General features: G+C 45.6%; 7 non-coding genes across 7 annotated transcripts; 4 read left to right on the top strand and 3 right to left on the bottom strand.

The window, feature by feature from the left end:
* Positions 1 to 46,939: 46,939 nt before the first annotated feature.
* On the bottom strand, positions 46,940 to 47,011 carry TRNAA-UGC (transfer RNA alanine (anticodon UGC)). Its single transcript has one exon. It is a non-coding gene; the product is annotated as a tRNA-Ala (tRNA).
* A 2,900-nt stretch (positions 47,012 to 49,911) lies between these two features.
* On the top strand, positions 49,912 to 49,983 carry TRNAA-CGC (transfer RNA alanine (anticodon CGC)). The gene has a single exon. It is a non-coding gene; the product is annotated as a tRNA-Ala (tRNA).
* A 450-nt stretch (positions 49,984 to 50,433) lies between these two features.
* On the bottom strand, positions 50,434 to 50,505 carry TRNAA-UGC (transfer RNA alanine (anticodon UGC)). Its single transcript has one exon. It is a non-coding gene; the product is annotated as a tRNA-Ala (tRNA).
* Positions 50,506 to 51,988: 1,483 nt separating this feature from the next.
* Positions 51,989 to 52,060, top strand: TRNAA-CGC (transfer RNA alanine (anticodon CGC)). The gene has a single exon. It is a non-coding gene; the product is annotated as a tRNA-Ala (tRNA).
* A 442-nt stretch (positions 52,061 to 52,502) lies between these two features.
* On the bottom strand, positions 52,503 to 52,574 carry TRNAA-UGC (transfer RNA alanine (anticodon UGC)). The gene has a single exon. It is a non-coding gene; the product is annotated as a tRNA-Ala (tRNA).
* A 337-nt stretch (positions 52,575 to 52,911) lies between these two features.
* On the top strand, positions 52,912 to 52,983 carry TRNAA-UGC (transfer RNA alanine (anticodon UGC)). Its single transcript has one exon. It is a non-coding gene; the product is annotated as a tRNA-Ala (tRNA).
* A 563-nt stretch (positions 52,984 to 53,546) lies between these two features.
* TRNAA-CGC (transfer RNA alanine (anticodon CGC)) lies at positions 53,547 to 53,618 on the top strand. The gene has a single exon. It is a non-coding gene; the product is annotated as a tRNA-Ala (tRNA).
* The last annotated feature ends 18,471 nt before the right edge of the window (positions 53,619 to 72,089 follow it).

The following is a 72,089-nucleotide window of genomic DNA, read 5'->3' as shown; positions in this document are numbered from 1 at the left end:
GCATGTTTAAGGGGGAGTTTCATCAAATTGGAAGATGGCAGATAAGCAAGTCCAAGAGCAGATTATTTGTCACTGCTAGAGATGAGCAAACAGTAAAATATTCCATGTTCGTTATTCGTTACGAATAGCAACTCAATATTTGACTATTCGAACGAATATCGAACCCCATTATAGTCTATGGGAGAAAATGCTTCGTTTCAGGGGATCCCACCATTCGATGCCAACACGTCTGCAATGCAACTGGGACAGCAGGGGAAGCATGTCTGGGGACATCTAACACATCAAAGTCCCTCTATTACCCCACTATCACAGCCTAACAACTACACACTTTGCACATTCAAAAAAACCTCTATCAAAGTGGGAAAATATCTGGAAACCTTCTTTACTCCCCAAATGGATGGACAAAAACCCAAATTTAAGCTAAATAAACATTAACAAGCACCCCTTTAAATCACGTTGCCCATGACAATCACAGATGGAATAGGCAATGGGAAATCCAACAGTACCCACCCTCAACTGTCATTGTGGATGTGTGTGTGTGTGTGTGTGTGTGTATGTGTGTGTGTGTGTGATGTGGTAAGACCTTTCAAAATTCACTTTTCTAGCCCTTAACATGAGCCCTTCCAAATTAGCTTACAGGTAGGGTTGAGCGATCGTGTTCGGAAAAGATCTGATTCCGATCGGCGATCGAGAAAATTTCATGATCGCCAACGGAATTCCGAACACGATCTATTTATGTGGGATCGAGATTGGTGATCTTTTCCCACAATGCTTTGCTTAGCCTTCACACTGAGTATATGCTGTATGCTCAGTGTGAAGGCTCCGCTGCAGTTCCATAGGAATAAATGGAAGCAGCCGGCACACAGCCTTAACCCCCTGCGCGCCGGCTGCCTCCATTCATTCGATTGGGAGGCTAAACTAAACATTTCTAGCAGCTACTTACCTCTAGAGATGGCTGCTCCGGTGCCCTCCTTCTTCTTGCCTCGCTGCTAGGTAGGCGGGGCTTGCGACTTAGGAGAGTGTGGGCGGGTACAGGGCCCCAGTACCTGCCCACACTCTCTTAACCCGCCCACACTCTCCTAACCTGGCAGGGAGGGGGCAGCGAAGGGAGAAGAGCAGTGTGGAGCGGCAGCGAGGCAAGGAACAAGGAAGGCACTGGACCAGCCATCTCTGGAGGTAAGTGGACACCAGGGGGGACTAAGTAGCCAGAGGATTAAAAAAAAATCCTCTGGCTACTTTAGTGATTCACTAAAAAGCACTACTAGCGGTAATGGTCCTCTAATATGGGACTCTACATTACCTCTACAGGGTACTGATCAGGTGTTAATAGTCCAAACAACATGCTCCAGTACTTTAGGTGTAGATCAGAAACCCCTTTCCTTTCCAACACCAGATTTAACAAAACTTCACCATCATCATCCTGCTGAGATGCAGCCACTAAACGAAGCCTTGACTTCAAAGGCATGTCCTGGAGCTGCGACTGAGCCAAATCTAAACACAGAGTCCTTTGGAACCGAACAAAATTCTAAGTGTCCAAAAACTTTAGAGACTGTTGAAAGTAATGGGATCCAGAATGAGGAGTTCATCACAAGGCTGACAGACCCAACTCCACATGCTGCAGCACAAGCAACCAGCAGTCAGACTAAGATGGTCTCTTCTTCGAGCAAAACACAAGATTCTTTGGCAGCCTGCTTTGTCTCTCCACCCAATATTCCTGGCAGGAGTGCTGAAACACCACTCTCCTCCTCCTCCGCCGTTGAATCGACCTCAGCTACTGGCATGGGGAGACGTCAGCAAGCCGCGCTGAAGCTCATCAGCTTGGGGAAGACTCCAGCAATGCCTCCATCTGCCAGAATAGAGTGTGTGAGCAGCAGAGACCTTTGATGGAGTACCATGTCCAAAACCCAAAGGTTCCTCAGAGTCAGCTCCCCCAGTTTCTGCACCATGAGTTTCCATGGGTGGCAGACTTATGTGAAATCCTTTCCCATCCTTTCCACTGGACACAAAACATTAGCATGCGCTCATCACAACTCCGGATATGGCAGCTGCGTTAAGCAGGGTGTAGGGTACAACGCAGACCAGGCTCGAGCTGTGGTTATGTGCGGTTTGCAGTAAGGGGACAGGGAGCAATTGGAAGAGGACTTGGTGGACAACGAGGCCACTGACCCGACATGGACAGGGGTGATGTCTAGCGGGTAAAGCAGTGTAGATGTCTAGGCAAGCTAATCAACAAAAAAGGTGGCTAGAAGCAGAGGCATAGACTGGGGTGATGTATGTCTAGGGGCGAAAGCAGTGTAGATGTGGAGGCAAGCTAATCAACAAAAAAGGTGGCTAGAAGCAGAGGCATAGACTGGGGTGATGTCTAGGGACGAAAGCAGTGTAGATGTGGAGGCAAGCTAAGCAGCAAAAATGGTGGCTAGAGGCAAAGGCATACAAAACTCTTCCCTGTTGCAAGACTTATTCCTAGGTCTGGGATGCGTTAATGGCCTCCCTGGCCAAATTACCGCCGCTGAGGGGCCTAGTGTCACCAGGAGGGACAAGTATAGGCACACGTTATGGGAATACCTGGCCGGCTCCAGCTCTTTTCTCTCCGATCCCTCTGTGCTCTACAGCCTACACTTACAGTCCTATGAAAACGCATGGCCTCTCCTATTAATCTTAATGATTTTTAGTTCTAAATATTTTGGTGTTTGCAGCAGCCATTTCAGTTTGATATATCTAATAACTGATGGACACAGTAATATTTCAGGATTGAAATGAGGTTTATTTTACTAACAGAAAATGTGCAATATGCATTAAACCAAAATTTGACCGCTGCAAAAGTATGGGCACCTCAACAGAAAAGTGACATTAATATTTAGTAGCTCCTCCTTTTGCCTCTAGTCGCTTCCTGCAGCTTTTAATCAGTTCCTGGATCCTGGATGAAGGGATTTTGGACCATTCCTCTCTACAAAACAATTCAAGTTCAGTTAAGTTTGATGGTCGCCGAGCATGGACAGCCCGCTTCAAATCATCCCACAGATGTTCAATGATATTCAGGTCTGGGGACTGGGATGGCCATTCCAGAATATTGTAATTGTTCCTCTGCATGAATGCCTGAGTTGATTTGGAGCGGTGTTTTGGATCATTGTCTTGCTGAAATATCCATCCCTGGCGTAACTTTAACTTCGTCACTGATTCTTGAACATTATTCTCAAGAATCTGCTGATACTGAGTGGAATCCATGCGACTCTCAACTTTAACAAGATTTCCGGTGCCGGCATTGGCCACACAGCCCCAAAGCATGATGGAACCTCCACCAAATTCTACAGTGGGTAGCAAGTGTTTTTCTTGAAATGCTGTTTTTTTTTTTTGGACGCCATGCATAACGCCTTTTTGTATGACCAAACAACTCAATCATTGTTTCATAAGTCCACAGGACCTTCTTCCAAAATGAAGCTGGCTTGTCCAAATGTGCTTTTGCATACCTCAGATGACTCTGTTTGTGGCGTGCTTGCAGAAACGGCTTCTCTCTCATCACTCTCCCATACAGCTTCTCCTTGTGCAAAGTGCGCTGTATTATTGACTGATGCACAGTGACACCATCTGCAGCAAGATGATGCTGCAGCTCTTTGGAGGTGGTCTGTGGATTGTCCTTGACTCTTCTCACCATTCTTCTTCTCTGCCTTTCTGATATTTTTCTTGGCCTGCCACTTCTGGGCTTAAGAACTGTCCCTGTGGTCTTCCATTTCCTTACTATGTTCATCATAGTGGAAGCTGACAGGTTAAATCTCTGAGACAACTTTTTGTATCCTTCCCCTGAACAACTATGTTGAACAATCTTTGTTTTCAGATCATTTGAGAGCGGGCTGTCCATGCTCGGCGACCATCAAACTTAACTGAACTTGAATTGTTTTGTAAAGAGGAATGGTCCAAAATCCCTTCATCCAGGATCCAGGAACTGATTAAAAGCTACAGGAAGCGACTAGAGACTGTTATCTTTGCAAAAGGAGGATCTACTAAATATTAATGGCACTTTTCTGTTGAGATGCCCATACTTTTGCACCAGTCAAATTTTGGTTTAATGCATATTGCACATTTTCTGTTAGTAAAATAAACCTCATTTCAATCCAGAAATATTAATGTGTCCATCAGTTATTATATATATCAAACTGAAATGGCTGTTGCAAACACTAAAATATTTAGAACTAAAAATGATTAAGATTAATAGAGGTGCCCAAACTTTTTCATAGGACTGTATTTTCTCATCTTTTTTTCTGTACTACACATCTCGTCAACTTCCTTTGGGATCTCAGAGGTGGTGGCCTCAGTGCCGAAAAAAACATCTGAGTCCCCTCTGCAATATGCATTAAGAGAACCGTGAAGCAACCAAGTGTAGTCAGCTAGCATAACATCGAGCATGGCTAAATGCAGAGAAAGACGTTGTACCACTTCCAGTGATGGTAACTTCAGTGCTGCAGTTGGCAATGGACGGTGTAACGTGATTAGCTGAGGGATCGCTGTCTTGACCACATTTTGGCACAAAATGAAAGTCCAATCAAGCCAAGTATGGTGCAAGGATATGATGCAAGGACACCTACACATCTGTCTCTGACACATTGGGGAGTTCACGCTGATCCGCCCTTTTGGCCTGCACCATCATGTGCTTCTTCCCAGCCACTCCCAATCTCCCAGGCGTTTCATTGCAGGCAGAAGTACAGTGCAAGCCACCCACATGCCCAAGCCTTTAATGGTCTCATCGAAAAACTGTTGGCCCTGGAGATGTTGACGTTTATGCTTCTAGATACCCAGGCCTTCCGTCACCAGATGGCAGCTAGAGCACCTCCCTATGCTGGGCCTAGCCGTTACTACTTCTCTTGGTTTGTTGTCCCTGCCTTGCACAAACTGCTGGCCCTGGAGATGTTGACGTTTATGCTTCTGGATACCCAGGCCTTCCGTCACCAGATGGCAGCTGGGGCACCTCCCTATGCTGGGCCTAGCCGTTACTACTTCTCTTGGTTTGCTGTCCCTGCCTTACACCTGCACGTGTCCCACAGCATCAGTCAGGCCCAGAGCTCCACGCTTTGCTGCAAGGTCCACTTGACCACTGACTCATGGACAAGCGCCTGTGGTCAGAGATGCTGCTTATCTTTAATGACAGGCAGGGTGAATGTAGGGGAGTCTGGGCCGGGTGTGCAAACTGGGGTGGCCTATTTCCTCTCCCAGCCCAAAATTCATGCCACGGGTTATCTGAAAGCGTACTGCGCTGCAACCTCCACCCTAGCTACAAGCTGGAAACGCTGTAACACTGGCGTGGGGAGATGTCAGCAGGACGTGCTGAAGCTCATCAGCTTGGGGGACAGACGGCACACTGCCTCCGAGGTCAGGGATGCCATCTTGGCTGAGATGGCAATGTGTTTTTCCCTGCTGCACCTGGGGCCAGGCATTTTTGCGTATGTGATAATGGCCGGAACCTTGTAGCAGATCTGGAGCTTTCCAGACTCAAACACGGTCAACACATGGCCCACGTTTTCAACTTGTTGGTGTAAAGGTTCTTTGAAACCTACACCATTGTGCCTGATATACTGGTCAAAGTGCGGCCATTTTCGTAAGTGAGAAGTAGCCTCTACTAGGCAGCAAACATTCATAGCGCACTCCTGTCATCTTCGCACCGTTGGCTGGTGGAGGAAGACGAGGGGCATGAAGTGGCATTTCATGTCACTGTCCCACATGAGGCTTGAGGGTGCACTTTAGTGCATCCCATTGCTTCAGCACGGATGGTGTGAAGGGGAGTGAAAAATGGAGGAAATGGAGAGTGACCCTTACAGTTGGGGGTAGCAAAGTCATGCCAAGTAACACACTGGCACACATGGCTGACTTCATGTTGGGTTGCTTTTCAAGAGACAAAGACATAGTTCACATCATGGAGAGCAAACAATACTGGATTGAGAAAAAAAACTGGATTGAGCTGATATAGCCTGACTGAATTGCTGTGTATCACACTTAGCTTTTGGGGGTAGACCCTTAAAAATTGGATTGAGCTGATATAGCGTGACTGAATTTCTGGGTCTCCCAACTAGGTTTTGGGGGTACACACCCTGAATATCTGGATTGAGCGTACATAGCCTGAACTAATTGCTCTGTATCCTTGTTTTGGGGGTTATACAGCCTGAAAAGCTGCTTAGCATGTATGTAGCCAGAAGTAACTGCTGTGGATTGCTGCTATGTTTCAGGCCCCCCAAAAAAATTCAAGGCTTTTTCCAGCTTTATGAACTTGTAATTGCTGTGGATTGCTGCTATGTTTCAGGCCACCCCCCAAAAAAAAAAAAAAAATGCAGGGCTTTTTTCATCTCTATATGAATTAGTCACTGCTATGGATTCCGGCTATTCTGTGTGCGGACAGCTAAAATTGAAAGCTGTTTCTCCGCTATATATGAAGTTGTATCTGTTGTGTATCCCTGTTTTCCACCATCCAGGGAAAGCTGGACTGATGTCCCTACAGTGTATAGCTCTGAGAAGAGCTGTTGGCTTTCTTCATTACTTCTTCCCTGCCTATCTGAAGCTAATTGCTATCTAGCCCTCATCAGATATGTTTCTCTCCATATGTCTGACGGCAAAAATGTCGAATAGGGCGGCGGCCGTTCTTATGAATGGAAGGGCACATGTTTTCGGCAGACAATGGGTGTTTTCTATTTTTTTCACTACCTCCATTGTCGTAGTTTCTGTCCCACCTCACCTGCACAGTTATTGGTGCAAAAAACACGCCAGGGAAAGTGGGAGGGGATACAAATTTTTACTGTGTATGCGGCCTGGTATTCGATTGTGAACGAATACATCGAACGCCATGATATTTGATCGAAGACTTATTCGATCGAACGGCATTTGCTCATCTTTAATCTTCAGGAAAAGTTTCGAAGCTTACCAACAGTGACTATTTGCATGAAAGAACTCATAACGTTCATAGATAACTGATTACAGCATAAACAGATTCAACAGTCGCTTAAAACATTTGAATAATCGATCCGCCATTGCAAACTCACCTTGATTCAGCATCGCAGGAAATTACAGAAGTTGGTGTACGGTTCTTTTGCAAAGTTCTAAAGAGTTTTCAAACGATGAAGCCAAATTTGCAAATTTTGTAGAATTCCGTAATCGAAACATGCAATGGCGATCACTCAAAAGCTTACGACAGTTCTGTTAACTTGTGTAACTGCAGTTTTCGGCTACAATATTGTGTTCCATGCAGACACATGCTTTTAATGAGAGAAACCGAATCAATCCCTTTGTATGATAGGAACTGCTTCCACAAAAAATACTGGGAAAATTTGCAAATTGAGCCTAGTTTTGAAGACACAGAATTTGATTTATATTGTACTGTGGAAGAACAAGAGACTATTGACGAACCTGGGTCAGATCGCGCTCGCAGCTCGGGCCATGATCGCTCGTCAGTGGAAGTCCGCTCTTTGTTTGACCTTAGCTGAACTATTTCACCATGTGAACTTGGCATGTACCTTGGAACGTTTGTTGTCTAACAAAAACCATACTTACGCCAAGTTTCGATCCCAGTGGTCTCTCTGGATTTCGTATGTGGAGTCTAATAAGGGTGTTCTTTCTCTTCGGCCTCAGGCCGCCCCCAGGGGGTCCCCTTGATTACTATTTACCTACTATGTTATTACTAGAGATGAGCGAACAGTGTTCTATCGAACTCATGTTCGATCGGATATTAGGCTGTTCGGCATGTTCGAATCGAATCGAACACCGCGTGGTAAAGTGCGCCATTACTCGATTCCCCTCCCACCTTCCCTGGCGCCTTTTTTGCTCCAATAACAGCGCAGGGTAGGTGGGACAGGAACTACGACACCGGTGACGTTGAAAAAAGTAGGCAAAACCCATTGGCTGCCGAAAACATGTGACCTCTAATTTAAAAGAACAGCGACGCCCAGCTTCGCGTCATTCTGAGCTTGCAATTCACCGAGGACGGAGGTTTCCGTCCAGCTAGCTAGGGCTTAGATTCTGGGTAGGCAGGGACAGGCTAGGATAGGAAGGAGAAGACAACCAACAGCTCTTATAAGAGCTAAATTCCAGGGAGAAGCTTGTCAGTGTAACGTGGCACTGACGGGCTCAATCGCCGCAACCCAGCTTTCCCAGGATCCTGAATGGAATACACTGTCAGTGTATTCCCGTATACCCGATATATACCCCCGATACCCGTTCCAACGGTGTGCCCCCCCACCTTCACCCCAGAAATACCCTGCAAGTCCCCTAGCAATAGAATTGGGGCTATATACACCCACTATTTTTGCTACTGCCATATAGTGCCATTGTCTCACTGGGAATTCAAAGAATATATTGGGCTTACATATAACTTCAATTCCAGGGAGAAGCTTGTCAGTGTAACGTGGCACTGACGGGCTCAATCGCCGCAACCCAGCTTTCCCAGGATCCTGAATGGAACACACTGACAGTGTATTCCCGTATACCCCATATATACACCCCAAATCCCCGTTCCAACGGTGTGCCCCCCCACCTTCACCTCAGAAATACCCTGCAAGTCCCCTAGCAATAGAATTGGGGCTATATACACCCACAATTTTTGCTACTGGTATACAGTGCCATTGTCTCACTGGGAATTCAAAGAATATATGGGGGTTATGTGCACCCACAATTTTTAATACTGGTATATAGTGCCATTGTCTGACTGGGAATTCAAAGAATATATGGGGGTTACGTGCACCCACAATTTTTAATACTGGTATACAGTGCCATTGTCTGACTGGGAATTCAAAGAATATATGGGGGTTATGTGCACCCACAATTTTTAATACTGGTATACAGTGCCATTGTCTGACTGGGAATTCAAAGAATATATGGGGGTTATGTGCACCCACAATTTTTAATACTGGTATACAGTGCCATTGTCTGACTGGGAATTCAAAGAATATATGGGGGTTATGTGCACCCACAATTTTTACTACTGGTATATAGTGCCATTGTCTGACTGGGAATTCAAAGAATATATTGGGGTGACGTGCACCCACAATTTTTGCTACTGCTATACAGTTCCATTGTCTCACTGGGAATTCAAAGAATATATGGGGGTTATGTGCACCCACAATTTTTAATACTGGTATACAGTGCCATTGTCTGACTGGGAATTCAAAGAATATATGGGGGTTATGTGCACCCACAATTTTTAATACTGGTATACAGTGCCATTGTCTGACTGGGAATTCAAAGAATATATGGGGGTTACGTGCACCCACAATTTTTAATACTGCTATACAGTGCCATTGTCTGACTGGGAATTCAAAGAATATATGGGGGTTACGTGCACCCACAATTTTTAATACTGGTATACAGTGCCATTGTCTGACTGGGAATTCAAAGAATATATTGGGGTGACGTGCACCCACAATTTTTAATACTGGTATACAGTGCCATTGTCTGACTGGGAATTCAAAGAATATATGGGGGTTATGTGCACCCACAATTTTTAATACTGGTATACAGTGCCATTGTCTGACTGGGAATTCAAAGAATATATGGGGGTTATGTGCACCCACAATTTTTAATACTGGTATACAGTGCCATTGTCTGACTGGGAATTCAAAGAATATATGGGGGTTACGTGCACCCACAATTTTTAATACTGCTATACAGTGCCATTGTCTGACTGGGAATTCAAAGAATATATGGGGGTTATGTGCACCCACAATTTTTAATACTGGTATACAGTGCCATTGTCTGACTGGGAATTCAAAGAATATATGGGGGTTACGTGCACCCACAATTTTTAATACTGCTATACAGTGCCATTGTCTGACTGGGAATTCAAAGAATATATGGGGGTTACGTGCACCCACAATTTTTAATACTGGTATACAGTGCCATTGTCTGACTGGGAATTCAAAGAATATATTGGGGTGACGTGCACCCACAATTTTTAATACTGGTATACAGTGCCATTGTCTGACTGGGAATTCAAAGAATATATGGGGGTTATGTGCACCCACAATTTTTAATACTGGTATACAGTGCCATTGTCTGACTGGGAATTCAAAGAATATATGGGGGTTATGTGCACCCACAATTTTTAATACTGGTATACAGTGCCATTGTCTGACTGGGAATTCAAAGAATATATGGGGGTTACGTGCACCCACAATTTTTAATACTGCTATACAGTGCCATTGTCTGACTGGGAATTCAAAGAATATATGGGGGTTACGTGCACCCACAATTTTTAATACTGGTATACAGTGCCATTGTCTGACTGGGAATTCAAAGAATATATGGGGGTTATGTGCACCCACAATTTTTAATACTGGTATACAGTGCCATTGTCTGACTGGGAATTCAAAGAATATATGGGGGTTACGTGCACCCACAATTTTTAATACTGGTATACAGTGCCATTGTCTGACTGGGAATTCAAAGAATATATGGGGGTTATGTGCACCCACAATTTTTACTACTGGTATACAGTGCCATTGTCTAACTGGGAATTCAAAGAATATATTGGGGTGACGTGCACCCACAATTTTTGCTACTGCTATACAGTTCCATTGTCTGACTGGGAATTCAAAGAATATATGGGGGTTATGTGCACCCACAATTTTTACTACTGGTATACAGTGCCATTGTCTGACTGGGAATTCAAAGAATATATGGGGGTTATGTGCACCCACAATTTTTAATACTGCTATACAGTGCCATTGTCTGACTGGGAATTCAAAGAATATATGGGGGTTACGTGCACCCACAATTTTTAATACTGCTATACAGTGCCATTGTCTGACTGGGAATTCAAAGAATATATGGGGGTTATGTGCACCCACAATTTTTACTACTGGTATACAGTGCCATTGTCTGACTGGGAATTCAAAGAATATATTGGGGTGACGTGCACCCACAATTTTTAATACTGGTATACAGTGCCATTGTCTGACTGGGAATTCAAAGAATATATGGGGGTTATGTGCACCCACAATTTTTGCTACTGCTATACAGTTCCATTGTCTGACTGGGAATTCAAAGAATATATGGGGGTTATGTGCACCCACAATTTTTAATACTGGTATACAGTGCCATTGTCTGACTGGGAATTCAAAGAATATATGGGGGTTATGTGCACCCACAATTTTTAATACTGGTATACAGTGCCATTGTCTGACTGGGAATTCAAAGAATATATGGGGGTTATGTGCACCCACAATTTTTAATACTGGTATACAGTGCCATTGTCTGACTGGGAATTCAAAGAATATATGGGGGTTATGTGCACCCACAATTTTTACTACTGGTATACAGTGCCATTGTCTAACTGGGAATTCAAAGAATATATTGGGGTGACGTGCACCCACAATTTTTGCTACTGCTATACAGTTCCATTGTCTGACTGGGAATTCAAAGAATATATGGGGGTTATGTGCACCCACAATTTTTAATACTGGTATACAGTGCCATTGTCTGACTGGGAATTCAAAGAATATATGGGGGTTATGTGCACCCACAATTTTTACTACTGGTATATAGTGCCATTGTCTGACTGGGAATTCAAAGAATATATTGGGGTGACGTGCACCCACAATTTTTGCTACTGCTATACAGTTCCATTGTCTCACTGGGAATTCAAAGAATATATGGGGGTTATGTGCACCCACAATTTTTAATACTGGTATACAGTGCCATTGTCTGACTGGGAATTCAAAGAATATATGGGGGTTATGTGCACCCACAATTTTTAATACTGGTATACAGTGCCATTGTCTGACTGGGAATTCAAAGAATATATGGGGGTTACGTGCACCCACAATTTTTAATACTGCTATACAGTGCCATTGTCTGACTGGGAATTCAAAGAATATATGGGGGTTACGTGCACCCACAATTTTTAATACTGGTATACAGTGCCATTGTCTGACTGGGAATTCAAAGAATATATTGGGGTGACGTGCACCCACAATTTTTAATACTGGTATACAGTGCCATTGTCTGACTGGGAATTCAAAGAATATATGGGGGTTATGTGCACCCACAATTTTTAATACTGGTATACAGTGCCATTGTCTGACTGGGAATTCAAAGAATATATGGGGGTTATGTGCACCCACAATTTTTACTACTGGTATACAGTGCCATTGTCTAACTGGGAATTCAAAGAATATATTGGGGTGACGTGCACCCACAATTTTTGCTACTGCTATACAGTTCCATTGTCTGACTGGGAATTCAAAGAATATATGGGGGTTATGTGCACCCACAATTTTTAATACTGGTATACAGTGCCATTGTCTGACTGGGAATTCAAAGAATATATGGGGGTTATGTGCACCCACAATTTTTACTACTGGTATATAGTGCCATTGTCTGACTGGGAATTCAAAGAATATATTGGGGTGACGTGCACCCACAATTTTTGCTACTGCTATACAGTTCCATTGTCTCACTGGGAATTCAAAGAATATATGGGGGTTATGTGCACCCACAATTTTTAATACTGGTATACAGTGCCATTGTCTGACTGGGAATTCAAAGAATATATGGGGGTTATGTGCACCCACAATTTTTAATACTGGTATACAGTGCCATTGTCTGACTGGGAATTCAAAGAATATATGGGGGTTACGTGCACCCACAATTTTTAATACTGCTATACAGTGCCATTGTCTGACTGGGAATTCAAAGAATATATGGGGGTTACGTGCACCCACAATTTTTAATACTGGTATACAGTGCCATTGTCTGACTGGGAATTCAAAGAATATATTGGGGTGACGTGCACCCACAATTTTTAATACTGGTATACAGTGCCATTGTCTAACTGGGAATTCAAAGAATATATTGGGGTGACGTGCACCCACAATTTTTGCTACTGCTATACAGTTCCATTGTCTGACTGGGAATTCAAAGAATATATGGGGGTTATGTGCACCCACAATTTTTACTACTGGTATACAGTGCCATTGTCTGACTGGGAATTCAAAGAATATATGGGGGTTATGTGCACCCACAATTTTTAATACTGCTATACAGTGCCATTGTCTGACTGGGAATTCAAAGAATATATGGGGGTTACGTGCACCCACAATTTTTAATACTGCTATACAGTGCCATTGTCTGACTGGGAATTCAAAGAATATATGGGGGTTATGTGCACCCACAATTTTTACTACTGGTATACAGTGCCATTGTCTGACTGGGAATTCAAAGAATATATTGGGGTGACGTGCACCCACAATTTTTGCTACTGCTATACAGTTCCATTGTCTGACTGGGAATTCAAAGAATATATGGGGGTTATGTGCACCCACAATTTTTAATACTGGTATACAGTGCCATTGTCTCACTGGGAATTCCACAAATAATTTGGGGATTCATTCACCCTACATCTCAGGCTCTTGCCATATTCACCCAGGTTGTCAGTGCTGCACCAGCTCGTTCCCAGACAGCTCGGCCCGAAAAACGCGTTACCTATATAGAGGATTTGGACAATGAAGACAACATGTTCTAAATCTAATGTCTGCACCTTCTCCAGAATTAAAATAAAGGCAGCGTTTAACTTTCAAATAGCACTGCACAAAGGAAGAGCTTATCAGCTTGTCTCATGACATGCTACTGAAAAGTTTCATTTGTGTATCTTAATGTAAATATAGTTGTATAAGCTTTTTGGGTTTTAGGCACTGCCAAGTTATTTATTACCACCCACTCCCTTATAATGATGATGACGCCAAAGTCACTGTGGGTGTTCAGAGCTCACAGCTTTGGGTGACATTTGTCTTGCTCTCTGTCGGTACCAGCTGTCTTTTTGGATACCGTAAAGTTATGTTGACTTTATTAACAGCTATAGAAGCTTTAGCCAGGTTGTGACGGTGTGTAACCCTAACAACACTAAGTGGGATACACATTAATAGTCAGTCTATGTACGCTAAACGTATCACTGAAGTAATTTTTTTTCCCTCTCCCCTAATATAAGAAAGGAACAGACATTAGACCTAGACCGGGGTTCGAGGCTTGAAAAAATCCAGTATTATTTGTTCTTCATGATGTGAAATATGTGTTGAAAAGCAACCCAAGATGAAGTCAGCCATGTGTGCCAGTGTGTTACTTGGCATGCCTTTGCTGGCCCCAACTGTAAGGGTCACTCTCCATTTCCTCCATTTTCCACTCCCCTTCACACCATTTGTGGTGAAGCAATGGGATGCACTGAAGTGCACCCTCTAGCCTCGTGTGGGATAGGGACATCAGATGCCACTCCAACCCCCTCGTCTTCCTCCGCCAGCCAACGGTGCGAAGATGAGAGGAGTGTGCTCTGAATGTTTTCTGCCTAGCAGAGGCTAGTTCTCACTTACGAAAATGGCCCCACTTTGACCTGTATATCAGGCACAATGGTGTAGGTTTCAAAGAAACATGGCACCAACAAGTTGGAAAACGTGGGCCATGCGTGGACCGTGTTTGAGTCTGGCAAGCTCCAGATCTGCTACCAGGTTCCAGCCATTATCACAGGCGCAAAAATGCCAGGCCCCAGGTGTAGCAGGGAAAAAAAAATGCCATCTCAGCCAGGATGGCATCCCTGACCTCGGAGGCACTGTGCTGTCTGTCCCCCAAGCTGATCAGTTTCAGCACGGCCTACTGACATCTCCCCATGCCAGTGTTACAGTGTTTTCCGCTAGTAGCTGGGGTGGAGGTTGCAGCTTCGTAGGGTTTCAGTCTACTCCTGCCATGAATTTTGGCCTGGGAGAGGAGATAGGCCACCCCAGTTTGCACCCGGGGAACAGACTCCACCACATTCACCCTGCCTGTCATTAAAGATAAGCACTGCAGCATCCCTGACCACAGGCGCTTGTCCATGTGTCGGTGGTCAAGTGGACCTTGCAGCAAAGCGCAGAGCTCTGGGCCCGACTGATGTTATGGGACACATGCAGGCGCAAGGCAGAGACAGCACACCAAGAGAAGTAGTAACGGCTAGGCCCAGCATAGGGAGGTGCCCCAGCTGCCATCTGCTGACGGAAGGCCTGGGTCTCCAGAAGCATAAACAAACACCAACATCTCCAGGGCCAGCAGTTTATCGATGAGGCTGTTACAGGCTTGGGCATGGGGGTGGGTTGTATTGTACTTCTGCCTGCAATGAAAAGCTTGGGAAATGTGGAGTGGCTGGGAAGAGGCGCATGATGGTGCAGGCCAAAAGGGCGCATGAGGGTGAACTCCCCAATGTGTCAGAGATAGGTGTGTAGGTGTCCTTGCATCATATACTTGCACCATATTTGGCTTTGGAAGTTAATTTTGTGCCAAAAAGTGGTTAAGACAGCGATCCCTCAGCTACTCCCGTTACACTGTCTATTGAAGTTACCATCTGTGGAAGTGGACCACCATTTCTAAGATCCCAAAGGAAGCAGGCAAGAGATGTGCAGTTCAGAAAAAAAGATGAGAAAATAAGTTTAGGCTGTAGAGCACAGAGGGATCGGAGAGGACAGAGCTGGTGTCGGCCAGGTATTCCCACAACATGCGCCTATACTTGTCCCTCCTGGTGACACTAGGCCCCTGAGTGGCAGTAATTTGTCCAGGGGGGCCATTAACGTGTTCCAGACCTAGGAATAAGTCTTCCAACAGGGTAGAGTTTTGCATGCCTTTGCTTCTACCCACTGTTTTTGCTGCTTAGCTTCCCTCCACATCTACTCTGCTTTCACCCCTAAACATCACCCCAGTTTATGCCTTTGCTTCTACCCAGGTTTTTTGTTGATTTAGCTTCCCTCTACATCTACACTGCTTTAGCCCCTAGACATCACCCCTGTCCATGTGGGGTCGGTGGCCTCGTCATCCACCAACTCCTCTTCCAATTGCGCACTGCCCCCTTACTGCAAACCACACATGACCACAGCTTGCCTTGATGGCAACTGTGTCTCATGATCCCCACTTAGGTCCAGACAAGTCGGTGGCGGGTCCAAAACCCCAAAATTGGAAGGAAATGGCAGATGCTGCAGTATTTCTAACACCTGTTCCTGGTGCTCGGGCCTGGTCTGTGTTGTACCCTGCACCCTGCTTAACGCATCTGCCATATCCGAAGTTGTGCTGAGCGCATGCTAATGTTTCGTGTCCAGTGCAATGGATGGGATGGGATTTCACATAAGTCTGCCACCCATGGCCACTCATGGTTGAGCAACTGAGGGAGTTGACTTTGACGAACCCGAGGGTTTTGGAGTTGGAACTACATCAAAGGTCTGTGCTGCTCACACACTCTGCTCAACACATGATATGTTTAGTGCCAGCAGTGTGGAGACGTCGCACAACAGCCGTTGTTCCAGCAGGTACAGGCGTTGTAGGAGTGCATAGAGGCTAGCAGCGGCAACTATACACTTTAAAAACTATCCGCACAAGCGCCACACTTTCACCAGTAGCTCAGGAACATTGGGGTACCTTTTTCAAAAGATTAGCAGCAATGAGTTAAAAACGTGGCCCAGGCATGGAATATGTTGCAGGCTGCCAAGCTACAGAGCCAATCCCAGGTTACGGCCATTATCACACATGACAACATGCCTGGGCCCAGGTGCAGTGGCAAAAACCACATTGCCGTCTCATCGAGGATGGCATGACTCACTTTGTAGGCAGTGTGCTGTCTGGCCCCCAAGCTGATGAGCTTCAGCACGGCCCGCTGACGTCTCCCCACACCAGTGTTGCAGCGTTTCCAGCTCGTAGCTGGGGTCAATTTAACAGCGGAGGAGGGTGGTGTTTCAGCCCTCCTCCCAGGAATGTTGTGTGGGGAGACAAGTCAGGCCACCACATTTTGCGACCCGGTCCACGCCTCAACTACATTCAACCACTGTGCCCAAATTGAAAGGTAGCGTCCCTGTCCGCATGCACTTGTCCATTCGTAACTGGTCACATGGAACTTTAGGGCTAAGCGCTGAATTTAGGGACCGCCTCATGTTTGGGGGAAAGTGCTGGTGTGGACGGCACAGTGCGGTGGCGCAGTAGACACTCTGCCCAAAAAGGGCAGAGTGTCCCCCAGCCGGGATTCCAACATCTCCTGGGCCAGATTTCTTGAGATGAGGCCGTTGAAGCCTTGGGCATGTGGGTGGGTTGCGCTGTACTTTAGCATGAAATGAAAGGCTTGGGAGATGGGGAGTTGCTGGGAAGAGGCGCATGATGGCGCGGGCAAAAGGAGAAATGGCAGGAAAAGGTGAGGATAAGGGTGAACTCCCCAAAGTGTCAGAGGCAGATGTGGAGGTGTCCTGGCTCCTGGTCTGGACTACAGCGCCAGCCCTGTCAACAGTGGAAGAGGCAGTGGCCGCCAGGCCAAACGACGATTATCCTGCGCTTGCTCTCACCCACTGAGCCCAGGGCTTGCCTTCCAAATGATGGCACCCGCAAGAGGTGGTGAGATTCCTCTCCGCAGATCTCCAAACCATCTTGGACTTGCAAATTGCACTAAATTTGTCATGTAACTGACATGTATATGATGAGTCTATCCATTGTCTGTTCATTTTGGTGAAAGTCAGCCTGTCAGCTGACAGACAGCTGTGCTTGTCAGTGATGATGTCACCGGCTGCTTGTACCCCCAGTTTTTGCTGCTTAGCTTGCCTCCACATCCACACTGCTTTTGCCCCTACACATCACCCCTATCCATGCCTGTGCCTCTAGCCATAAGTCTGCCACCCATGGAAACTCATGGTGCAGAAAGTGAGGGAGCTGACTCTGAGGAACCCTTGGGTTTTGTAGCTGGTACTCCATCAAAGGTCTCTGCTGCTCACACACCCTGCTGAACATACGGTATCTAGGGTTAGAGCGTGTGGTGACCTCGCACAACAGTAGGTGCTTCAGGCAGATGTAGGCCTTGCTGGAGTGTATTGCGGCTAGCTCCAGGTACTGTAGACTTGGGAAAGTGGGTGTCCAAGTGCCGCACTTTCACCCTTAGCTCAGCTAATTTGGGGTATGTTTTTAAAGATCATTGCACCACTACATTGAACATGTGGGCCAGGCATGGAACGTGTTGGAGGCTGGCAAGCTCCAGAGCCCTCCAACAAGCTAAAAAACCTGGCCCCAGGGGCAGCGGGGATAAACAAATTGCCATCTCATCCAGGATGGCATCCCTGACCTCAGAGGCAGTGTGCTGTCCGTCTCCCAAGCTGATGAGCTTCAGCCCAGCCTGCTGACGTCTCCCCACACCAGTGTTGCAGCGTTTTCAGCTCGTAGCTGGGGTAAATCTAACAGCGGAGGAGGAGGAGGGTGGTGTTTCAGCCCTCCTCCCAGGAATGTTTTGTGGGGAAACAAGTCAGGAAAATTCTTGAAACGGGAGAGTTTTGCATCTTTGCCCTTGCTGCCTATGGACATCCCTTTGCCTCTAGCCACCATTTTCCCTGCTTTGCTTGCCTCCAAATCCACACTGCTTTTGCCCCTAGACATCACCCCAGTCCATGCCTTAGCTTGTACCCCCAGTTTTTCCTGCTTAGCTTGCCTCCACATCCACACTGCTTTTGCCCCTAGACATCACCCCAGTCCATGCCTTAGCTTGTATCCCCAGTTTTTCCTGCTTAGCTTGCCTCCACATCCACACTGCTTTTGCCCCTAGACATCACCCCAGTCCATGCCTTAGCTTGTACCCCCAGTTTTTCCTGCTTAGCTTGCCTCCACATCCACACTGCTTTTGCCCCTAGACATCATCCCTATCCATGCCTCTTCCCCTAGCCATAACTCTGCCACCCCTGGAAACTCATGGTGCAGAAACTTTGGTTGCTGACTTTGAGGAACCCTTGGGTTTTGTAGATGGAACTCCATCAAAGGTCTGTGCAGCTCACACACCCTGCTCAAGATATGGTATTGTAGGGTTTCAGCGTGTGTGAATGACGGACAACAGCCTGTGTTTGGACAGATGTAGGCCTTGCTAGAGTGTTTTTAGGCTAGCAGCGACTCCTGTGCACTTGCAAAAGTGGGCGCACAAGCGCCGCATTTTCAACAGTAGCTTCGGTACATTTGGGTATGTTTTTAAAAAACTTTGCACCACTAGGTTAGACGTGGGCCAAACATGGAACGTGTTGGAGGCTGGCAAGCTCCAGAGCCGCTACCAGGTTCCAGCCATTATCACAGGCGTAAAAATGCCAGGCCCCAGGTGTAGCAGGGAAAAAAAAATGCCATCTCAGCCAGGATGGCATCCCTGACCTCGGAGGCACTGTGCTGTCTGTCCCCCAAGCTGATGAGCTTCAGCACCGCCTGCTGACGTCTCCCCACACCAGTGTTTTAGCGTTTGCCGCTAGTAGCTGTGGTGGAGGTTGCAGCGTCGTAGGGTTTCAGTCTACTCCTGCCATGAATTTTGGCCTGGGAGAGGAGATAGGCCACCCCAGTTTGCACCCGGGGAACAGACTCCACCACATTCACCCTGCCTGTCATTAAAGATAAGCACTGCAGCATCCCTGACCACAGGCGCTTGTCCAAGTGTCGGTGGTCAAGTGGACCTTGCAGCAAAGCGCGGAACTAAGGGCCCACCTGATGTTGAGTGACACGTGCTGGTGCAAGGCGGGGACGCCACACCGGGAGAAGTTGAGACGGCTAGGGACGGCATAGTGAGGTGCCACAGTTGCCATCAGGTCCGGGAAGGCGGGAGTTTCAACAAGCCGGAACGCCAACCTCTCCTGGGCCAGCAGTTTAGCGATGTTGGCGTTCTAGGCTTGCGTGGGTGGGTGGTTAGCGGTGTATTTCTGCCGGCGCTCCAATGTATGAGAGATGGTGGGTTGTTGTAAAGAAGCGCCTGATGGTGCCTTTGATGGTGCAGGAGAAGGAGATAAGACAGAAACAGGGGAGGATGAGGGAGAAGTCAACAAAGTGGCGGAGGCAGATGAAGTGATGTCCTGGCTCGTCCTCTGGAGTGCATCGCCAGCACTGTGAGCAGAGGCAGTGGCATGAACGGCGGGCGACGTTTGTCCTGCCGTTGCTGCCTGCCACTGATTCCATTGCTTGGATTCCAAATGACGGTGCATTGAAGTGGTGGACAGGTTGCTCTTCTCAGGGCCCCTACTCGATTTCGAGAGGCAAATTGTGTAGACGACACTATATCTGTCCTCGGCGCATTCCTTGAAAAAACTCTACACCTTCAAGAAACGTGCCCTCGATGGGGGAGTTTTTCTGGGCTGGGTACAAAAGGGAACATCTTCGGACATTCCGGGTCTGGCCTGGCTTCGGCAAAGCAGCTGACCTCTGCCTCTGGACATGTCTCTGCCTCTAGCTACCCTTTTTGGTGCTGCACCTGCCTCAACATCCACACTACTTTCCCAGCTTGACATCTGCCTTGTCCAGGTGGGGTCGGTGTCCTCGTCGTCCACCACCTCCTCTTCCAACTCCTGTCTCGCCTCCTCCTCCTGCACAATGCGCATGTCAACTGGCTGCCCTGACAGCAACTGCGTCTCATCGTCGTCGATGAGGGTGGGTTGCTGGTCATCCGCCACCAAATCGACCGGAGATGGAATGGAGGAGACTCTAGTGTTTGAGCATCTGGACACAGATACTCGTCTGTTAGGTCCGTGGAATCGCGAAATGGAGGGGCAGGTTGCGGTACAGTCAAAGGAAGGGAGAACAGCTCTGGGGAGCAGGGACAGTTGGGGTTATTGTTCTGAGAAGATTGGGAATTTTGGGTGGAAGGAGGACAAGACTGTTGGGTAAGAGGAGGTAGAGGCTGACTGGCTGGTGGACAATGTGCTTTAAGCGTTATCCGACAGCCATTGCAAGACCTGTTCCTGGTTCTCGGGCCTACTAATCTTTGTACCATTCAGCCTAGTTAATGTGGAACTTTTGTGCAAAGCGCAGAACTTAGGGCCCGCCTGATGTTAAGGGACACACGCTGGTACAAGGCTCAACTCACCCTAAGTGCCAAAAACACTGCTGGTGCAAGGCTCTACTCATGCCAAGGGCCTCAATCTCTGCTGGTAGCTCAGCTTAAGGTCATGTAACTTTGTTTGGAAGGGCTCATGTTAAGGGCTAGAAAAGTGAATTTTGGAAGGTCTTACCACATCACACACACACACACACACACACACACACACACACACACACACACACTCAAAATGACAGTTAAGGGTGAGGGCTTTTGGAATTCCCATTGCCTATTCCATTTGTGGTTGTCATGGGGAACGTGATTTAAAGGGGTGGTTGTTACTGTTTGTTGAGCTTAAATTGGGGTTTGTGTCCATCCATTTGGGGAGTAAAGAAGGTTTCCAGGTATTTTCCCACTTTGATAGAGGTTTTTTTGAATGTGGAAAGTGTGTAGTTGTTAGGCAGTGATGTTGGGGTAATAGAGGGTCTTTGGTGTGTTAGATGCCCCCAGGCATGCTTCCCCTGCTGTCCCAGTGTCATTCCAGAGGTGTTGGCATCATTTCCTGGGGTGTCATAGTGGACTTGGTGACCCTCCAGACACGGATTTGGGTTTCCCCCTTAACGAGTATCTGTTCCCCATAGACTATAATGGGGTTCGAAACCCGTTCGAACACACGAACATTGAGCGGCTGTTCGAATCGAATTTCGAACCTCGAACATTTTAGTGTTCGCTCATCTCTAGTTATTACCCCAGGTGGCTTTATTTTATTTTATTTTATTCTATTTTTCGGATGTATTTTGTGTTTTTCTGGTATTGTATTCAGGTATGTGGTTATGTTGTTTATGTCATTGTTTGGTTTTCTTGTTCTTTTCTGTTCCTATTCCGTCTCCCCTATTTCTCTTTTTCTTGTTTCTTTCCTGTTCCCTTCTGGTTGTGCTCCCCTTTTCATTCCTTTCCTGTCTTCTTGTAGAATTGGTGTCTTTGTAGCGTTTGTATATCTGGTCCTTTGGTCTTTGTATGTTCGGTCATGTTTGTGTCATTCATGTATTTGGGCTACAGCCCGGAGTTCCAGCTTGCGATTCCTATTCTACTGCTTGGACTTATGCCGATTCTTCTTATGTTTGTAATTGCTTTTTTTTATTATATTGTAAAAGCTTTCTTCTTTTCAATAAAAATCATATTTAAAATAAAATAAAGAGACTATTGACGAAGAACCACTCAGTAGTACTGCTAAGTACAATCTGGCGTTCCAATCCCTAACTCAGTTGGCGGATATTTTATCTAATCACGGAACTTCAACCTTTCTAAACTACTTGGAAGAAATCAAGGTTATCCAAAACAATGCCAGATGAGGTTCTTCGTTATTACAACCCAGCTTGTCATATAACCAGTCTGTACATCAAGATGTTGCAGGTGCTGAGACTTCAAATGTTCCGGATATAGTTGATAGAAATACACCACCTTCTACAAGCTGCAAATCTTCATCTGCGCGTCCGCAGGTAGTTGTGCCTTTTCAGGCTATAGGCAAAGATATGCATTTCACATCTAAAATTAGAGTAAAAGGTCGTCCTAAGAAAAAGACCAAACAATTAACATTCAACAAGAAGGAAATTGACCATACACCTAAAAATTCTTCAAACAAACGCCCCTAGGAAGGTAACAAAGTGCAGAAGGTATCCACAAAGAGGAGAAAAAGGGAAACAACCAAAACACAAAAAAAATTGCAAGGAAATGGAGAAATGTCTGATTTGCCACTTTGATTTGGGGAAAAAGTCTAAAAAATTGACAACTTGTTTTTCTTGTTGTTCCACACTACATGAAGATTGTTATAGAGTGGATGGATGTCCGCAGTGCGAGGAAGATTAGCCATTGTAACATAAATGTCTTAATAAAGTGAAAATTTACTGGGATAAATATGATACATCTGCAGTTCATTTAAGTTTATAGGCACGGTACACGGATGGTACCTAAAAATAGCCAGGAGTTCATAGGTACGGTACCTAGAAATAGCCACATCCAGATTTTAATTCAAATTATTATTATTTTTTTTTTCACACACAGTCACATGACCTTACTTCTGTGATGTCATAAAACTAGGATCTGCTTACCTATTATGTGAGGTTCTGTTCACATTTGCATATGATGATGTCATAATGCACATATTTGCATATGATGATGTCATAATGCACATATTTGCATATGATGTCATAACGGAACCCTGAGGGTATATAAACCCTGAGCGCTGTGACATCACAGCCATTTCTTGAGTTGATGCTTTTGCTGACACTTCACTTTGGTTCTGGAAGAGCGAACTAGTTTGTACTACATATCTAGTGATTACTTCCATTCATTCTTACTGATCTTTGATCAGGGCCCAGTAATATCGGAGCCACCTGAGAACTTAGTTCTCTAATATTTCATCAGATCCGCCTTGGTAACTAAGCCATGAGCGCCCGAGAGCTGCGTCAGCTGATAGCTGACAATGATACATGGCTGCGCCGACCGGAGAATCAAGGTAAGTGAATTGTTCAGGAAGAGAGAGACAATATTCCCCCCACCCTAGAGGAGATTTCCTGGGAGGAGTTATCCCTGGGGTCTGCTGAGCAATGTTTCAGGGTAAACAGCACATTTTCCATTCCTAGTCGTTTGGGGTGGGTTTTACTTTCCTCCGAATTCCACCCCTGCCCATGATAGAAAACAGAAGTTCTTTATTCAGGCAATTTGACAAACTGGGCCCCATAATCACAAAACAATAACCCGTCTAAAACATAACTGTTATTCCCAATAAATCAATAAAAGAAATCCCAACAACGTTAAACCCCCCACTCTAAGGGTATGTTCACACGGAGGAAAAGGTCACGGAACATTCCGCAACAGGAAAAGACAAAAGGATATATCCAGCACTCGGAATCCGGCCTAATAAAAATAAACTTAACTTTTATTAAGAATTGGTCAGTCTTCCATTAAAAAAATTTGATCATACGAGGGGTAAGCTAATGTCCCTTGTATGATCATAATTTTTTAATGGAAGAATGACCATTTCTTAATAAAAGTTAAGTTTTATTTTTATTAGGCCGGATTCCGAGTGCTGGATATATCCTTTTGTCTTTTCTTGTTGCTGCATTTTGGCTTAGCCGAGAGAGCCATTATCCGTGCACCGATCTTTTGGAATCCTGCTACAACGCTGATGGCTCTGACACGTGAGTAGAGCACTTCTAAATTATTATCATTTTTTCTGTATTAAGAGCTGTGACCTTCATATCTTTTTCACGGAACATTCCATTTGAACATTCCGCGACGAAATGCCGATGCAGCATCAGCTTTCTATCGCGGCAACCCACTCCTGTGTAGGCCCGAATAAATGGTCAAGCCATGGAATTCACGGCTGATTCTGCGCAGATAGGGCATGTCGCTTCTTTTTTCCGCTACTAGCTAGCGTTCGGTCCAGTTTCTTCATATCTCCCATCACTACCTTGTTCAGAAAAGAAACTGCCACCCCCCAGACCCTTAAAGAGGACCTTTCACCGATTTGGGCGTAGGCAGTTCTATATACTGCTGGAACGCTGACAATGATCTGAATTCAGCGCACTGTCGGTTTTCCCAATCTGTGCCCCGGGTAAAGAACTATTGGCCCTGGTACATTACTGTTCAGATCTGTTTTCAGGGCATCCTGTCTTGGGCTGGTTAAGAGAAAAAGTAAGGAAAAAAATAAACTGGTAAAATTGCCGCCCCTTTGAAAGTGCTGCCTGAGGCGGCTGCGTGACCTCGCCTCAGAGGCGCGGCCCTGGTTGGGGGAAAGCTAGCGCTCACCTGTGTGGAGAGGGAACTTATGGGCTTTAATCCTTGGTGGCCAGCGCACATACAAGTCTATGACAGGGAGAGGCTGTTGCTTGTGTTTCCAGTTAATTTAGGGAACTACCAGCCCATTGGGGTTAGTGTTTACTGGGGAGAGTGCCTTCTATGCCTCCCTGTTGTTCTTAATGGCATATGCTATGGACATGCATTAATCCCCGCAATTATCAGGTTGGGCAATTATATCTCCCAAAGATCTTTGTTTGGCATTAGATTAGGCTTCTAATAATCTCTATAAATCCCCATTAGATTATTATTGTTTTGGTCCCTGTATGATTACTATACACTATGAGCAGGGGGACCGTTAGGGCTAGTTCACACGGGGGGCAATGAGGCAGATTTTGACAGCAGATTTCGCCTCAAAACCTGCCTCCATACAATGGTGGTCTATGGAGACTGCTAGCTTTCGTTTTTCTGCTAGCAGTTTTTTGCTGCTAGCGGAAAAAAGAAGCGGCATGACCTTTCTTCAGGCGGATTCCACCTGAGGAAAGCAATAGAAGTGAATGGGAGGCGAAAAACATCTAGCATTTTTTTTGCAAAACAAAATCCAGACTGAAAACATCTAGCGTTTTTTTTTTTTTTTTTACAGTCTATTCATTTAAGGAAGCGTTTTTTTTTCGGGACCAAAATAATCCAGGCGGTTTTTACGTGTGAACTAGCTCTTAGCATTGGGGATTTAACATTGCTGGGAGTTCTTTTATTTATTTATTGGGAATAAAAAAAAAATTTCAGACGACTTATTGTTTTGTGATTATGGGGCCCAGTTTGTCCAATATTAGTTGATGGCTTCCCTTCATCCGGTGAATGATATATATCTTTATTCAGGTTAATGTTAAACTTAACTATACTGGGGTCTCTTCTCCTCAAAACCCTTAGCAATAACAGGATCCATTCCTATGGGCTAAATGTGTTACCTTTATATATTTACAGGTCAGGCAGCAATTGTCCATAGACTGAGGTCATCCGAAGGACATCATGGAGAACCTTCTACTGGACATCAAAGAAGCAGGAATCCTATCACTGCGAGGACAGGGAGACGCGACAGAGCTCCTCCACAGCACAGAGGACTAGAAGAGAGCAGGGAAAGAAGTCGCTCTCCATTAAGACCCGCCCCTGCAGAGCCCTCCAGAATAATAGGAGAGAGTAGCAGTGATAACACCCGTCCAGCAAGTGGATCCACAGCTGACACCACTGAATTTCAACGGCCAAATCCGGTTCCACCCCCTGAGGATCCAATTCCAAGCAGATCTCCTGTATACTCCTACCCTGCAACCCGTGCATTCAGTAGATTCATTCAGCTGCTGGACATGGGTGGGATGACCCCAACGTCACCGGCAATGCCACAGGGGCAACCACTTGAACCACATGCCCAATATCTACTTTGGCACGAGAGACGGCAGGAGAGACGGCAGCGTCCGCCCAGCAGGAGAACTCTGCAAATTCAGAACTTACCCACTAGAGAGGTAATACCTCAGGAGGAGGCCCAGTCATGTGTAATCTGCATGACTGAATATGAGATTGGAGAGCAAGTCACAGAGCTTCCCTGTACTCATAACTTTCATCAGGGTTGCATCTCGACCTGGCTCCGCTCTCACTCTCAGTGCCCCCTGTGCCGTAACCACTGCTTCCAATGAAGCCCCATGAAGGGCTATGAACAGAGACATCCCAAAATAATGGAAGGTAAGCCATCTATATTTCATCTTTTCCCTCCGCCTTATCAGATGTATGTGACATGTAACATAGAAATAATAACATTTTATCTTTTTCTATCCAGAAAGAATATCCAAGCCTGGAAAAAGAACAGCCTGAACTACAATCCGTTACAGGACACGGCAGCTCCAGACCCGGATGGTGCCATATACTTTATTCCATGGCAAATTCTTCCTAAAAAAAAAAAAATGTAAATAAAAAAAAAAAAAAAAAAAGATTGTGTAAATTGTTTTTACTTTTTTTTACTGTATATAATAATATTTTGTGATCTAGGAGCCTATAATGATAAGTAAGACAGAGGTAGCAGTTACACCAAATACACGACCGCACCAACAGATATACATGGGCCTAAGTGCACAAGGAGGCTCAAGGCCCCTCTGTTATTCTCCAACTCTCTCAAAACACCTGGGAGGGGCCCTCAGAAAGGTTGACTGCCTGGACTCCCAGGGTGGACAAGTGTCCTCAGCCCAGCAGAATAACATAACATGAGCACTCTATGTGCCAGTCATATCAGAAAAGCAATGTGACTGACACATTTAGCAATAATGTCACAAAAATGGGGAGTGATCTGCAAAAAGGGGGTGTTCTCCCAAAAGGGTTTGGGCCGCCGGACAATTTTTACAAAACGCTTTGTGCACCAGGTCTCCCAGAGGCCAATATGTCAAATTTAGCAAGTGTTTGTATATGTAGACACAAGTGTCATAAATGGCACATGGTAGGTGGGGCCCTGTTTCAGATTTTGAAACTGGTCCCAAAAACTGCCTGTATGATGGTGAAGAGGGGACTAGAACACATTCACATTCAGACACTACAGACTTACACAATTCTGGACACCTAAAAATCTATTACAATCGTTCACCCCCTTCTGCTGCTCATACAGATGCTCCAGCATGTTTAAGGGGGAGTTTCATCAAATTGGAAGATGGCAGATAAGCCAGTCCAAGAGCAGATTATTTGTCACTGCAAATCGAGAAGTGTGTTGTTTGCAATGTAAGAACGGCTGGAATGCACAGAGATATTTCAGACCATGAGGAGCAGCTCTTTTAAGCCACTATACAGGTCAATAAAATGCCGAACCACCTGATTAAGGACATACACCATATAAGACATACATATTTGGTTTATTGCAGCATAGCAACAATATTGGCGCCATTATCACTGGCAAAACTGTCCAGTTGGAGTTGGCGGAGAGCCATCCAGTAGGATACTTGCTGCAGGATACAGTGAAGCAGCTCCTCTGTGCGGCTCCTCTGACCCAGGTTTATTACTTACAGAACTGTATGGCAGAACGAAACGGTCCAGAGAGAAGGATGGGCCCTGCATAGTGTGGGAACTGGGCCTGAACAATCAGGGTAGAACTATCACTTGGCCTTGCTGCGTTTTTCCATTGTGGCCGCTGAGAACATATGGCTCTTGTCCATAATTACTGCTCCACATGGCCAGTGAGGTTGAACGCATGCCATCAGATACAAGCACAGTCAGTTGTAGAAAAGTGGAAGATACATGAAATAGTCTACAAAGTCCTATACAAAGGACTCTTGTACACAGCAGCTATCCAGCACAGGTCGTCCTCAGGGTCAGGGGTTAGCAGATTTGGCCAGGCCTGACCTTTGGATACAACTTCTTTATAAAACACCTTAGCCGGGACTACTGGAGAAGACTTTACAGCTGAACAATGCAGTGGAGGTGCAGGGTAGTAGTCTGAGGGGCTCATCTCCTGAGGGGAGACATGAGGAGGTGATGTTCCCCTGTTTTAGGACAGGCCCCAACTCACTAGTGCAGGAGCCGCACACTCTCCAAGGAGGGGGGAGGGCTAATCTAGCAGATTCTAGAACCCTCAGCGTCATCAGCAGATGCCATTGGCTGGCAGGATCATGTGACGGACTTATGGCACGTCCCATTACAAGCAAGTAATAAACCAATATTTATGCGGACAGAGCAATATGTCATTTTGAGCATTAGGTGGCAGCAACGCAATAAACCTAATGTGAGCTAATGTAGTCTAATGTAATGCCAATAGGAAGCCATGACTTTTGGATATGGGATGTCCCTCACTCCTTCCTAAAACCACCCAAACTACGGTAAATAATGACTTTGCAATAAATGCACAAAACACTTTATTTTGGGTGTCAAAATGGCCACAGCTTTATTAAACTCACAGAAGTGTTGGAGCTTGCGAGTGTGGTTTGTTCCTAAGTGTGGTTTGTTCCTAAGTGTGACTTAATATTAAGTGACTTTAGATTCAGGGACTTTCCAAGGAAAACCCTTTCACTCTTTATTTGAATTTGTCTGTTTTGCTGTAATATTCCCTATCAGGTAAGATGAACTCCATACTTATCAATGCTGTCCAGTGTGCATCTTGCAACATGTATGTTCTGCTTGAGCAGCCGCTTGAGGGGGCATACTGTTGTGAAAGTTGCAAGCACATTGCACATTTGGAAGCCCAGATCTCGGATCTAAATGGGCAAATTGAAACACTGAGATCCATTGATAACATGGAAAGGAGTTTGTTGCTCACAGAGCAAGCTGCTCCTTGGGGATAGTGCAGAGGAGGATGGTAGCATGGAGGTGCAGGAACTTGAGGCAGCTAGCTGGGTGACAGAAAGCAGCAGGGTAGAGGGAAGAGTGCCAGGGAGGTTAGTCCTGAACTGGCACATCCCAACAAGTTTGCTAAATTGGCAGATGAGGGGGATGTTAGTACAGGGGTAACATTGCTGCAGCACGATACTTCCTCTGAAAGCTAGGGGAATGTCTGCTCCAGTACGAAGGGGGATAGGAGTGCAGAGAAGACTAGACAGGTGCTGGAAGTGGGAGATTCAATTATTAGGGGAACAGATAGGGCAATCTGTCACAAAGACCGGGATCGTCGTACGGTGTGTTGCCTTCCTGGCGCTTGAGTTCGACACATCGCGGATCAGGTTGACAGATTACTGGGTGGGGCTGGTGTGGATCCAGCGGTCATGGTGCACGTTGGCACAAATGACAAAGTTAGCGGTAGGTGGAAGGTCCTTAAAAATGATTTCAGGGATTTAGGGAGCAAGTTGAAGGCAAGGACCTCCAGGGTAGTAATCTCAGAAATACTGCCTGTTCCACAAGCCACACAGGAAAGGCAGCGGGAGATTAGGGAGGTGAACAAGTGGCTCAAGAGTTGGTGTAGGAAGGAGGCATTTGGGTTCCTGGAGAACTGGGCCGACTTTGCTGTGGGCTATAGGTTCTATGCTAGGGATGGGCTGCATCTCAATGGGGAAGGTGCAGCTGTGCTGGGGGAGAAGATGGCTAGACAGTTGGAGGAGTGTTTAAACTAGGTACTGGGGGAGGAGGGTAACAGATGTAGAGGGCAAGATAGGGTAGAAATGGAAAGAGGGCTAGATACTGTAACTGGGGGTGGAGCGGGGGATGGGGTTAGAGCAGTCAGTAAGCAGTGGAAGAGTAGGGAAGATAAATCTATGAAATGTATGTATACAAATGTCCGAAGCCTCGCTAACAAGATGGAGGAACTAGAAGTGATGAAGTTGGAAGAAAATGATGACATGGTGGGGGTAAGTGAGACATGGCTGGACTCTAGCTATGACTGGGCTGTAAATATACAAGGGTATAGTATGTTTAGAAAGGAGCGTACAAATAAGAAAGGGGGAGGGGTTTGCTTATACGTAAAAACCGGCCTTAAGCCAGTCCTGCGTGAGGACATCTGAGAGGAAAACGAATATGTGGAGTCCTTATTGGTGGAAATTACGGGAGGAACAAAAAATAATAAAATACTGATAGGGGTTTGTTATAAATCTCCAAATATAATGGAAGAAGCTGAAAATATCCTAATAAAACAAATAGATGAGGCCGCAAAGCAGAATAAAGTCATTATTATGGCGGATTTCACTGACCCAGATATCAACTGGGAGGCAGAAACCTGCAGATCCAACAAAGGGAACAGGTTCTAGTCAGTAATAAAAGACAATTACCTATCGCAACTAGTGCAGGACCCAACAAGAGGCGAGGCACGACTAGACCTGTAACTAGACCTGTAACAAATGAACCTGACACACTGTCAAAAGTGGAGGTTGGGGGACATCTGGGTAATAGTGACCATAACATAATAAGTTTTCTTGTAAACATTAAGAAGATGTTCATGAGAGGGGGTACAAAAACACTAAACTTCAGGAAGGCCAATGGTCACCAGGTGAGAGAGGAGCTTAGCAGCATAAACTGGGACAATGTCCTCAACGTGACGGGAACTCAAACTAAATGAGACATCTTCAAAAATATACTAAATAAGACCACTAGAAAACACATACCCTATGGGAATAAGTGGGCCAGAAATCATAGAAAACCAATATGGCTAATTAAAACGGACCAGAATACAATGAGGGATAAAAAGGAAGCATTTAAAGTGCTAAAACAAGAAAGTAGTGACACAGAATTAAAAAACTATAAGGAGAAAAATAAATTGTGCAAAAAACAAGTAAAGGAGGCGAAGATTGGGGCTGAGAGAAAAATTGCCAAGGAAAGTAAAAGTAATCCAAAATTATTCTTCAATTACATAAATAATAAGAGAATAAAAACTGACAATGTGGGCACTCTCAAAAATAATCTGGGTGTAATGGTGGAGGAGGATGAGGAAAAAGCACAAGTATTAAATGCCTTCTTCTCTACAGTGTTTACACAAGAAAATCCATTGGCCAACAACATGATTAGGGGGAATGTAAACTCTCAATTAAATGTCACCTGCTTAACCCAGGAAGAAGTGCAGCGCCGCCTGCAAAACACTAAAATAGAGAAATCGCCCGGTCCAGATGGTATACACCCCCGAGTTCTGAGGGAATTAAGCATGGTCATAGATAGACCCTTGTATCTAATATTTAAGGATTCAGTAATGACTGGGTCTGTTCCACAGTATTGGCAAATAGCAAATGTGGTGCCAATTTTTAAAAAGGGGTATAAAAGTGAACCTGGAAACTATAGGCCAGTAAGTTTAACTTCTGTGGTGGGAAAGATATTTGAGGGCTTTCAAAGAGATGCTATCCTGGAATATCTCAATGTAAATAATCTTATAACACCAAATCAGCATGGGTTTATGAGGAATCGGTCCTGTCAGACTAATCTGATCAGCTTCTATGAGGAGGTCAGTTCAAGACTGGACATGGGTAATGCAGTGGATGTGGTGTATCTGGACATGTGTAATGCAGTAGACGTGGTGTATCTGGACATGGGTGATGCAGTAAATGTGGTGTATCTGGACATGGGTGATGCAGTGGACGTGGTGTATCTGGACATGGGTAATGCAGTAGACGTGGTGTATCTGGACATGAGTAATGCAGTAGACGTGGTGTATCTGGACATGAGTAATGCAGTGGACGTGGTGTATCTGGACATGGGTAATGCAGTGGATGTGGGGTATCTGGACATGGGTGATGCAGTGGACGTGGTGTATCTGGACATGGGTGATGCAGTGGACGTGGTATATCTGGACATAGGTAATGCAGTAGACGTGGTGTATCTGGACATGGGTAATGCAGTGGATGTGGGGTATCTGGACATGGGTGATGCAGTAGACATGGTGTATCTGGACATGGGTAATGCAATAGACTTGGTGTACCTGGACTTTTCAAAGGCTTTTGATACTGTTCCACATAAATGGTTGGTATGCGAAATGAGAATGTTGGGACTGGAGGAAAACATATGCATTTGGGTAAGCAACTGACTCACTGATAGGAAACAGAGGGGACTTGGTAATGGTAAATATTCAGACTGGGTCACAGTCACCAGTGGGGTGCCACAAGGGTCAGTATTGGGGTCACAGTCACCAGTGGGGTGCCGCAAGGGTCAGTATTAGATCCTCTCGTTTAATATCTTTATTAATTACCTGGTAGAGGGTTTACAAAGCAGGGTGTCCATATTTGCATTTGATACTAAAGTTTGTAGGGTAATTAATAATGAGAAGGACAGTAGAATATTACAGGGGAATCTAAGGAAACTGGAAGCATGGGCGGAGACTTGGCAAATGAAGTTTAATGTTGACAAATGTAAGGTAATGCACTTTGGTCGACGTAATAAAATGTATGACTATGTACTTAATAGTAAATTACTGGGAAAGACTGCCAATGAAAAAGACTTAGGGATTTTGGTGGACAGCTGTTACAGTTCTGTATATATACATATAAATAATTAATTATTTAGACAGAACCTCTTGACTGCGGTAGTGGCAGCAGTCGAGGTCCACAAGCCCCAGAAGGGTGGCCGTCTACCTGAGCGAAGAAGCAGTATGTTCGTGCGGCTCAAGTGTGAACACGGACCAACGCACGTTCACCAGTTAGCTTCATTGGGTGAAGGCGTGCATGCAGCTCCACGGTGAACCGGCTGCAAGGAGGAGTGCCCCAGTTGACTTCACTGGGCAGGTGTTTGTGTAGCTTTAATGGGAATAGACTGCAAAGAGGCTTACACCAGTTGGCTTCACTGGGCAAGTGTTTTTTGTGTAGCTTGAATGTGAACAGGTGGCAACACTGGTTCACCAGAAACTTCCTGGGGAACTGCACCTGCGTATAGACTGCAATCAAGGCTGCCAAGGGTTAATATCACCCCTGGTCAGAATCACAATGGGCTCCACAACACCTTTGGAGCTACAAAAATACTGGACAGACCAAACAGGCTATCATAGTTCCCTACCGTCAGTACCAAGGAATCCTACACTAGAATACCTGCACTGGTAACCTGGCATTGACAGGAACCTAGCCCTAAAACTCTCTGTCTCAACATATTAGTCAATGTGTGAGCACCCGGCGGGCGTCGGCTCACACCATATAAAGGCAAGTCCCCGCCCACAGGGCAGTGGCCATAAGCTCACTGGGCATGCCCAGTATGGGTGGAATGGGACTTAGCCTCAGAACGTCTCCAAAAAGTCTGAGCATGCTCAGTAGGGTGAGAATAAGACTTAGCCTCAGAGCATCTCCAAAAAGTCTGAGCATGCTCAGTAGGCCAAATGCTGGACTTAGGCTCCACAAACCTCACCGTCCGACACTGAGGGCAAGAACTGGATTGACCCGCAGGTGGCGCTGTGCGCCAGAAGGAAGACCTGCGGGACCCCATCCTAACAACAGCAAGCTTACCTTTAGTGACCAGTGCCAGGCAGCTGCTGCCAAGGCAAATGAAATTATCGAAAGAGGTCTAGATTCTCATGACAAGGACATAGTTATGCCTCTATACAAATCACTGGTACGGCCACACTTAGAATATTGTGTGCAATTTTGGGCCCCGATAAATTTTTAACTTTTAAATCCTACTAATATTATAAATGTGAAAGTTTGTGTGTTTGGATGTTTGGATGTTTGTGAGTTTGGATGTTTGTTCCTCAATCACGCTAAAACGCCTGAACGGATTTGCGTGCAATTTTCCACAAACATAGTTTTCCCTCAGGATTGAGTCACAGGCTACTTTTGGTGCCACTAAACAACATGGCTTCCTAGCAGGAGACTCACAAAAGCAGGACTCCTAGCCCCAGCTATAGACTCACACACACTTAGAATATTGTGTGCAATTTTGGGCCCCGATATACAAGAAAGACATTAGTGAACTTGAAAAAGTGCAAAGACGGGCAACCAAAATGATTAGGGCAATGAGTGGACTGGAGGACAACGAGAGGTTAACAAACTTGGGGTTATTCAGTTTAGAGAAAAGACGTCTACGGGGAGATCTAATAACAATGTACAAATACATGAAGGGACAATACAGAGAGCTTTCTAAGGATATTTTTACTCCTAGGCCAGTGACAAGAGGACATCCTCTACACCTAGACCGGTGACAGTGACAAGAGGACATCCACTACGTATGGAGGAGAGAAGGTTTCACCAGAAACATAGAAGGGGATTCTTCACAGTAAGAACAGTGAGGCTCTGGAAGTCTCTGCCCCAGGAAGTGGTGATGGCGGATTCACTGAACAAGTTCAAAGTGGGCCTGGATGCCTTTCTTGAAGAGAAAAATATAATGGGTTATGGATAGAGATGAGCGAACACTAAAATGTTCGAGGTTCGAAATTCGATTCGAACAGCCGCTCAATGTTCGTGTGTTCGAACGGGTTTCGAACCCCATTATAGTCTATGGGGAACAGATACTCGTTAAGGGGGAAACCCAAATCCGTGTCTGGAGGGTCACCAAGTCCACTATGACACCCCAGGAAATGATGCCAACACCTCTGGAATGACACTGGGACAGCAGGGGAAGCATGTCTGGGGGCATCTAACACACCAAAGACCCTCTATTACCCCAACATCACTGCCTAACAACTACACACTTTCCACATTCAAAAAAACCTCTATCAAAGTGGGAAAATACCTGGAAACCTTCTTTACTCCCCAAATGGATGGACACAAACCCCAATTTAAGCTCAACAAACAGTAACAACCACCCCTTTAAATCACGTTCCCCATGACAACCACAAATGGAACAGGCAATGGGAATTCCAAAAGCCCTCACCCTTAACTGTCATTTTGAGTGTGTGTGTGTGTGTGTGTGTGATATGTGGTAAGACCTTCCAAAATTCACTTTTCTAGCCCTTAACATGAGCCCTTCCAAACAAAGTTACATGACCTTAAGCTGAGCTACCAGCAGAGATTGAGGCCCTTGGCATGAGTAGAGCCTTGCACCAGCAGTGTTTTTGGCACTTAGGGTGAGTTGAGCCTTGTACCAGCGTGTGTCCCTTAACATCAGGCGGGCCCTAAGTTCTGCGCTTTGCACAAAAGTTCCACATTAACTAGGCTGAATGGTACAAAGATTAGTAGGCCCGAGAACCAGGAACAGGTCTTGCAATGGCTGTCGGATAACGCTTAAAGCACATTGTCCACCAGCCAGGCAGCCTCTACCTCCTCTTACCCAACAGTCTTGTCCTCCTTCCACCCAAAATTCCCAATCTTCCCAGAACAATAACCCCAACTGTCCCTGCTCCCCAGAGCTGTTCTCCCTTCCTTTGACTGTACCGCAACCTGCCCCTCCATTTCGCGATTCCACGGACCTAACAGACGAGTATCTGTGTCCAGATGCTCAAACACTAGAGTCTCCTCCATTCCATCTCCGGTCGATTTGGTGGCGGATGACCAGCAACCCACCCTCATCGACGACGATGAGACGCAGTTGCTGTCAGGGCAGCCAGTTGACATGCGCATTGTGCAGGAGGAGGAGGCGAGACAGGAGTTGGAAGAGGAGGTGGTGGACGACGAGGACACCGACCCCACCTGGACAAGGCAGATGTCAAGCTGGGAAAGTAGTGTGGATGTTGAGGCAGGTGCAGCACCAAAAAGGGTAGCTAGAGGCAGAGACATGTCCAGAGGCAGAGGTCAGCTGCTTTGCCGAAGCCAGGCCAGACCCGGAATGTCCGAAGATGTTCCCTTTTGTACCCAGCCCAGAAAAACTCCCCCATCGAGGGCACGTTTCTTGAAGGTGTAGAGTTTTTTCAAGGAATGCGCCGAGGACAGATATAGTGTCGTCTACACAATTTGCCTCTCGAAATCGAGTAGGGGCCCTGAGAAGAGCAACCTGTCCACCACTTCAATGCACCGTCATTTGGAATCCAAGCAATGGAATCAGTGGCAGGCAGCAACGGCAGGACAAACGTCGCCCGCCGTTCATGCCACTGCCTCTGCTCACAGTGCTGGCGATGCACTCCAGAGGACGAGCCAGGACATCACTTCATCTGCCTCCGCCACTTTGTTGACTTCTCCCTCATCCTCCCCTGTTTCTGTCTTATCTCCTTCTCCTTATCAGGCGCTTCTTTACAACAACCCACCATCTCTCAGACATTGGAGTGCCGGCAGAAATACACCGCTAACCACCCACCCACGCAAGCCTAGAACGCCAACATCGCTAAACTGCTGGCCCAGGAGAGGTTGGCGTTCCGGCTTGTTGAAACTCCCGCCTTCCCGGACCTGATGGCAACTGTGGCACCTCACTATGCCGTCCCTAGCCGTCTCAACTTCTCCCGGTGTGGCGTCCCCGCCTTGCACCAGCACGTGTCACTCAACATCAGGTGGGCCCTTAGTTCCGTGCTTTGCTGCAAGGTCCACTTGACCACCGACACTTGGACAAGCGCCTGTGGTCAGGGATGCTGCAGTGCTTATCTTTAATGACAGGCAGGGTGAATGTGGTGGAGTCTGTTCCCCGGGTGCAAACTGGGGTGGCCTATCTCCTCTCCCAGGCCAAAATTCATGGCAGGAGTAGACTGAAACCCTACGACGCTGCAACCTCCACCACAGCTACTAGCGGCAAATGCTAAAACACTGGTGTGGGGAGACGTCAGCAGGCGGTGCTGAAGCTCATCAGCTTGGGGGACAGACAGCACAGTGCCTCCGAGGTCAGGGATGCCATCCTGGCTGAGATGGCATTTTTTTTTCCCTGCTACACCTGGGGCCTGGCATTTTTACGCCTGTGATAATGGCTGGAACCTGGTAGCGGCTCTGGAGCTTGCCAGCCTCCAACACGTTCCATGTTTGGCCCACGTCTAACCTAGTGGTGCAAAGTTTTTTAAAAACATACCCAAATGTACCGAAGCTACTGTTGAAAATGCGGCGCTTGTGCGCCCACTTTTGCAAGTGCACAGGAGTCGCTGCTAGCCTAAAAACACTCTAGCAAGGCCTACATCTGTCCAAACACAGGCTGTTGTCCGTCATTCACACACGCTGAAACCCTACAATACCATATCTTGAGCAGGGTGTGTGAGCTGCACAGACCTTTGATGGAGTTCCATCTACAAAACCCAAGGGTTCCTCAAAGTCAGCAACCAAAGTTTCTGCACCATGAGTTTCCAGGGGTGGCAGAGTTATGGCTAGGGGAAGAGGCATGGATAGGGATGATGTCTAGGGGCAAAAGCAGTGTGGATGTGGAGGCAAGCTAAGCAGGAAAAACTGGGGGTACAAGCTAAGGCATGGACTGGGGTGATGTCTAGGGGCAAAAGCAGTGTGGATGTGGAGGCAAGCTAAGCAGGAAAAACTGGGGGTACAAGCTAAGGCATGGACTGGGCTGATGTCTAGGGGCAAAAGCAGTGTGGATGTGGAGGCAAGCTAAGCAGGAAAAACTGGGGGTACAAGCTAAGGCATGGACTGGGGTGATGTCTAGGGGCAAAAGCAGTGTGGATGTGGAGGCAAGCAAAGCAGGGAAAATGGTGGCTAGAGGCAAAGGGATGTCCATAGGCAGCAAGGGCAAAGATGCAAAACTCTCCCGTTTCAAGAATTTTCCTGACTTGTTTCCCCACAAAACATTCCTGGGAGGAGGGCTGAAACACCACCCTCCTCCTCCTCCGCTGTTAGATTGACCCCAGCTACGAGCTGAAAACGCTGCAACACTGGTGTGGGGAGACGTCAGCAGGCTGGGCTGAAGCTCATCAGCTTGGGAGACGGACAGCACACTGCCTCTGAGGTCAGGGATGCCATCCTGGATGAGATGGCAATTTTTTTATCCCCGCTGCCCCTGGGGCCAGGTTTTTTAGCTTGTTGGAGGGCTCTGGAGCTTGCCAGCCTCCAACACGTTCCATGCCTGGCCCACATGTTCAATGTAGTGGTGCAATGATTTTTAAAAACATACCCCAAATTAGCTGAGCTAAGGGTGAAAGTGCGGCACTTGGACACCCACTTTCCCAAGTCTACAGTACCTGGAGCTAGCCGCAATACACTCCAGCAAGGCCTACATCTGCCTGAAGCACCTACTGTTGTGCGAGGTCACCACACGCTCTAACCCTAGATACCGTATGTTCAGCAGGGTGTGTGAGCAGCAGAGACCTTTGATGGAGTACCAGCTACAAAACCCAAGGGTTCCTCAGAGTCAGCTCCCTCACTTTCTGCACCATGAGTTTCCATGGGTGGCAGACTTATGGCTAGAGGCACAGGCATGGATAGGGGTGATGTGTAGGGGCAAAAGCAGTGTGGATGTGGAGGCAAGCTAAGCAGCAAAAACTGGGGGTACAAGCAGCCGGTGACATCATCACTGACAAGCACAGCTGTCTGTCAGCTGACAGGCTGACTTTCACCAAAATGAACAGACAATGGATAGACTCATCATATACATGTCAGTTACATGACAAATTTAGTGCAATTTGCAAGTCCAAGATGGTTTGGAGATCTGCGGAGAGGAATCTCACCACCTCTTGCGGGTGCCATCATTTGGAAGGCAAGCCCTGGGCTCAGTGGGTGAGAGCAAGCGCAGGATAATCGTCGTTTGGCCTGGCGGCCACTGCCTCTTCCACTGTTGACAGGGCTGGCGCTGCAGTCCAGACCAGGAGCCAGGACACCTCCACATCTGCCTCTGACACTTTGGGGAGTTCACCCTTATCCTCACCTTTTCCTGCCATTTCTCCTTTTGCCCGCGCCATCATGCGCCTCTTCCCAGCAACTCCCCATCTCCCAAGCCTTTCATTTCATGCTAAAGTACAGCGCAACCCACCCACATGCCCAAGGCTTCAACGGCCTCATCTCAAGAAATCTGGCCCAGGAGATGTTGGAATCCCGGCTGGGGGACACTCTGCCCTTTGACACACCAGCACTTTCCCCCAAACATGAGGCGGTCCCTAAATTCAGCGCTTAGCCCTAAAGTTCCATGTGACCAGTTACGAATGGACAAGTGCATGCGGACAGGGACGCTACCTTTCAATTTGGGCACAGTGGTTGAATGTAGTTGAGGCGTGGACCGGGTCGCAAAATGTGGTGGCCTGACTTGTCTCCCCACACAACATTCCTGGGAGGAGGGCTGAAACACCACCCTCCTCCGCTGTTAAATTGACCCCAGCTACGAGCTGGAAACGCTGCAACACTGGTGTGGGGAGACGTCAGCGGGCCGTGCTGAAGCTCATCAGCTTGGGGGCCAGACAGCACACTGCCTACAAAGTGAGTCATGCCATCCTCGATGAGACGGCAATGTGGTTTTTGCCACTGCACCTGGGCCCAGGCATGTTGTCATGTGTGATAATGGCCGTAACCTGGGATTGGCTCTGTAGCTTGGCAGCCTGCAACATATTCCATGCCTGGGCCACGTTTTTAACTCATTGCTGCTAATCTTTTGAAAAAGGTACCCCAATGTTCCTGAGCTACTGGTGAAAGTGTGGCGCTTGTGCGGATAGTTTTTAAAGTGTATAGTTGCCGCTGCTAGCCTCTATGCACTCCTACAACGCCTGTACCTGCTGGAACAACGGCTGTTGTGCGACGTCTCCACACTGCTGGCACTAAACATATCATGTGTTGAGCAGAGTGTGTGAGCAGCACAGACCTTTGATGTAGTTCCAACTCCAAAACCCTCGGGTTCGTCAAAGTCAACTCCCTCAGTTGCTCAACCATGAGTGGCCATGGGTGGCAGACTTATGTGAAATCCCATCCCATCCATTGCACTGGACACGAAACATTAGCATGCGCTCAGCACAACTTCGGATATGGCAGATGCGTTAAGCAGGGTGCAGGGTACAACACAGACCAGGCCCGAGCACCAGGAACAGGTGTTAGAAATACTGCAGCATCTGCCATTTCCTTCCAATTTTGGGGTTTTGGACCCGCCACCGACTTGTCTGGACCTAAGTGGGGATCATGAGACACAGTTGCCATCAAGGCAAGCTGTGGTCATGTGCGGTTTGCAGTAAGGGGGCAGTGCGCAATTGGAAGAGGAGTTGGTGGATGACGAGGCCACCGACCCCACATGGACAGGGGTGATGTCTAGGGGCTAAAGCAGTGTAGATGTAGAGGGAAGCTAAATCAACAAAAAACCTGGGTAGAAGCAAAGGCATAAACTGGGGTGATGTTTAGGGGTGAAAGCAGAGTAGATGTGGAGGGAAGCTAAGCAGCAAAAACAGTGGGTAGAAGCAAAGGCATGCAAAACTCTACCCTGTTGGAAGACTTATTCCTAGGTCTGGAACACGTTAATGGCCCCCCTGGACAAATTACTGCCACTCAGGGGCCTAGTGTCACCAGGAGGGACAAGTATAGGCGCATGTTGTGGGAATACCTGGCCGACACCAGCTCTGTCCTCTCCGATCCCTCTGTGCTCTACAGCCTAAACTTATTTTCTCATCTTTTTTTCTGAACTGCACATCTCTTGCCTGCTTCCTTTGGGATCTTAGAAATGGTGGTCCACTTCCACAGATGGTAACTTCAATAGACAGTGTAACGGGAGTAGCTGAGGGATCGCTGTCTTAACCACTTTTTGGCACAAAATTAACTTCCAAAGCCAAATATGGTGCAAGTATATGATGCAAGGACACCTACACACCTATCTCTGACACATTGGGGAGTTCACCCTCATGCGCCCTTTTGGCCTGCACCATCATGCACCTCTTCCCAGCCACTCCACATTTCCCAAGCTTTTCATTGCAGGCAGAAGTACAATACAACCCACCCCCATGCCCAAGCCTGTAACAGCCTCATCGATAAACTGCTGGCCCTGGAGATGTTGGTGTTTGTTTATGCTTCTGGAGACCCAGGCCTTCCGTCAGCAGATGGCAGCTGGGGCACCTCCCTATGCTGGGCCTAGCCGTTACTACTTCTCTTGGTGTGCTGTCTCTGCCTTGCACCTGCATGTGTCCCATAACATCAGTCGGGCCCAGAGCTCTGCGCTTTGCTGCAAGGTCCACTTGACCACCGACACATGGACAAGCGCCTGTGGTCAGGGATGCTGCAGTGCTTATCTTTAATGACAGGCAGGGTGAATGTGGTGGAGTCTGTTCCCCGGGTGCAAACTGGGGTGGCCTATCTCCTCTCCCAGGCCAAAATTCATGGCAGGAGTAGACTGAAACCCTACGAAGCTGCAACCTCCACCCCAGCTACTAGCGGAAAACACTGTAACACTGGCATGGGGAGATGTCAGCAGGCCGTGCTGAAACTGATCAGCTTGGGGGACAGACAGCACAGTGCCTCCGAGGTCAGGGATGCCATCCTAGCTGAGATGGCATTTTTTTTTCCCTGCTACACCTGGGGCCTGGCATTTTTGCGCCTGTGATAATGGCTGGAACCTGGTAGCAGATCTGGAGCTTGCCAGACTCAAACACGGTCCACGCATGGCCCACGTTTTCCAACTTGTTGGTGCCATGTTTCTTTGAAACCTACACCATTGTGCCTGATATACAGGTCAAAGTGGGGCCATTTTCGTAAGTGAGAACTAGCCTCTGCTAGGCAGAAAACATTCAGAGCACACTCCTCTCATCTTCGCACCGTTGGCTGGCGGAGGAAGACGAGGGGGTTGGAGTGGCATCTGATGTCCCTATCCCACACGAGGCTAGAGGGTGCACTTCAGTGCATCCCATTGCTTCACCACAAATGGTGTGAAGGGGAGTGGAAAATGGAGGAAATGGAGAGTGACCCTTACAGTTGGGGCCAGCAAAGGCATGCCAAGTAACACACTGGCACACATGGCTGACTTCATCTTGGGTTGCTTTTCAATACATATTTCACATCATGAAGAACAAATAATACTGGATTTTTTCAAGCCTCGAACCCCGGTCTAGGTCTAATGTCTGTTCCTTTCTTATATTAGGGGAGAGGGAAAAAAAATTACTTCAGTGATACGTTTAGCGTACATAGACTGACTATTAATGTGTATCCCACTTAGTGTTGTTAGGGTTACACACCGTCACAACCTGGCTAAAGCTTCTATAGCTGTTAATAAAGTCAACATAACTTTACGGTATCCAAAAAGACAGCTGGTACCGACAGAGAGCAAGACAAATGTCACCCAAAGCTGTGAGCTCTGAACACCCACAGTGACTTTGGCGTCATCATCATTATAAGGGAGCGGGTGGTAATAAATAACTTGGCAGTGCCTAAAACCCAAAAAGCTTATACAACTATATTTACATTAAGATACACAAATGAAACTTTTCAGTAGCATGTCATGAGACAAGCTGATAAGCTCTTCCTTTGTGCAGTGCTATTTGAAAGTTAAACGCTGCCTTTATTTTAATTCTGGAGAAGGTGCAGACATTAGATTTAGAACATGTTGTCTTCATTGTCCAAATCCTCTATATAGGTAACGTGTTTTTCGGGCCGAGCTGTCTGGGAACGAGCTGGTGCAGCACTGACAACCTGGGTGAATATGGCAAGAGCCTGAGATGTAGGGTGAATGAATCCCCAAATTATTTGTGGAATTCCCAGTGAGACAATGGCACTGTATACCAGTATTAAAAATTGTGGGTGCACATAACCCCCATATATTCTTTGAATTCCCAGTCAGACAATGGCACTGTATACCAGTAGTAAAAATTGTGGGTGCACATAACCCCCATATATTCTTTGAATTCCCAGTCAGACAATGGCACTGTATACCAGTAGTAAAAATTGTGGGTGCACATAACCCCAATATATTCTTTGAATTCCCAGTCAGACAATGGCACTATATACCAGTAGTAAAAATTGTGGGTGCACATAACCCCCACATATTCTTTGAATTCCCAGTCAGACAATGGCACTGTATACCAGTATTAAAAATTGTGGGTGCACATAACCCCAATATATTCTTTGAATTCCCAGTCAGACAATGGCACTGTATACCAGTATTAAAAATTGTGGGTGCACATAACCCCCATATATTCTTTGAATTCCCAGTCAGACAATGGCACTATATACCAGTAGTAAAAATTGTGGGTGCACATAACCCCCATATATTCTTTGAATTCCCAGTCAGACAATGGCACTGTATACCAGTATTAAAAATTGTGGGTGCACGTAACCCCAATATATTCTTTGAATTCCCAGTCAGGCAATGGCACTATATACCAGTAGTAAAAATTGTGGGTGCACATAACCCCCATATATTCTTTGAATTCCCAGTCAGACAATGGCACTGTATACCAGTATTAAAAATTGTGGGTGCACGTAACCCCAATATATTCTTTGAATTCCCAGTCAGACAATGGCACTGTATACCAGTAGTAAAAATTGTGGGTGCACATAACCCCCATATATTCTTTGAATTCCCAGTAAACAATGGAACTGTATAGCAGTAGCAAAAATTGTGGGTGCACGTAACCCCCATATATTCTTTGAATTCCCAGTCAGACAATGGCACTATATACCAGTAGTAAAAATTGTGGGTGCACATAACCCCAATATATTCTTTGAATTCCCAGTCAGACAATGGCACTGTATACCAGTATTAAAAATTGTGGGTGCACATAAACCCAATATATTCTTTGAATTCCCAGTCAGACAATGGCACTATATACCAGTAGTAAAAATTGTGGGTGCACATAACCCCCATATATTCTTTGAATTCCCAGTCAGACAATGGCACTGTATACCAGTATTAAAAATTGTGGGTGCACGTAACCCCAATATATTCTTTGAATTCCCAGTCAGACAATGGCACTGTATACCAGTAGTAAAAATTGTGGGTGCACATAACCCCCATATATTCTTTGAATTCCCAGTCAGACAATGGCACTGTATAGCAGTAGCAAAAATTGTGGGTGCACGTAACCCCCATATATTCTTTGAATTCCCAGTCAGACAATGGCACTGTATACCAGTAGTAAAAATTGTGGGTGCACATAGCCCCCATATATTCTTTGAATTCCCAGTGAGACAATGGAACTGTATAGCAGTAGCAAAAATTGTGGGTGCACGTAACCCCCATATATTCTTTGAATTCCCAGTCAGACAATGGCACTGTATACCAGTAGTAAAAATTGTGGGTGCACATAACCCCCATATATTCTTTGAATTCCCAGTGAGACAATGGAACTGTATAGCAGTAGCAAAAATTGTGGGTGCACGTAACCCCCATATATTCTTTGAATTCCCAGTCAGACAATGGCACTGTATAGCAGTAGTAAAAATTGTGGGTGCACATAACCCCAATATATTCTTTGAATTCCCAGTGAGACAATGGCACTGTATACCAGTAGTAAAAATTGTGGGTGCACATAACCCCCATATATTCTTTGAATTCCCAGTCAGACAATGGCACTGTATACCAGTAGTAAAAATTGTGGGTGCACATAACCCCCATATATTCTTTGAATTCCCAGTCAGACAATGGCACTGTATACCAGTAGTAAAAATTGTGGGTGCACATAACCCCCATATATTCTTTGAATTCCCAGTCAGACAATGGCACTGTATACCAGTAGTAAAAATTGTGGGTGCACATAACCCCAATATATTCTTTGAATTCCCAGTCAGACAATGGCACTGTATACCAGTAGTAAAAATTGTGGGTGCACATAACCCCAATATATTCTTTGAATTCCCAGTCAGACAATGGCACTGTATACCAGTAGTAAAAATTGTGGGTGCACATAACCCCCATATATTCTTTGAATTCCCAGTCAGACAATGGCACTGTATACCAGAATTAAAAATTGTGGGTGCACGTAACCCCAATATATTCTTTGAATTCCCAGTCAGACAATGGCACTATATACCAGTAGTAAAAATTGTGGGTGCACATAACCCCCATATATTCTTTGAATTCCCAGTGAGACAATGGAACTGTATAGCAGTAGCAAAAATTGTGGGTGCACATAACCCCAATATATTCTTTGAATTCCCAGTGAGACAATGGCACTGTATACCAGTAGTAAAAATTGTGGGTGCACATAACCCCAATATATTCTTTGAATTCCCAGTCAGACAATGGCACTGTATACCAGTATTAAAAATTGTGGGTGCACATAACCCCCATATATTCTTTGAATTCCCAGTCAGACAATGGCACTGTATACCAGTAGTAAAAATTGTGGGTACACATAACCCCAATATATTCTTTGAATTCCCAGTCAGACAATGGCACTGTATACCAGTATTAAAAATTGTGGGTGCACATAACCCCCATATATTCTTTGAATTCCCAGTCAGACAATGGCACTGTATAGCAGTAGCAAAAATTGTGGGTGCACGTAACCCCCATATATTCTTTGAATTCCCAGTCAGACAATGGCACTGTATACCAGTAGTAAAAATTGTGGGTGCACATAACCCCAATATATTCTTTGAATTCCCAGTCAGAAACTGGCACTATATACCAGTAGCAAAAATTGTGGGTGCACGTAACCCCAATATATTCTTTGAATTCCCAGTCAGAAACTGGCACTATATACCAGTAGCAAAAATTGTGGGTGCACGTAACCCCAATATATTCTTTGAATTCCCAGTCAGAAACCGGCACTATATAGCAGTAGCAAAAATTGTGGGTGCACGTAACCCCAATATATTCTTTGAATTACCAGTCAGACAATGGCACTATATACCAGTAGCAAAAATTGTGGGTGCACGTAACCCCAATATATTCTTTGAATTCCCAGTCAGACAATGGCACTATATACCAGTAGCAAAAATTGTGGGTGCACGTAACCCCAATATATTCTTTGAATTCCCAGTCAGAAACTGGCACTATATAGCAGTAGCAAAAATTGTGGGTGCACGTAACCCCAATATATTCTTTGAATTCCCAGTGAGACAATGGCACTATATACCAGTAGCAAAAATTGTGGGTGCACATAACCCCAATATATTCTTTGAATTCCCAGTGAGACAATGGCACTATATACCAGTAGCAAAAATTGTGGGTGCACGTAACCCCAATATATTCTTTGAATTCCCAGTCAGAAACTGGCACTATATGGCAGTAGCAAGAAATGAGGGTATTTGTAACCCCAATATATTCTTTGAATTCCCAGTCAGACAATGGCACTGTATACCAGTAGCAAAAATTGTGGGTGCACATAACCCCAATATATTCTTTGAATTCCCAGTGAGACAATGGCACTATATACCAGTAGCAAAAATTGTGGGTGTATATAGCCCCAATTCTATTGCTAGGGGACTTGCAGGGTATTTCTGAGGTGAAGGTGGGGGGGCACACCGTTGGAACGGGTATCGGGGGTATATATCGGGTATACGGGAATACACTGTCAGTGTATTCCATTCAGGATCCTGGGAAAGCTGGGTTGCGGCGATTGAGCCCGTCAGTGCCACGTTACACTGACAAGCTTCTCCCTGGAATTTAGCTCTTATAAGAGCTGTTGGTTGTCTTCTCCTTCCTATCCTAGCCTGTCCCTGCCTACCCAGAATCTAAGCCCTAGCTAACTGGACGGAAACCTCCGTCCCCGGTGAATTGCAAGCTCAGAATGACGCGAAGCTGGGCGGCGCTGTTCTTTTAAATTAGAGGTCACATGTTTTCGGCAGCCAATGGGTTTTGCCTACTTTTCTCAACGTCACCGGTGTCGTAGTTCCTGTCCCACCTACCCTGCGCTGTTATTGGAGCAAAAAAGGCGCCAGGGAAGGTGGGAGGGGAATCGAGTAATGGCGCACTTTACCACGCGGTGTTCGATTCGATTCGAACATGCCGAACAGCCTAATATCCGATCGAACATGAGTTCGATAGAACACTGTTCGCTCATCTCTAGTAATGAGGAGATCAGAGCTCCAGGGGCTGCGGGGAGGGCAGATATACATGGGCCTAAGTGCACAAGGAGGCTCAAGGCCCCTCTGTTATTCTCCAACTCTCGCAAAACATCTGGGAGGGGCCTCTGGATATGATACGGTGGTATAGGTGAACTGTCTGGCGGTATTATATGAGCAGGGAATACAGGGCCGCATTAAATATAGGGCATATGGTGCACTCCTTTTTTAAGTGATTATTATGTAACACAAAACATGGAGATGCCGGGGATTGAACCCGGGGCCTCATACATGCAAAGCAAGCGCTCTACCACTGAGCTACAACCCCTCATACACAGTGTGAAAACGCTCATATTTCTGAGACTACATGCCACCTATATGGCAGTATTACATTGGTATTATTATTATTATTATTATTATTATTATTGGCAGGTATATGGCACTTATATATGCTGGTACTATTCTGTCTACATTTCAGGTCTGTTATCAGGGGTTGTAACTAGCAAAGACTGGGCCCCATAGTAAACACTGACTGGGCCCCCACAGCACCTACGGGGTATAGTGCACATAGAACATATAGGGGGTTAAAAAGGGTCTCAGACCCCACAACATTGTATATTCATGACCTTTTCTTAGGACAGAACATCAATATTATAGTCTCTGAAAAAATGACAAGAAAGTGTTTTTTTACGTGTACTGCGTGGTAGCACTACTAATGTGTATAGTATGGGAGTATTATCCGTGTGCACTATATGGTGGTATTATTGTTTTGCACAGTGTGACAGTATCATTTATATGCACTCTATGTTTTTAGTATTTATTTGTACGACAGTGTTATTTCGGTGTACTGTATGTGGGCGCTGTATGGCTACATTTTATCTATATAGCGGTATTATTATATATTTCCACTTTACTAATCACATAATGATATCCAGTAGTAGCAACCAGTGGCGTAACTAGGAATGGCGGGGCCCCGAGGCAAACTTTTGACATGCCCCCCCCCCCCCCACATCCCAACTGACGCCGAAGACCTCGACCGACCCCCTCCTCCGCACTCTATTATGTCCCTTAGTAAGCTCTGCACACAGTATTATGTCCCATAGTGGCCCCTGCACACAGTATTATGTCCCATAGTGGCCCCTGCACACAGTATTATGTCCCATAGTGGCCCCTGCACACAGTATTATCCCCCATAGTGGCCCCTGCACACAGTATTATGTCCCATAGTGGCCCCTGCACACAGTATTATGTCCCATAGTGGCCCCTGCACACAGTATTATGTCCCATAGTGGCCCCTGCACACAGTATTATGTCCCATAGTGGCCCCTGCACACAGTATTATGTCCCATAGTGGCCCCTGCACACAGTATTATGTCCCATAGTGGCCCCTGCACACAGTATTATCCCCATAGTGGCCCCTGCACACAGTATTATCCCCCATAGTGGCGCCTGCACACAGTATTATGCTCCATAGTGGCCCCTGCACACAGTATTATCCCCAATAGTGGCCCCTGCACACAGTATTATGCTCCATAGTGGCCCCTGCACACAGTATTATGTCCCATAGTGACCCCTGCACACAGTATTATGTCCCATAGTGGCCCCTGCACACAGTATTATGTCCCATAGTGGCCCCTGCACACAGTATTATGTCCCATAGTGGCCCCTGCACACAGTATTAACCCCAATAGTGGCCCCTGCACACAGTATTAACCCCAATAGTGTTCCCTGCACACAGTATTATCCCCCATAGTGGCCCCTGCACACAGTATTATCCCCCATAGTGGCCCCTGTACACAGTATTATGCTCCATAGTGGCCCCTGCACATATTATCCCTTATAGTGGCCCCTGCACACAGTATTAACCCCAATAGTGGCCCCTGCACACAGTATTATGTCCCATAGTGGCCCCTGCACACAGTATTATCCCCAATAGTGGCCCCTGCACACAGTATTATGCTCCATAGTGGCCCCTGCACACAGTATTATCCCCCATAGTGGCCCCTGCACACAGTATTATGTCCCATAGTGGCCCCTGCACACAGTATTATGCTCCATAGTGGCCCCTGCACACAGTATTATCCCCCATAGAGGCCCCTGCACACAGTATTATGCTCCATAGTGGCCCCTGCACACAGTATTATCCCCCATAGTGGCCCCTGCACACAGTGTTATCCCCCATAGTGGCCCCTGCACACAGTATTATCCCCCATAGTGTCCCCTGCACACAGTATTATCCCCCATAGTGGCCCCTGCACACAGTATTATGTCCCATAGTGGCCCCTGCACATAGTATTATCCCCCATAGTGGCCCCTGCACACAGTATTATGTTCAATAGTGGCCCCTGCAAACAGTATTAACCCCAATAGTGTCCCCTGCACACAGTATTAACCCCAATAGTGGCCCCTGCACACAGTATTATCCCCAATAGTGGCCCCTGCACACAGTATTATGTCCCATAGTGGCCCCTGCACACAGTATTATCCCCCATAGTGGCCCCTGCACACAGTATTATCCCCCATAGTGGCCCCTGCACACAGTATTATCCCCCATAGTGGCCCCTGCACACAGTATTATCCCCCATAGTGGCTCCTGCACACAGTATTATCCCCCATAGTGGCCCCTGCACACAGTTTTATGTCCCACTGTGGACACCCATAAACAATTATTATACTCTGGGGTCTGAAAAGACCCCAGAGTATAATAATTGGAGACCCGTGGAATAAAAACATTAAAAAAAAAAACACTGTTGCTTACCTGTACCCGGCTTCTAGGCTGTTGATCGCCGCTCACATCCTTCTTTAATGACGTCGGACGGGTTCATGTGAAGTCAGAGACGTCAGACAAAGTAGGACGGAGGCCTGGCAGGATCGTGGAGAGGTAAGTAACAGTGTTTGTTATGTTCCCTTACCTCTCCGGTCCGCCGATCATTATACTCAGGGGTCTGCAATGACCCCCGAGTATAATGATAGCATTTGTGGGGCCCGCGGTGTCACTTGCCGATCCCGGACCAGCCAGGATTGGCAAGTGAATAGGGCCCGTAACGGCCTATTTTTTTTTTTAAAAAAAAGCAGCGGTAGCGGCTGTCACCGGGCCCCCTAATGGCCCGGGCCCTGTGGCAGCCGCCTCCGCTTCCTCTACGATAGTTACGCCCATGGTAGCAACACAATAGGGCTACACGTAGTATATTGTCTCAGGAATTTAAGTATTTTCAGAGGTTTCCTATAGGGGATGTAGCTCAGTGGTAGAGCGCATGCTTCGCATGTATGAGGCCCCGGGTTCAATCCCCGGCATCTCCATGTTTTGTGATAAACAACTACAAAAACATCAAAGATCCAGAAAACTGATAAATGTGCAGGAATTCAGGAAACATCTGCCCGTCTGTATTATAAAGGCTGAATATTATCTGTTCACCATTTTAGAATCCTATGTCGATAGTGGCCACTAGGGGGCGGTGTAGCTAACACAATACATGTATAGAAATACACGGCCAGTGATGTAATAAATAGTCCTCCTTATCTCTATAGCGCCATCCTATGTCATTGTGTCACTGGCAATGTATTCCTGTACATGTATTGTGTGGACTAGACTGCCCCCTAGTGTCCATCATTTTCTCTACAGACAAAGGGTTAAGCTCTTTTACATTAAATTCCACCTTCGTATTATCCTCGAACATATTTCGTGTGACTTCCTGCCTGTACATCAGTTTTACTGACCTTTGATGTTTTGTAGTTGTTTGTCTCAAAGGGTGGAGATGCCAGGGATTGAACCCGGGGCCTCATACATGCAAAGCATACGCTCTACCACTGAGCTACATCCCCTATAGGATATGAGGACTTGTGTGTAGACGTACATATGCAATTCTACAGCATGTGGTACTGTGTGCAGATGTGCTTATCTTATGCTCTGCTGTGTGGAACTGTGTGCAGATGCGTGTATCCAATCCTTTGGCATATGGTACTGTGTGCAGACGCACGTATCTAATCTTTCAGTGTGTGGAACCGTGTGCAGACGCGTGTATCTAATCCTCTGGTGTGTGGGACTGTGTGCAGACGCATGTATCCAATCCTTTGGCATATGGTACTGTGTGCAGACGCACGTATCTAATCCTTCAGTGTGTGGAACTGTGTGCAGAAGTGCGTCTTTAATTCTCTGGTTTGTGGGACTGTGTGCAGACGCACGTATCTAATCCTCTGGCATGTCATACTGTGTGCTGATCTGTGTATCTAATCCTCTGATGCGTGTATCTCAGTTTGGATATCAGTGTTGTATTGTGCATGTGGAGTGACCGTGTGTATTGCAGATGGAATATGAGTGAAAGACTTGCAGGTTTGTATTGACTAAGGGGAGAGGGGGGGGGGGTTGTGTTTGGAATGCTGTATGTCAGCAACGGTACGTCCGAGCGAGTTGGAGTCTCGTCTTAAACCTGAAGTATCTCTGTACCAAATTTGGTGAAGATCGGTCCAGTTGTTTGGTTTGCATTAGAGAACAGACAGACAGAAATTCATTTTTATAATATAGAGAGATATAGGCTGAATATTATCTGTTCACCATTTTAGAATCCTATGCCGATAGTGACCACTAGGGGGCGGTGTATCTAACACAATACATGTATAGAAATACATGAGCAGGGAATACAGGGCCGCTTTAAATATAGGGCATATGGTGCACTCCTACTGGGCCCTATGGTAGCGGAGCCATAGTTGGTCAGTATGCTGTGAGGGTAGATGGGATATTTTGCACTACATATGTACTGAATATTGTTGTTTTTTTCCCCAAATTTCCTTTACAAAAGTTGAAAATAAAAATTTGCCAGATAAGAACAGTCTTATCTGTCCGAAAATAACATAAGATATAACATATAAGGAGTTACTAAGGGTCTTAAGATACCCCAGACCCCACAACATTGTATATTCATGACCTTTTCTTAGGACAGAACATCAATATTATAGTCCCTGAAAGAATGACATGAAAGTGTTTTTTTACGTGTACTGCGTGGTAGCACTACTAATGTGTATAGTATGGGAGTATTATCCGTGTGCACTATATGGTGGTATTATTGTTTTGCACAGTGTGACAGTATCATTATATGCACTCTATGTTTTTAGTATTTATTTGTATGACAGTGTTATTTCGGTGTACTGTATGTGGGCGCTGTATGGCTACATTATATCTATATGGCGGTATTATTATTATATATTTCCACTTTACTAATCACATAATGATATCCAGTAGTATCAACACAATAGGGCTACACGTAGTATATTGTCTCAGGAATTGGAGTGTTTTGAGAAGTTTCCCATAGGGGATGTAGCTCAGTGGTAGAGCGCATGCTACGCATGTATGAGGCCCTGGGTTCAATCCCCGGCATCTCCATGTTTTGTGATAAACAACGACAAAAACATCAAAGATCCATAAAACTGATAAATGTGCAGGAAACATCTGCCCGTCTGTATTATAAAGGCTGAATATTATCTGTTCACCATTTTAGAATCCTATGTCGATAGTGACCACTAGGGGGCGGTGTAGCTGACACAATACATGTATAGAAATACATGGCCAGTGATGTAATAAATAGTCCTCCTTATCTCTATAGCGCCATCCTATATCATTGTGTCACCGGCAATGTAATCCTTTACATGTATTGTGCGGACTAGACTGCCCCCTAGTGTCCATCATTTTCTCTACAGACAAAAGGTTAAGCTCGTTTACATTAAATTCCGTCTTCGTATTATCCCCAAACATATTTCATGTGCCTTCCTGCCTGTACATCAGTTTTACTGACCTTTGATGTTTTGTAGCTGTTTGTCTCAAAGGGTGGAGACGCCGGGGATTGAACCCGAGGCCTCATACATGCAAAGCATGCGCTCTACCACTGAGCTACATCCCCTATACCATGTCTCTATTAATGCTCCCAATGCATCTGAGAAAAATAGTCGTGGTACCTATCATTCGCTTACACTTCAGCCCTCCAGGGGGCCCTGTGCATTGCATACCACATTGCTGTCAACAACGTCCTGACACTGTTCAGCCTCAGCTACATGATATGAGACGTATGGGGCCCCCTAGAGGACTGAAACGTAAGCAAAGGTGGCTGTGGGCAGCGGCAGGGACCGGTAACTAAATAGGGCCTAATACCTGCTGGGGTTATTTCCCCTCAGTACAGGAGGTCAATGGAACGTGTTGTTTCATCTCAGAATTGGGAACATTAAGGGAATTATTATATAGGGGATGGAGCTCAGTGGTAGAGCGCATGCTTTGCATGTATGAGGCCCCGGGTTCAATCCCCGGCATCTCCATGTTTTGTACAGGTTTATCTAAATACAATAAAAATGCTAAAATTCAGAGGTCAGGTGTCTGGATGATCCTCAAACTACTGGATTTAGTCAAAAAATAAGCTTCAAAATAAAAAGATTGTATCGTTCACCATCATATAATGTGGAAACAAAAGCGCATGGTGGACAGTAGAGGGCAGTCAACTCAAACACAAAAACATCCATGTACGCACTTCAACTTGTTGAAACACAAAAGTGTTTTTTTACGTGTACTGCGTGGTAGCACTACTAATGTGTATAGTATGGGAGTATTATTCGTGTGCACTATATGGTGGTATTATTGTTTTACACAGTGTGGCGGTATCATTTATATGAACTCTGTTTATAGTATTTATTTGTAGGACAGTGTTATTTAGGTGTACTGTATGTGGGCGCTGTATGGCTACATTATATCTATATGGCGGTATTATTATTATTATATATTTCCACTATACTAATCACATAATGATATCCAGTAGTAGCAGCACAATAAGGCTACACGTAGTATATTGTCTCAGGAATTGGAGTATTTGAAGAGGTTTCCTGTAGGGGATGTAGCTCAGTGGTAGAGCGCATGCTTCGCATGTATGAGGCCCCGGGTTCAATCCCCGGCATCTCCATGTTTTGTCTTACATAATAATTTGTTCAACATTAAGCAGAAATATCTGGATGTGATCCAGGAAACTGTAATATCTGATAAAGCAAGTATCAAAATATCCTTCACTGTCATGTGCAGTATTCCTAAAGATGTATACATAATGTGGCCAGTAGGTGGCAGTGCGCTCATACACCTTAACATCCAGGTATCTCCATGTTATGTGATAAACAACTACAAAAACATCAAAGATCCATAAAACTGATAAATGTGCAGGAATCCACAAGATGTCTGTCTGGACGTAACACAAAGGACGGATTCAACTATCAAAATGTCATCCTGCATTTACGAATCCCCAGTACAGTCAGTGATGGACACTAGGGGGCATTATAGTCAGCACAATACACTGCCTGTGGTATAATGAACAGGCATTTTTTATTTATATAGGGCCCATCATATTCCTCCATATAACATTGACAGCCCTGCTGCCTCCACTTCTGCTTCAGCCCTCCAGGGGACCCCGTCTGCCCCACATGATGTCAATGTTTCCTATTGGGCCCAGTCTTTACCAGTTCTGTCCATGGTTACAGACCTAAAATGTAGACAGAATTTTTTTCTGCCCTTTTGTATTTGGAGATGCTGGATCTGTGTATGTAGATATAGATATATCTGAAGACGGATACTGAGTGTGACATCTATAAAATAATACCGCCAATATAATAGAATAAATTAATCGAAAGTTACAGGAGGAGACGTAACAAGGAAATCCAGTATAAAATAACACGTGTCAGACATCTTGCACCGAGCCCCGGTCTACAAGGATCTGTGCCCAATATGTCCATACAGAAGCTGATCTCATCCTTGTGTGTTTCTGTTTATGAGCAGACTGCCACCTACTGGACACTTTATGCCTATATCTCTACAATCTAGTGTATGGTGTGAAGGATATTTTGATACTTGGTTTATCAGTTAATACAGTTTCTTGGATCACATCCGGATATTTCTGCTCTGAAGTTGAGCAAATTTATCTTTTTTTACTGCCTATGTAGGCACACACTCTCCCTGATGTGGACGAGTGTCCCCAAACCCTGGTCTATAGTCTCTCACTCTGCCAATCAGTATCCCTACGCTATGCTGAGGATGGCCCAATAGGCCGAAACAGCGCTGTCCATAGCTGGGAATCTGTTCCTTTTGGGACAGAAATACTGATTTGGCAATTAAATCCACATCATGATTAAAAGACTTTATAACTGAGTCATTCATGATGTTAAGGATGCTGCACTCTATAGGGTGGTGTACAGAGTGCACTCTGTTCTCCTAATTCCATCCAGGAGAATAGATTTGCATATTTTTTACCCAACTTCCTTTGGGATCTCAGAGGAGGTGGCCTCAGTGCCGAGAAACACATCTGAGTCCCCTTAGCAATATGCATTAAGAGAACCGTGAAGCAACCAAGTGTAGTCAGCTAGAATAGCATCCAGCATGGCTAAATGCAGAGAAAGACATTGTACCACTTCCAGTGATGGTAACTTCAGTGCTGCAGTCGGCAATGGACGGTGTAATGGGATTAGCTGAGGGATCGCTGTCTTGACCACTTTTTGGCACAAAATGAAAGTCCAATCAAGCCAAGTATGGTGCAAGGATATGATGCAAGGACACCTACACATCTGTCTCTGACACATTGGGGAGTTGACGCTGATCCGCCCTTTTGGCCTGCACCATCATGCGCTTCTTCCCAGCCACTCCCCATCTCCCAGGCGTTTCATTGCAGGCAGAAGTACAGTGCAAGCCACCCACATGCCCAAGCCTTTAATGGCGTCATCAAAAAACTGCAGGCCCTGGAGATGTTGACGTTTATGCTTCTGGATACCCAGGCCTTCCGTCACCAGATGGCAGCTGGGGCACCGCCCTATGCTGGGCCTAGCCGTTACTACTTCTCTTGGTTTGCTGTCCCTGCTTTGCGCCTGCACGTGTCCCATAACATCAGTCGGGCCCAGAGCTCCGCGCTTTGCTGCAAGGTCCACTTGACCACCGATGCATGGACAAGCGCCTGTGGTCAGGGATGCTGCTTATCTTTAATGACAGGAAGGGTGAATGCAGGGGAGTCTGGGCTGGGTGTGCAAACTGGGGTGGCCTATCTCCTCTCCCAGCCCAAAATTCATGCCACAGGTTATCTGAAAGCCTACTGCGCTGCAACCTCCACCCCAGCTACAAGCTGGAAACGCTGTAACACTGGCGTGGGGAGATGTCAGCAGGACGTGCTGAAGCTCATCAGCTTGGGGGACAGGCAGCACACTGCCTCCAAGGTCAGGGATGCCATCCTGGCTGAGATGGCAATGTGTTTTTCCCTGCTGCACCTGGGGCCAGGCATTTTTGCGTACAGTGGGGCAAAAAAGTATTTAGTCAGTCACCAATAGTGCAAGATCCACCACTTAAAAAGATGAGAGGCCTCTGTAATTTACATCATAGATAGACCTCAACTATGAGAGACAAAATGAGAAAACAAATCCAGAAAATCACATTGTCTGATTTTGTAAGAATTTATTTGCAAATTATGGTGGAAAATAAGTATTTGGTCACCTACAAACAATCAAGATTTCTGGCTCTCACAGACCTGTAACTTCTTCTTTAAGAGTCTCCTCTTTCCTCCACTCATTACCTGTAGTAATGGCACCTGTTTAAACTTATCAGTATAAAAAGACACCTGTGCACACCCTCAAACAATCAGACTCCAAACTCCACTATGTTGAAGACCAAAGAGCTGTCAAAGGACACCAGAAACAAAATTGTAGCCCTGCACCAGGCTGGGAACACTGAATCTGCAATAGGCAACCAGCTTGGATTGAAGAAATCAACTGTGGAAGCAATAATTAGAAAATGGAAGACATACAAGACCACAGATAATCTCCCTCGATCTGGGGCTCCATGCAAAATCTCTCCCCGTGGGGTCAAAATGATCACAAGAACAGTGTGCAAAAATCCCAGAACCACGCGGGGGGACCTAGTGAATGAACTGCAGAGAGCTGGGACCAATGTAACAAAGCCTACCATCAGTAACACACTATGCCGCCAGGGACTCAGATCCTGCAGTGCCAGACGTGTCCCACTGCTTAAGCCAGTACATGTCCGGGCCCGTCTGAAGTTTGCTAGAGAGCATTTGGATGATCCAAAAGAGTATTGGGAGAATTTCCTATGGTCTGATGAAACCAAACTGGAACTGTTTGGTAGAAACACAACTTTTCGTGTTAGGAGGAAAAATAATACTGAGTTGCATCCATCAAACACCATACCTACTGTAAAGCATGGGGGTGGAAACATCATGCTTTGGGGCTGTTTCTCTGCAAAGGGGCCAGGACGACTGATCCGGGTACATGAAAGAATGAATGGGGCCATGTATCGTGAGATTTTGAGTGCAAACCTCCATCAGCAAGGGCATTGAAGATGAAACGTGGATGGATCTTTCAACATGACAATGATCCAAAGCACACTGCCAGGGCAACGAAGGAGTGGCTTTGTAAGAAGCATTTCAAGGTCCTGGAGTGGCCTAGCCAGTCTCCAGATCTCAACCCTATAGAAAACCTTTGGAAGGAGTTGAAAATCCGTGTTGCCAAGCGACAGCCCCAAAACATCACTGCTCTAGAGGAGATCTGCATGGAGGAATGGGCCAACATACCAACAACAGTGTGTGCCAACCTTGTGAAGACTTACAGAAAACGTTTGACCTCTCTCATTGCCAACAAAGGATATATAACAAAGTATTAAGATGAAATTTTGTTACTGACCAAATACTTATTTTCCACCATAATTTGAAAATAAATTATTACAAAATCAGACAATGTGATTTTCTGGATTTGTATTCTCATTTTGTCTCTCATAGTTGAGGTCTACCTATGATGTAAATTACAGACGCCTCTCATCTTTTTAAGTGGTGGAACTTGCACTATTGGTGACTGACTAAATACTTTTTTGCCCCACTGTATGTGATAATGGCCGGAACCTTGTCGCAGATCTGGAGCTTGCCAGACTCAAACACGGTCCACACATGGCCCACGTTTTCAACTTGTTGGTGCAAAGGTTCTTTGAAACCTACACCATTGTGCCTGATATACTGGTCAAAGTGCGGCCATTTTCGTAAGTGAGAAGTAGCCTCTACTAGGCAGAAAACATTCATAGCGCACTCCTGTCATCTTCACTCCGTTGGCTGGTGGAGGAAGACGAGGGGGATGAAGTGGCATTTCATGTCACTGTCCCACAAGAGGCTTGAGGGTGCACTTTAGTGCATCCCATTGCTTCAGCACGGATGGTGTGAAGGGGAGTGGAAAATGGAGGAAATGGAGAGTGACCTTTACAGTTGGGGGTAGCAAAGTCATGCCAAGTAACACACTGGCACACATGGCTGACTTCATGTTGGGTTGCTTTTCAAGAGACAAAGGCATAGTTCACATCATGGAGAGCAAACAATACTGGATTGAAAAAAAAAAATTGGATTGAGCTGATATAGCCTGACTGAATTTCTGGGTCTCCCACCTAGGTTTTGGGGTACACACCCTGAATATCTGGATTGAGCGTACATAGCCTGAACTAATTGCTCTGTATCCTTGTTTTGGGGTTACACAGCCTGAAAAGCTGCTTAGCACGTATGTAGCAAGAAGTAACTGCTGTGGATTGCTGCTATGTTTCAGGCTCCCCCAAAATTCAAGGCTTTTTCCAGCTATATGAACTTGTAATTGCTGTGGAATGATGCAATATTTCAGCCCCCCCAAAAAAATTCAAGGCTTTTTCCAGCTTTATGAACTTGTAATTGCTGTGGATTGCTGCTATGTTTCAGCCCCCCCCCCAAAAAAAAAAAATAATAATAATAATAATTCAGGGCTTTTTTCATCTCTATATTAGTCACTGCTATGGAATCCGGCTATTCTGTGTGCGGACAGCTAAAAATGAAAGCTGTTTCTCTGCTATATATGAAGTTGTATCTGTTGTGTATCCCTGTTTTCCACCGTCCAGGGAAAGCTGGACTGATGTCCCTACAGTGTATAGCTCTGAGAAGAGCTGTTGGCTTTCTTCATTACTTCTTCCCTGCCTATCTGAAGCTAATTGCTATCTAGCCCTCATCAGATATGTTTCTCTCCATATATCTGATGGCAAAAATGTCGAATAGGGCGGCGGCCGTTCTGATGAATGGGAGGGCACATGTTTTCGGCAGACAATGGGTGTTTTCTATTTTTTTCACTGCCTCCATTGTCGTAGTTTCTGTCCCACCTCCCCTGCACAGTTATCGGTGCAAAAAAACACGCCAGGGAAAGTGGGAGGGGATACAAATTTTTACTGCGTATGCGGCCTGGTATTCGATTGTGAAAGAATACATCGAACGCCATGATATTCGATTGAAGACTATTTCGATCGAACGGCGTTTGCTCATCTCTAATCTTCAGGAAAAGTTTTGAAGCTTACCAACAGTGACTATTTGCATGAAAGAACTCATAACGTTCATAGATAACTGATTACAGCATAAACAGATTCAACAGTCGCTTAAAACATTTGAATAATCGATCCGCCATTGCAAACTCACCTTGATTCAGCATCGCAGGAAATTACAGAAGTTGGTGTACGGTTCTTTTGCAAAGTTCTAAAGAGTTTTCAAACGATGAAGCCAAATTTGCAAATTTTGTAGAATTCCGTAATCGAAACATGCAATGGCGATCACTCAAAAGCTTACGACAGTTCTGTTAACTTGTGTAACTGCAGTTTCCGGCTACAATATTGTGTTCCATGCAGACACATGCTTTTAATGAGAGAAACCAAATCAATCCCTTTGTATGATAGGAACTGCTTCCACAAAAATACTGGGAAAATTTGCAAATTGAGCCTAGTTTTGAAGACACAGAATTTGATTTATATTGTGCTGTGGAAGAACAAGAGACTATTGACGAAGAACCACTCAGTAGTACTGCTAAGTACAATCTGGCGTTCCAATCCCTAACTCAGTTGGCGGATATTTTATCTAATCACGGAACTTCAACCTTTCTAAACTACTTGGAAGAAATCAAGGTTATCCAAAACAATGCCAGACGAGGTTCTTCGTTATTACAACCCAGCTTGTCATAGAACCAGTCTGTACATCAAGATGTTGCAGGTGCTGAGACTTCAAATGTTCCGGATATAGTTGATGGAAATACACCACCTTCTACAAGCTGCAAATCTTCATCTGCGCGTCCGCAGGTAGTTGTGCCTTTTCAGGTTATAGGCAAAGATATGCATTTCACATCTAAAATTAGAGTAAAAGGTCGTCCTAAGAAAAAGACCAAACAATTAACATTCAACAAGAAGGAAATTGACCATACACCTAAAAATTCTTCAAACAAACGCCCCTAGGAAGGTAACAAAGTGCAGAAGGTATCCACAAAGAGGAGAAAAAGGGAAACAACCAAAACACAAAAAAAATTGCAAGAAAATGGAGAAATGTCTGATTTGCCACTTTGATTTGGGGAATAAGTCTAAAAAATTGACAACTTGTTTTTCTTGTTGTTCCACACTACATGAAGATTGTTATAGAGTGGATGGATGTCCGCAGTGCGAGGAAGATTAGCCATTGTAACATAAATGTCCTAATAAAGTGAAAATTTACTGGGATAAATATGATACATCTGCAGTTCATTTAAGTTTATAGGCACGGTACACGGATGGTAGCTAAAAATAGCCAGGAGTTCATAGGTACGGTACCTAGAAATAGCCACATCCAGATTTTAATTCAAATTATTATTATTATTATTATTTATTTATTTTTTTTTTGCACACACACACACACACACACACACACACACACACACACACACAGTCACATGACCTTACTTCTGTGATGTCATAAAACTAGGATCTGCTTACCTATTATGTGAGGTTCTGTTCACATTTGCATATGATGATGTCATAATGCACATATTTGCATATGATGATGTCATAATGCACATATTTGCATATGATGATGTCATAACGGAACCCTGAGGGTATATAAACCCTGAGCGCTGTGACATCACAGCCATTTCTTGATTTGATGCTTTTGCTGACACTTCACTTTGGTTCTGGAAGAGCGAACTAGTTTGTACTACATATCTAGTGATTACTTCCATTCATTCTTACTGATCTTTGATCAGGGCCCAGTAATATCGGAGCCACCTGAGAACTTAGTTCTCTAATATTTCATCAGCTCCGCCTTGGTAACTAAGCCATGAGCGCCCGAGAGCTGCGTCAGCTGATAGCTGACAATGATACATGGCTGCGCCGACCGGAGAATCAAGGTAAGTGAATTGTTCAGGAAGAGAGAGACAATATTCCCCCCACCCTAGAGGAGATTTCCTGGGAGGAGTTATCCCTGGGGTCTGCTGAGCAATGTTTCAGGGTAAACAGCACATTTTCCATTCCTAGTCGTTTGGGGTGGGTTTTACTTTCCTCCGAATTCCACCCCTGCCCATGATAGAAAACAGAAGTTCTTTATTCAGGCAATTTGACAAACTGGGCCCCATAATCACAAAACAATAACCCGTCTAAAACATAACTGTTATTCCCAATAAATCAATAAAAGAAATCCCAACAACGTTAAACCCCCCACTCTAAGGGTATGTTCACACGGAGGAAAAGGTCACGGAACATTCCGCAACAGGAAAAGACAAAAGGATATATCCAGCACTCGGAATCCGGCCTAATAAAAATAAACTTAACTTTTATTAAGAATTGGTCATTCTTCCATTAAAAAATTTTGATCATACGAGGGGTAAGCTAATGTCCCTTGTATGATCATAATTTTTTAATGGAAGAATGACCATTTCCTAATAAAAGTTAAGTTTTATCTTTATTAGGCCGGATTCCGAGTGCTGGATATATCCTTTTGCCTTTTCCTGTTGCTCCATTTTGGCTTAGCCGAGAGAGCCATTATCCGTGCACCGATCTTTTGGAATCCTGCTACAACGCTGACGGCTCTGACACGTGAGTAGTGCACTTCTAAATTATTATCATTTTTTCTGTATTAAGAGCTGTGACCTTCATATCTTTTTCACGGAACATTCCATTTGAACATTCCGCGACGAAATGCCGATGCAGCATCAGCTTTCTGTCGCGGCAACCCACTCCTGTGTAGGCCCGAATAAATGGTCAAACCATGGAATTCACGGCTGATTCTGCTCAGATAGGGCATGTCGCTTCTTTTTTCCGCTACTAGCTAGCGTTCGGTCCAGTTTCTTCATATCTCCCATCACTACCTTGTTCAGAAAAGAAACTGCCACCACCCAGACCCTTAAAGAGGACCTTTCACTGATTTGGGCGTAGGCAGTTCTATATACTGCTGGAACGCTGACAATGATCTGAATTCAGCGCACTGTCGGCTTTCCCAATCTGTGCCCCGGGTAAAGAACTATCGGCCCTGGTACCGTAGCTCTTTACAGTCAGAAGGGCGTTCCTGACAGTCACTCAGGTACATCCTTCTCCACAGCAGTGCCTATTGCGCTGTACTGGGTGAGCTGGGAGGAACGCCCCCTCCCACCAGATAATATTTGTCTATGGACAAGCACTGTCAGCTTTCCAGCAGTATATAGAACTGCCTGTGCCCAAATCGGTGAAACGTCCTCTTTAAAAGGGGCATCCTGAAGGGGGGCAGTTCCTCTGTATACAGAGTAACTGTTCAAGCATACATCAATATGATCAGCAAAGTGAGTTTTTGCTGAATAGATTTCTGGCGAGAGGTTACCCTCTTTGAACGGGCACCGGAACAAACAAGGCTAACCCCGAGAGAAACTGCCTCTATTATTATACCCTGGGGTCTTTTCAGACCCCGGAGTATAATAATCAGAGACTCAGGGGAGGTGAAGAAGCATAATAAATAGTGTAACTCACCTCTCCGGGATCCATTGTTACTCCTAGCACAGGCTTCAGGAATTTATGGCAATGTCCCAGACGTGACGTCCCCACGTGACATCTGGGACATTACTGCTCAGATCTGTTTTCAGGGCATCCTGTCTTGGGCTGGTTAAGAGAAAAAATAAGGAAAAAAATAAACTGGTAAAATTGCCGCCCCTTTGAAAGTGCTGCCTGAGGCGGCTGCGTGACCTCGCCTCAGAGGTGCGGCCCTGGTTGGGGGAAAGCTAGCGCTCACCTGTGTGGAGAGGGAACTTATGGGCTTTAATCCTTGGTGGCCAGCGCACATACAAGTCTATGACAGGGAGAGGCTGTTGCTTGTGCTTCCAGTTAATTTAGGGAACTACCAGCCCATTGGGGTTAGTGTTTACTGGGGAGAGTGTCTTCTATGCCTCCCTGTTGTTCTTAATAGCATATGCTATGGACATGCATTAATCCCCGCAATTATCAGGTTGGGCAATTATATCTCCCAAAGATCTTTGTTTGGCATTAGATTAGGCTTCTAATAATCTCTATAAATCCCCATTAGATTATTATTGTTTTGGTCCCTGTATGATTACTATACACTATGAGCAGCGGGACCGTTAGGGCTAGTTCACACGGGGGGCAATGAGGCAGATTTTGACAGCAGATTTCGCCTCAAAACCTGCCTCCATACAATGGTGGTCTATGGAGACTGCTAGCTTTCATTTTTCTGCTAGCAGTTTTTTGCTGCTAGCGGAAAAAAGAAGTGGCATGACCTTTCTTCAGGCAGATTCCACCTGAGGAAAGCAATAGAAGTGAATGGGGGGCGAAAAACGTCTAGCATTTTTTTTTCAAAAAGAAATCCAGACCGAAAACGTCTAGCGTTTTTTTTTTTTTTTTTTACATTCTAATTATTTTAGGGGAGGGGAAAACCGTCTGTCATGTTCTGAAAAAACTGCTCCAAAAAACGCCTCAAGGTAAAAAAAACCGCTTCCTAATTAGGAAGCGTTATTTTTCGGGACCAAAATAAGCCAGGCGGTTTTTACATGTGAACTAGCCCTTAGCATTGGGGATTTAACATTGCTGGGAGTTCTTTTATTTATTTATTGGGAATAAAAAAAAAAAAATTCAGACGACTTATTGTTTTGTGATTATGGGGCCCAGTTTGTCCAATATTAGTTGATGGCGTCCCTTCATCCAGTGAATGATATATATCTTTATTCAGGTTACTGTTAAACTTAACTATACTGGGGTCTCTTCTCCTCAAAACCCTTAGCAATAACAGGATCCATTCCTATGGGCTAAATGTGTTACCTTTATATATTTACAGGTCAGGCAGCAATTGTCCATAGACTGAGGTCATCCCAAGGACATCGTGGAGAACCTTCTACTGGACATCAAAGAAGCAGGAATCCTATCACTGCGAGGACAGGGAGACGCGACAGAGCTCCTCCACAGCACAGAGGACTAGAAGAGAGCAGGGAAAGAAGCCGCTCTCCATTAAGACCCGCCCCTGCAGAGCCCTCCAGAATAATAGGAGAGAGTAGCAGTGATAACAGTCGTCCAGCAAGTGGACCCACAGCTGACACCACTGAATTTCAACGGCCAAATCCGGTTCCTGCAGAGCCCTTCAGAATAATAGGAGAGAGTAGCAGTGATAGCAGCCGACCAGCAAGTGGATCCACAGCTGACACCACTGAATTTCAACTGCCAAATCCGGTTCCACCGCCTGAGGATCCAATTCCAAGCAGATCTCCTGTATACTCCTACCCTGCAACCCGTGCATTCAGTAGATTCATTCAGCTGCTGGACATGGGTGGGATGACCCCAACGTCACCGGCAATGCCACAGGGGCAACCACTTGAACCACATGCACAATATCTACTTTGGCACGAGAGACGGCAGGAGAGACGGCAGCGTCCGCCCAGCAGGAGAACTCTGCAAATTCAGAACTTACCCACTAGAGAGGTAATACCTCAGGAGGAGGCCCAGTCATGTGTAATCTGCATGACTGAATATGAGATTGGAGAGCAAGTCACAGAGCTTCCCTGTACTCATAACTTTCATCAGGGTTGCATCTCGACCTGGCTCCGCTCTCACTCTCAGTGCCCCCTGTGCCGTACCCACTGCTTCCAATGAAGCCCCATGAAGGGCTATAAACAGAGACATCCCAAAATAATGGAAGGTAAGCCATCTATATTTCATCTTTTCCCTCCGCCCTATCAGATGTATGTGACATGTAACATAGAAATAATAACATTTTATCTTTTTCTATCTAGAAAGAATATCCAAGCCTGGAAAAAGAACAGCCTGAACTACAATCCGTTACAGGACACGGCAGCTCCAGCCCCGGATGGTGACATATACTTTATTCCATGGCAAATTCTTCCTAAAAAAAGAAAAAAAAAATTAAAAAAAAAAAAAAAAAAGATTGTGTAAATTGTTTTTACTTTTTTTTACTGTATATAATAATATTTTGTGATCTAGCAGCGTATCATGATAAGACAGAGGTATCAGTTACACCAAATACACGACCGCACCAACAGATATACATGGGCCTAAGTGCACAAGGGGGCTCAAGGCCCCTCTGTTATTCTCCAACTCTCTCAAAACACCTGGAAGGGGCCCTCAGAAAGGTTGACTGCCTGGACTCCCAGGGTGGACAAGTGTCCTCAGCCCAGCAGAATAACATAACATGAGCACTCTATGTGCCAGTCATATCAGAAAAGCTATGTGACTGACACATTTAGCATTAATGTCACAAAAATGGGGAGTGATCTGCAAAAAGGGGGTGTTCTCCCAAAAGGGTTTGGGCCGCCGGACAATTTTTACAAAACGCTTTGTGCACCAGGTCTCCCAGAGGCCAATATGTCAAATTTAGCAAGTGTTTGTATATGTAGACACAAGTATAATAAATGGCACATGGTAGGTGGGGCCCTGTTTCAGATTTTGAAACTGGTCCCAAAAACTGCCTGTATGATGGTGAAGAGGGGACTAGAACACATTCACATTCAGACACTACAGACTTACACAATTCTGGACACCTAAAAATTAGAGATGCGCGAACAGTGTTCTATGGAACACATGTTCGATCGGATATCAAGCTGTTCGAGATGTTCAATTCCATACGGACACCACGTGGCAAACTCCAAAAAAATTTGATTCCCCTCCCACCTTCCCTGGCGCTTTTTTTGCACCAATAACAGCGCAGGGGAGGTGGGACAGGAACTACGACAACGGGGGCATTGAAAAAAATCGGAAAAAGTCATTGGCTGCCGAAATCAGGTGACCTCCATTTTAGACGAATAATGGATTTCAAATCCGGGTCATATGAGACTGTGAACTTTGTGACTATGAGACAGGGATAGCTGTACTGGCAGGGATAGCTAGGGATAACCTTTATTTATGTAGGAATGTTATTAAAAATAACTTTTTGGGGCTCTATCGGGTGTGTAATTGTGTTTTTTGTGAGATAAACTTTTTCCCATTGGATTGCATTGAGCAGCGTTGATTGGCCGAATGAGATACAGAAGACGTGCAGAGACTCAGCAGTGTTGAGCCAGTTCTGCTCAGCTACACCGTGTGCCGGTCAGCACTGCTGTGCGAGCTCGGCACACACTCAGCTCTGCATCACCGCTGGCATTGGCCAGTATACAGAATCAGTATACAGAATCAGCAAAGCTGAGTGTGTGCTGAGCTCGCACAGCAGAGCCGACCAGCACACCGTGTAGTTGAGCAGAACTGGCTCAATACAGCAGAGGTGAGTGTGTGCACTCGCTCGGCTGCATCACCGCATACCCATAGGAAAGCAATGGCCAGTCTCCAGCCAATCAGCGCTGGCTCTGCCGGAGGAGGCGGAGTCTAAGGGCGGACCTGAATGGAGACTGGTGTGGAGCGATCTTAGACTCCGCCTCCTCCGGCAGAGCCAGCGCTGATTGGCCGAAGGCTGGCCAATCAACGCTGGCCAATGCATTCCTATGGGTATGCGGTGATGCAGCAGAGCTGAGCGAGTACACACATTCACCTCTGCTGTGCAGAGACTCAGCAGTGTTGAGCCAGTTCTGCTCAACTACACCGTGTGCCGGTCAGCACTGCTGTGCGAGCTCGGCACACACTCAGCTCTGCATCCCCGCTGGCATTGGCTACCGTTAATTGGCCAGTATACAGAATCAGTATACAGAATCAGCAGAGCTGGGTGTGTGCCGAGCTCGCACAGCAGAGCCGACCGGCACACAATGTAGTTGAGCAGAACTGGCTCAACACAGCAGAGGTGAGTGTGTGCACTCGCTCAGCTCGACTGCATCACTGCATACCCATAGGAATGCATTGGCCAGTCTCCAGCCAATCAGCGCTGGCTCTGCCGGAGGAGGCGGAGTCTAAGGTCGGACCTGAATGGAGACTGGTGTGGAGCGATCTTAGACTCCGCCTCCTCCGGCAGAGCCAGCGCTGATTGGCCGAATTCTGAAGACTGGCCAATCAACGCTGGCCAATGCATTCCTATGGGAAAAAGTTAGCTTGCGAAAATTGCAAGCTGACAGGGATTTCCATGTAATAAAGTGACTTATATGCCCCCAGACATGCTTCCCCTGCCGTCCCAGTGTCATTCCAGGGTGTTGGTATCATTTCCTGTGGTGTCATAGTGGACTTGGTGACCCTCCTGAGATGGATTTGGGTTTCCCCCTTAACGAGTATATGTTCCGCATAGATTATAATGGGGTTCGAAACCCGTTCAAACAGTCGAACAGTGAGCGGCTGTTCGAATCGGATTTCGAACTTCGAACATTTGGGTGTTCGCTCATCTCTACTAAAAATCTGTTACAATCGTTCACCCCCTTCTGCTGCTCATACAGATGCTCCAGCATGTTTAAGGGGGAGTTTCATTAAATTGGAAGATGGCAGATAAGCCAGTCCAAGAGCAGACCATTTGACACTGCAAATCGAGAAGTGTGTTGTTTGCAACGTAAGAACGGCTGGAATGCACAGAGATATTTCAGACCATGAGGAGCAGCTCTTTTAAGCCACTATACAGGTCAATAAAATGCCGAACCACCTGCTTAACCACTTCCGGACCGCCCATACACTATATATGTCCGGGAAGTGGTTGTCTAGTTCTGCCAGGACGTACCTGTACGTCCACCAGAACACAGCAGCTGCACGGACATCGTGTAGCTGCTTTCAATAGGAGCCGGCTGTAACTTCAGCCGGAGCTCCTAGAGAGAAGACAGGGCAGATTTATTACCTCCCCTGCCTTCTCCATCGCTGTGTATACAGCGCTCAATGAGCGCTGTATACACAGCTATGGACGCAGCCATAAATCAGCTGCCCTCTGACCAGGCAGACACGTGATCCGCTGGGAGCAGTGTCCTGCCAGAGCTGCTGGGTCCTACAGGACTCAGATCAGCTCTGCATACTGTTTATACAGTGTGCAGGAGTCTGTATTCCTCCTGTAACTGAGGTTAAATGTAGCAGCCCCAGTTATAGGAGAAATCAGCCTCACTAACAAAAAAAAAAGTGATCAGATGTCCCCAAAGGTCTCTTAGCACCTTATGGGGACACAATCTGAAAAAATAAAATAAAATAAAAATATAATAAAAAAGTTTTAAAAAATGTAAATAAAATAATAATAAAAAATAAATAAATAATACGCTAATAAAACGCCATTATTAAAGGTTATAGCCCCGCCCCCGACGATACCATACAAAATAAAAATTACCGTAACGGAGAGGAAAAACTATTTTGTAAAGTTTTTCAGTGGCACTTTGTGTTATTAAATTAAAAAAAAATATATAAATTGAAAACCAGACACAATTTCCCTCCTATTTTGTTTATATTTTCCTGGATATAAAAAAAATTAAAACACATTTGAAAATAAAGATAACATAAAAATAAAGCCCTATGTATCCCCGAAAAAAGACGCAAAAATTAGTTGACTGAGACATACGAGAAAAATTTTACAGACCTCAAAACCGCACATACAAAATAAACCTAAAATGTGTCTGGTCCTGGACCACAAATTGGCCCGATACTGAAGTGGTTAAGGACATACACCATACAAGACATACATATTTGGTTTATTGCAGCATAGCAACAATATTGGCGCCATTATCACTGGCAAAACTGTCCAGTTGGAGTTGGCGGAGAGCCATCCAGTAGGATACTTGCTGCAGGATACAGTGAAGCAGCTCCTCTGTGCGGCTCCTCTGACCCAGGTTTATTACTTACAGAACTGTATGGCAGAACGAAACGGTCCAGAGAGAAGGATGGGCCCTGCATAGTGTGGGAACTGGGCCTGAACAATCAGGGTAGAACTATCACTTGCCCTTGCTGCGTTTTTCCATTGTGGCCGCTGAGAACATATGGTTCTTGTCCATAATTACTGCTCCACATGTCCAGTGAGGTTGAACGCATGCCATCAGATACAAGCACAGTCAGTTGTAGAAAAGTGGAAGATACATGAAATAGTCTACAAAGTCCTATACAAAGGACTCTTGTACACAGCAGCTATCCAGCACAGGTCGTCCTCAGGGTCAGGGGTTAGCAGATTTGGCCAGGCCTGACCTTTGGATACAACTTCTTTATAAAACACCTCAGCCGGGACTACTGGAGAAGACTTTACAGCTGAACAATGCAGTGGAGGTGCAGGGTAGTAGTCTGAGGGGCTCATCTCCTGAGGGGAGACATGAGGAGGTGATGTTCCCCTGTTTTAGGACAGGCCCCAACTCACTAGTGCAGGAGCCGCACACTCTCCTAGGAGGGGGGAGGGCTAATCTAGCAGATTCTAGAACCCTCAGCGTCATCAGCAGATGCCATTGGCTGGCAGGATCATGTGACGGACTTATGGCACGTCCCATTACAAGCAAGTAATAAACCAATATTTATGCGGACAGAGCAATATGTCATTTTGAGCATTAGGTGGCAGCAACGCAATAAACCTAATGTGAGCTAATGTAGTCTAATGTAATGCCAATAGGAAGCCATGACTTTTGGATATGGGATGTCCCTCACTCCTTCCTAAAACCACCCAAACTACGGTAAATAATGACTTTGCAATAAATGCACAAAACACTTTATTTTGGGTGTCAAAATGGCCACAGCTTTATTAAACTCACAGAAGTGTTGGAGCTTGCGAGTGTGGTTTGTTCCTAAGTGTGGTTTGTTCCTAAGTGTGACTTAATATTAAGTGACTTTAGATTCAGGGACTTTCCAAGGAAAACCCTTTCACTCTTTATTTGAATTTGTCTGTTTTGCTGTAATATTCCCTATCAGGTAAGATGAACTCCATACTTATCAATGCTGTCCAGTGTGCATCTTGCAACATGTATGTTCTGCTTGAGCAGCCGCTTGAGGGGGCATACTGTTTTGAAAGTTGCAAGCACATTGCACATTTGGAAGCCCAGATCTCGGATCTAAATGGGCAAATTGAAACACTGAGATCCATTGATAACATGGAAAGGAGTTTGTTGCTCACAGAGCAAGCTGCTCCTTGGGGATAGTGCAGAGGAGGATGGTAGCATGGAGGTGCAGGAACTTGAGGCAGCTAGCTGGGTGACAGTTAGAGAGCAGCAGGGTAGAGGGAAGAGTGCCAGGGAGGTTAGTCCTGAACTGGCACATCCCAACAAGTTTGCTAAATTGGCAGATGAGGGGGATGTTAGTACAGGGGTAACATTGCTGCAGCACGATACTTCCTCTGAAAGCTAGGGGAATGTCTGCTCCAGTACGAAGGGGGATAGGAGCCCAGAGAAGACTAGACAGGTGCTGGAAGTGGGAGATTCAATTATTAGGGGAACAGATAGGGCAATCTGTTACAAAGACCGGGATCGTCGTACGGTGTGTTGCCTTCCTGGCGCTTGAGTTCGACACATCGCGGATCAGGTTGACAGATTACTGGGTGGGGCTGGTGTGGATCCAGCGGTCATGGTGCACGTTGGCACAAATGACAAAGTTAGCGGTAGGTGGAAGGTCCTTAAAAATGATTTCAGGGATTTAGGGAGCAAGTTGAAGGCAAGGACCTCCAGGGTAGTATTCTCAGAAATACTGCCTGTTCCACAAGCCACACAGGAAAGGCAGCGGGAGATTAGGGCGGTAAACAAGTGGCTCAAGAGTTGGTGTAGGAAGGAGGGGTTTGGGTTCCTGGAGAACTGGGCCGACTTTGCTGTGGGCTATAGGTTCTATGCTAGGGATGGGCTGCATCTCAATGGGGAAGGTGCAGCTGTGCTGGGGGAGAAGATGGCTAGACGGTTGGAGGAGTGTTTAAACTAGGTACTGGGGGAGGAGGGTAACAGATGTAGAGGGCAAGATAGTGTAGAAATGGAAAGAGGGCTAGATACTGTAACTGGGGGTGGAGCGGGGGATGGGGTTAGAGCAGTCAGTAAGGAGTGGAAGAGTAGGGAAGATAAATCTATGAAATGTATGTATACAAATGTCCGAAGCCTCGCTAACAAGATGGAGGAACTAGAAGTGATGAAGTTGGAAGAAAATGATGACATGGTGGGGGTAAGTGAGACATGGCTGGACTCTAGCTATGACTGGGCTGTAAATATACAAGGGTATAGTATGTTTAGAAAGGAGCGTACAAATAAGAAAGGGGGAGGGGTTTGCTTATACGTAAAAACCGGCCTTAAGCCAGTCCTGCGTGAGGACATCTGAGAGGAAAACGAATATGTGGAGTCCTTATTGGTGGAAATTACGGGAGGAACAAAAAATAATAAAATACTGATAGGGGTTTGTTATAAATCTCCAAATATAATGGAAGAAGCTGAAAATATCCTAATAAAACAAATAGATGAGGCCGCAAAGCAGAATAAAGTCATTATTATGGCGGATTTCACTGACCCAATAAATCAACTGGGAGGCAGAAACCTGCAGATCCAACCAAGGGAAAGGGAACAGGTTCTAGTCAGTAATAAAAGACAATTACCTATCACAACTAGTGCAGGACCCAACAAGAGGCGAGGCACGACTAGACCTGTAACTAGACCTGTAACAAATGAACCTGACACACTGTCAAAAGTGGAGGTTGGGGGACATCTGGGTAATAGTGACCATAACATAATAAGTTTTCTTGTAAACATTAAGAAGATGTTCATTAGAGGGGGTACAAAAACACTAAACTTCAGGAAGGCCAATGGTCACCAGGTGAGAGAGGAGCTTAGCAGCATAAACTGGGACAATGTCCTCAACGTGACGGGAACTCAAACTAAATGAGACATCTTCAAAAATATACTAAATAAGACCACTAGAAAACACATACCCTATGGGAATAAGTGGGCCAGAAATCATAGAAAACCAATATGGCTAATTAAAACGGACCAGAATACAATGAGGGATAAAAAGGAAGCATTTAAAGTGCTAAAACAAGAAAGTAGTGACACAGCATTAAAAAACTATAAGGAGAAAAATAACTTGTGCAAAAGACAAATAAAGGAGGTGAAGATGGAGGCTGAGAGAAAAATTGCCAAGGAAAGTAAAAGTAATCCAAAATTATTCTTCAATTACATAAATAATAAGAAAATAAAAACTGACAATGTGGGCACTCTCAAAAATAATCTGGGTGTAATGGTGGAGGAGGATGAGGAAAAAGCACAAGTATTAAATGCCTTCTTCTCTACAGTGTTTACACAAGAAAATCCAT

This window comes from Leptodactylus fuscus, chromosome 3, assembly GCF_031893055.1.
Source record: "Leptodactylus fuscus isolate aLepFus1 chromosome 3, aLepFus1.hap2, whole genome shotgun sequence".
Classification (NCBI taxonomy): domain Eukaryota; kingdom Metazoa; phylum Chordata; class Amphibia; order Anura; family Leptodactylidae; genus Leptodactylus; species Leptodactylus fuscus.
Note: the sequence above shows the minus strand (reverse complement) of the source record. Positions and strands in the feature narration are given on the sequence as shown.